The sequence below is a fragment of the Pistacia vera genome, unplaced genomic scaffold (assembly GCF_008641045.1).
Source record: "Pistacia vera cultivar Batoury unplaced genomic scaffold, PisVer_v2 Contig345, whole genome shotgun sequence".
In the NCBI taxonomy this organism is placed as follows: Eukaryota; Viridiplantae; Streptophyta; class Magnoliopsida; order Sapindales; family Anacardiaceae; genus Pistacia; species Pistacia vera.
In genome coordinates, this window is record NW_022196163.1 from 1 (window position 1) to 59,651 (window position 59,651).

Consider the following 59,651-nt stretch of genomic DNA (forward strand, 5'->3'; position numbering starts at 1 on the left):
TGGGGATTGTTATTAAAACTTACCCTAGTATTACAATTTTTTCCCATATTGCCCTTAAACAGTTGATCATTTTGTCCAAATTAACCTTATATTTGTTAATATTTACAAAACACCCAATCATTCATGCATACACTTTTGTCCTCGTTTTTTAAATTTTTTGGACGACATTGCCCTTGGTATTATCATTATTTACAAAAATGTCATTTTACCCAGAACTAGCCACCACCAACAACCAGCGCCGACCCCCACTGGAGGCTGCCAAAAGTCGTCATAATGGTGTACGATCGACCATACATGGCCAGCTGTGCAAATCTGGCTGTTTCACCACCAAGGATATGGTTGTGAAACAGCAACTGATCTAGCCGTGAAACGGGAAGCGTTTCATGGCCAGATCAATGGCCGTTTCATAGTCAGATCTCTCGCTGTGAAACGGCCATTGATTTGGCCATGAAACAGCCAAATATGTGGCACGACCAGATTTGTGGCACTGCCAACGATCGCCAACAGTGGTGGCTGACTGTCGATAGTGGCTTGGGGTGGATATGAGTGTTTTTGTTAAGTTTAAAACGTTTTTGGTTGTAAGGATGTTTTTGCTAAATTTGAAAAGTAAGGGGTTAAAAGAATTATTAAAATAATAATAATAAAAATTATTGTTATATTAATATTTAAAAAGGAGTACAATTTAGTAATCTATATAACATATCTACTCATTTATCCTCTCAACCAAACATATTATTCACCAATTTATTCGAACCAACCAACCACATTTTCTAAACATTCCTAGTAATCTTCAAAGTGATCTTTTATTCCGTTAATATAATATCACCCTATAATAAAACATTATATGATTCAAACGCTCCTTAGAAGTTAAAATATATTTGATAATAATATTTATGAATATACACCTAAACTTTCCAAGTCTTGACTCGATAAATTTTAGAATTATAGATCCATGATCTAAAATTGACTCATCTCAGGATTTAGGACAAAAATAATTTAGAGGTGGGCAAGGACCAGTCCCAAGCAGGCCCGTTTGGGACTGGTCCCAAATGGGATCAGTCGCTCATGGACCTAGGATCGGTCCCAGGCCCATGGGCAAAATAAGGACCCGGATCGATCCTAAAGATTGGTCCTATGGGCCTGGACAATTTTTTTTCCCCCTGATCTTTTTTTATATTTTGGGGGCGAAATGAAATTTTATAAGGAGTTTTTAGTATTTTTTAGGGTATATTAGTAAGTTTCTAAAAATTTAATTAATTTTAAAAAATAATAAATTAATTAATAGTTAATTTTAATTTTTAACATAAATTCACGTTTCACACATTCACGCTTCACAAATAAACAATTAAATAATTTTTTTAATTAAATTATTCATTTTCATCGTCAACAATATTTACATCATTCAAATCTGTATTTCAAAAGAGTTCGAGTAGTTTGGGATCTTCAGGGTGCTGTTGTAGTCTTTTTTCTGCATGAGTCCAATCCCGTAAACACGTTATGACTTCAATCATCTCATCGGTTAAAGAACATCTTCTGTCTTCAACAATCCGACCACTCGTTGAAAATATTGACTTAGATGCAATTGTAGAAACCAACACAAATAAAATGTCATGTGCCATTTGGGCTACAATGGAGAATCGATTTTCATGTTGGTTCCACCACTGAAGAATATCCATGTCATGTTGCTCCTTCATCGTCATAAATGACAGGTCTACTTGTAGGTAGCGATTCAGCTCATTTGGTCCATGTATGTATGAGCTGGAGCTGCTACTTCTGCCACGTTCCACATACGTCCACTTGCTCGATCCTTGACGAAGGGCTGCATTAAAGTCTAGATCCTCTCTCCTGAACATTCCACTTCCACTTCCACTTTCATTGTACCTGTTCTCATATAAAGCAAAAAAGCTATCCAATTTTTGTTTAAAGTCAGTCAAATAAGATGTATAATTATATCCTAAATACTGGCCTATCTCAGTAATTATATAGTTTAACTACGTGTAATTTAAACCTAGGATCTAAAACAAGGCCTAATCTATATAAGAATGGAATATCTAACCAATATCTCTTATATTTTTCTTCCATATTTAAAACAATTTCATTTAAAATGTTATTATATCTATATTGAGCAAAAGTTTTAGCAATTTGAAGTAAAATATCTAACACTAAATCAGTAGTTATATAATAAATACCACTTAGTGTATTAGTAGCATCATAAAAAAATTGAAGAAATTAATAAAAAAGTTCCAATCATTATAGCTGACAACTTCCTCTGGACGGTTCTTCCGGTTGACGAAATCTGTAATTTGTTTCGCGGTTGGCAAAGTTTCCCACATCAAGTAGGTAGAGTTCCAACGAATAAGCATGTTTGTACATAACTTCAAAGGTCGAAAACCGATATGTCCTCTTGCTTACAATATTTGACGTACTCCTGCCATCTTTTATTGCTACCACTGACGATAAATCCGATAGTTCTGCGCACCCTCTCCATCTTCGAATGTATAACATCTAAACCTACTTTAACTATCAAATTGATGATATGACAAGCACATCTCTGGTAAAAAAATTTGCCTTCACCATACGGATCCAATCTCTTTTCAAATAAAGAGATTGCTGCGATGTTAGTAGCTGCATTATCAAGCGTTAGCGCTACAACTCTATCAGTTAATAAATATTCTTGCAAAACTTCAAGAATTGTAAAATAAATAGTTTCGACACTATGTTTTTCGTATAATGGTTTAAAACCTATTAATTTTTGTTGTAAACCCCAATTATGATCTAAGAAATATACCGTGACAGTTAAAAAATCAGTTTTTGATCTACAAGCCCATATGTCTGATGTAAGTACAATAGATATATTTCTAAAATTTTGAAATTCGTTTTTAAGTTTATTATTTAGTTTGTTATAAAGTTTTAGTATATATCTTCTACTTGTAGTTCTACTAACAGGGGTATACTGGACAAAATGCAGTTTTAACCATATGAATAAAAAAAGGATTTTCAGATAAACAAATGGAAGAGTCCATAGCAACTATATATCTTGTTATTTCCTCTCGTGCAACATGTACATTGTATTGCTATGTTGAGAGAGTTGAGGATTAAAATTAAGTTGAGTTTGAATTTGTCTACCTGATCCGCTTGAAGATGCATCAGGCAATTGCATAATTTGAGGGTGCTTCTTCTCCATGTGTCGTCGAAATCCCCTTCTCAGCGCCAATAATGGTTCCATAAAAATTATATATCTCAGTGCCATGTGTCGTCTTTGGCTGTTTTGATTTGGTGAAGTATCGTCATACATCGGACACAACCCTCTTTGATGGCCGAGGGGTTTGGGCTATGCCCGTGCCCGTTGACTCGCAGCTCGCATGTGTTTGGCTACATCTCGTCCCGATCGAATATGGTTGTGGAATTGCAGTTGCTTCCTCTCGAGTAAATGATGAAAATGGATTGAAGCCTTCTATTTCTTCGATGGATGGAACATAAAACTCATTTGGAGAAGCCATTATAAATTTATAACAAAATAATAATTAATTAAAATGAAAAGAAATTAAATAATAATATGAAATTATGATGATATTGAAAAATACAAAAAAAATTGAATAATATAAATAAATAATATGAATAAATTATAAATATAAATATAAATAAATTGAATGAGAAATTGATTGGAGATTTGGAGTAGAGAGATTGAGAGAATGAGAGATTGATTGGTGTGAAAAAAATGAAAGATTTTAAGGTTATTCATAGTGTAGTGAAGGGGGGGGGGGTTACAATATATATTATAACCGTTGGCTGACATGTGACCGTTGCCAACATGCCAGTCAATGGTTAAAAAATAAAATATTTAGTAAAAGTGTAAAACATTTTTTTTTTTTTTTTTTTGGTATAAATTTTGTAAAAAAATTTTTAGCCCTCATGATTTATGTTCATTTTAAAATTGACAGGGAGTTTTATGTAATTTGACAAGGACTACATTTAAAAAAAAAACCCAAAAATTTTGGGCCCAGACCTTGGAGGAGGGCTCGGGCCCTCATCCTTAGGCCTGGTCCCATTTTGAGACTAGGCCACTTAGGACTGGGTTTTGGGACTGGGCTTTTGGGCCCAGTCCCAAATGCCCACCTCTAAGAAATATTATAAAGAATCAAATAATTGTGGTTAGAATTTAATTAGAACATGTCATATAAAGACCTCTAAGAAATATTATAAAGAATCAAATAATGGTGGTTAGAATTTAATTAGAACGTGTCATATAGAGGTGGGCATTTGGGACTGTGCCCAAAAGCCCAACCCTAAAGCAGCCCTAGGAGGCCTGGTCCCAAAACAGGACCAGACCTAAGGAGGAGGGCATGGGCCCTCCTCCAAGGCCCAGTCCTGGGACTGGTCTCAAAATTTTTGGGGTTTTTTAAATGTAGTCTCATCCAAATTATATAAAACCCCCTACTAATTTTAAAATAAATATAAATTATGAGGACTAAAAAAAATTTTACAAAATTTATAAAAAAAAAAAAAAGTTTTATACTTTTACGAACTGGTTATATTTTATTTTTTAACCGTTGGCTGGCATGCTGGCAACGATCACATGCCAGCCAACGGTTATAATATAAATTGTAACTTTTTTTTTTTTTTTTCATTCCCCCCCAACAACTACACTATAAATAACCTTAAAATGTTTCATTTTTTTTACATCAATCAATCTCTCATTCTCTCAATCTCTCTACTCCAAATCTCTAATCAATTTCTCATTCAATTTATTTATATTTATATTTATAATTTATTTATATTATTCAATTTTTTTCTATTTTTCAATATCATCATAATTTCATATTATTATTTAATTTATTTTCATTTTAATTATTTATTATTTTATTATAAATTTATAATAGCTTTCCCAAATGAGTTTTATGTTCCATCCACTGAAGAAATGGAAGGCTTCAATCCATTTTCATCATTTTCTCCAAAGGAAGCAGCTGCAATTCCACAACCACATTTGATCAGGACAAGGTGTAGCCAAACACATGTGAGCTGCGAGTCAACGGGCACGAGCATAGCCCAAACCCCCCGACCGTCAAAGAGGGTCGTGTCCGATGTATGGCGATACTTCACCAAATCAAAACGGCCAAAGACAAATGGAGAGGGGGAAGAATTGTATGGGATATGTAATTTCTGTAGAACCATTATTGGCACTGAGAAGGGCACTTCAACGATGCAACGACACGTGGAGAAGAAACACCCCTAAATAATGCAATTGCCCGATGCATCTTCAAGCAGATCAGGTAGACAAATTCAAACTCAACTTAATTTTAATCCACAATCCTCAACTCTCTCAACATGGCAACAATTGCACATGTTGCACGAGAGGAAATAGCAAGATATATAGTTGCTACGGACTCTTCCATTTGTTTATCTGAAAATCCTTTTTTTATTCATATGGTTAAAACTGCATTTTGTCCAGCATATACCCTTGTTAATAGAACTACAAGTAAAAGAGATATACTAAAAACTTTATAACAAAATAAATAATAAACTTAAAAACGTATTTCAAAATTTTAGGAATATATCTATTACACTTACATCAGACATATGGGCTTGTGGATCAAAAACTGATTTTTTAACTGTCATAGTACATTTTTTAGATTATAATTGGGGTTTACAACAAAAATTGATAGGTTTTAAACCATTATATGAAAAACATAGTGCTGAAACTATTTATTTTACAATTCTTGAAGTTTTGCAAGAATATTTATTAACTGATAGCGTTGTAGCGTTAACGCTTGATAATGTAACTGCTAACATCGCAACAATCTCTTTATTTGAAAAGAGATTGGATTCGCGTGATGAAGACAAATTTTTTCACCAAAGATGTGTTTGCCACATCATCAATTTGATAGTTAAAGCAGATTTAGATGTTATACATTCAAAGATGGAGAGGGTGCTTAGAACTATCGGATTTATCGTCAGTGGTAACAATAAAAGATAGCAAGAGTACATCAAATATTGTAAGCAAGAAGACCCACCGGTTCGACATTTGAAGTTATGTACAGACATGCCTATTCATTAGAACTCTATCTACTTGATGTTGGAAAAAGTTTTGCCAACCGCGAAACAAATTACAGATTTCGTCAACCGAAAGAACCGTTTAGAGGAAATTGTCAGTTATGATGATTGGACAATTTGTGAACTTTTTTATTCATTTCTTCAAATTTTTTATGATGCTACTAATACACTAAGTGATATTTATTATCTAACTACTAATTTAGTGTTAAATATTTTATTTCAAATTGTTAAAACTTTTGCTCAATATAGATATAATACCATTTTAAGTGAAATTGTTTTAAATATGAAAGAAAAATATAAGAGATATTGATTAGATATTTCATTTTTACATGGATTAGGCCTTGTTCTAGATTCTAGGTTTAAATTACACGTAGTTAACTGTATAGTTACTGAGATTGGCCAGCATTTAGGATATGATTATACGTCTTATTTGACTGAATTTAAACAAAAATTGGATAGCTTTTTTTCTTTATATGAGAACAGGTACAATGAAAGTGGAAGTGGAAGTGGAACGTTCAGGAGAGAGGATCTGGACCTTAATGCAGCCCTCCGTCAAGGATTGAGCAAGTAGACGTATGTGGAACGTGGTGGAAGTAGCAGCTCCAACTCATACATACATGGACCAAATGAGCTAAATCGCTACCTACAAGTGGAACTGTCCTTTATGACGATGAAGGAGCAATATGATATGGATATTCTTCAGTGGTGGAACCAACATGAAAGTCGATTCCCCATCGTAGCCCAAATAGCACGTGGCATTTTATCTGTGTCGGTTTCTACAATTGCATCTGAGTCAACATTTTCAAAGAGTGGTCGAATTGTTGAAGACAAAAGATGTTCTTTAACCAATGAGATGATTGAAGTCATAACGTGTTTACGGGATTGGACTCATGTAGAAAGAAGACTACAACAACACCCTGAAGATCCCGAACTACTCAACCTTTTTAGGAATACAGATTTGAATGATCTAAATATTGTTGACGATGAAAATGAATAATTTAATCAAAAAAATTATTTAATTGTTTATTTGTGAAGCGTGAATGTGTGAAACGTGAATTTATGTTAAAAATTAAAATTAACTATTAATTAATTTATTATTTTTTAAAATTAATTAAATTTTTAGAAACTTACTAATCTACCCTTGAAAGATACTAAAAACCCCCTACAAAATTTCATTTCACCCTCAAAATATAAAAAAAGATCAGGGGGGAAAAAATTGTCCAGGCCCATAGGACTGGTCCGGGTCCTCATTTTACTCATGGGCCTGGGATCTGTCCTAGGCCCATAAGTAAAATGAGGACCCGGACCAGTCCTATGGGCCTGGACAATTTTTTCCGAATATAAAAAAAGATCAGGGGGGAAAAAATTGTCCAGGCCCATAAGACTGGTCCGGGTCCTCATTTTACTCATGGGCTTGGGATCTGTCCCAGGCCCATAAGTCCCAAACGGGCCCAGGCCCGAGCCTGCTTAGGACTGGTCCCTGCCCACCTCTAGTGTCATAAACCATGGACTAGTAGAATGACTCACGTGTCCAAAACCCAGAGGCCCAATGGTACTGTAAAGGGTGAATGATGTCATTCCACTTTGTTACTTTGTAGTCTGCTGAAAGACTTCAGCAAATATGACATAATTATCTTCTTGTTAAACCATACAGCCATTCGTCGAGCCCTTGAAGTGTAGAACAAAGAGATCCAAGAGCTAATCAGATAATCAAAAACCTCGAAAGTGAAAGAGTTCTACTATGAATAAAGACCAATGAAGAAATGCTACATTCGCTCACGGGCATGGTAGATTCTTCCAAATCAATTACTTATATAGAAAACGTGTTTACTTTAAAGGACGCTTCTGCAATAACATTCCAAAAAAAAAAAAAAAAAATCAATCTTCAAAATCTCACTAAATGTCTAAACCGAACACACGGAAACATTCTTCCAAAAGGACATCTAGATGACGATTGCAGTTAGACGTTTCACTAATAATGTCATTTTCATTCCAGTATATACTATATACGCCTAAAATAAGAAAAAAGCTTTAGAGTAAACCACATATTCCCACCCAAGGTTTAGTGAAATGGTAAGTTCTTACGCCTAGTTTCACAAATTCGAGATTCTCACTGTTAAAGTAACATTGTTAATAACGGTTGAGTTCTGACACAGATACAGAGGGTGCTATTATCAAATATCCTCCCATCTTCTTCTTCTTCATCTCCCCTCTTTCGCCATTACCAACCCCCGGCTAACCCCGACTCTTCGCCTCCAGCCAACGTGCGACCACTTGGCCAACCCCCGACGCTCATCGCCCCATTTGACACCACCAATTACTTCCCCTCGCCATCCCTACCAAAACCTTAACACCATCTAGCCACCCGTCACCCAACAGTCTTCTCTCTATCATGTCGCGCAACCCTGCGCTGCACTACCCCATGCCACGCAACCTTGTGTCGTGCAACCCCAGGTTGCGTGTCGTGCAACCCCATGCCGCAACCTGATAGCCCTTGAGCTATCGCACACCGCCACCATCAAGCCTATCAGTTGAACCTCGCCACCTAGCTGCCTATTGCGCACCAATCATGCGCCGCTCATAGTTGTATTGCTTTGATTTTTGAATGAATCGGAGTTTGATTGAGTTGGTTGTGTGATTGAATCAGAGTTTGGTTGAATTTGATTTCTGTTTGGGAGTTTGATTGTTTGCCCAACTTCCCTCACCACCGGCAACCCCACTGGTCTCCCTTTCACCCACCACCCAAGCTTGCACAACACCCCCCACCTGCTCGATAAATTGCCCCAACCAAGTGTTCATGTTGGCCCCCCGCTTATAGATCTAGTCTATTATTAACATGTATTTTGAGTTTTATTAATTTGGATTGATTTGAGTTGTGTTGTTGGATTCTCGAATTATTTTAGTTTTTGGATTTGTGTGTTTTGATTTCAAGGTATGAAGTTTGGTGGGCGGCGATAGTCACTAGGTGGTGATGCTGCTGTTGGCTCGCCATTAACAAGAGGGAGCGGTGGCGTCGGTTAGACGGTGGGTGAGAGAGATGTTTTTACAGAAATGAAAATATTAAAAATTTAGTAAATGATCATTTTAACCTTTAACGGTTAAAAGAAACGAAACGAAGTTAATTTAATGATGAAAATCTAGAATTTATGAACCAGTGATGGGAACTTGCCATTTCGCTATATGTTGGGTGGGAACATCTCGTTTACTCAATGCTTTAACATGTCGCAGGTTAAGATGACAGTGTTTCTAGCTAAGGACAAAGTTAACAATAGAAATCACAAGCAACTAGCTCCTCATGATGTGAACGACCATTAACTGGCGAACCTTTTCCACTAGTATTAACCAAACAAGTTCCTAATAACAAGTGGTGAAGATAAGATGCATTTGTAGAAGGCTAGAAGTGCTTATTGTTATTACCAAATAGTATACTGTCATACAGATTGTTATTAACAGTTATTTGCTAATCCCATTAAAGGTAATATAGAAGTAAAGCAAAATATCATCTCTAAATCCCTATACGGAAGGTCTCTACGGATTATTTATTACTGTTTTATATAACCCCAGTGAACTATGAGAAAGCTGAATTCTAATGCCAGTGAAAATCTTTGATTCCTTCAGGCAACCACTAAATCTCATGACTGAAGTAGTGTTCATCCGGTTGTAAGAATAGATGGAGTTTAAGTGCTATTAGGAATTAACATGCTCTAATTAATCATTTAAAACTGCATTCTAACATCGTCCATCAGAGATTAAGTAAACATGAACAAATAAAATTAAGATACAAACCTGGAATTCCTCAAGAAATCATTGAAGTACAGCCGTGCAAAACTTTTCTGCAGAAGCTGCAGTTCCAGTTCATGAACAAGATGTGAATAAAAATTTTAAAATTTATAATACTAAGATACCCCAAATAACTCTAAAAGCATGACCAAAAGTCAAAAAATTGCAATACCTTGTTGTATGGAGAATGAAAAACAAAATAATCAGACTGAGTATCAGACCGACCTGCTCCTCCAGTAGGCCAAGCTAGCCCTTCTGCATAGACCTGCAACAAAGGAGCCATTCATTCAAAATAAAGCATTCCCATGTGAAACGATCAAATTGCCAAATCTAGAAATTACTTTAAAATCACATACTAAATTACTAACAGCCAATGCACTTAGGCTCCAATGTCAGTTCAACGAAAATTGTGTGAAATATAAATGTTCCCTGTGAAATAGCAAGAATCCAGAGAAAAAATTTTACTCTTCTTCTATAGAAGTAATACACTATTAAATAAAGAGAATTATCATCTCAAACCAGTTTTTACTTCTCTATCTAGCACCAGGTGACCTCATGGACACTATGGGCAAAATAACCACAATTGAAGCAGAAGATCCTTCTTGCCCGTGCCAGGTACTCTTATTGGGTCATTGTACAAGATTTTTGTCTAGCTTTAGGGAAATTTACGTACAAAATATGCAGATGGTCATGAAGCAGCCACTAGATTTCCATCAAATATAACTATAAATTTATTCTTCCGCAGTTATTTACACATGAAATTGCTCAAATCTTGACAAGGGTCAGGAACTGAGAATTGTTTGAATTTGCTTCATGACTCTCAGATCATTTTCAATGTTAAGGTCTATAGCTCACATAAACTTGGTCTTTATGAGATAGTGGAATACCAGCAAAGTTTTATGAGTGACAATTTAAAATCAGCTGACACAAAAATTGAAATTTTCTTTCTTTTCTAAATCAAACAAATGGAAAGAAGGGAGTCTGTCTTATTAGCAAAGAGACCGTACGCAGTGTCTGTGCATACAACGTCCATAGCGTCCCCCCAAGAACTACACTCTCCACCCAGTTTACCAATTGAATCGCTGCAGTTCCTCCTATCATGCATTGTTGAGTCAACCCTTCAATATCAGTATTACCAGATTCCTGACTTTTACAAGTTTGAATAATAGCATAACCAAAAACAACTAATAGATATTAAAAAGACAAGAAAATAGAAGTGGATTTATACATACATGAGATCCACCTCACAAAAGAATGGTGTTGCCTGTTTATCTATCTTGACAGAATCTTATGATACATTCTAAAATCCACGATAGATTGGAAAATTTTGATGCATATTTATTGTTAAAGAATAACCAACTTTTTTTAAATTAGTTTGTATCTTATCGTCACAGAATCTGAAAAGGCTGTTTTACTCTAGTTTCACACATACAGAAAGCATTTACAAGGCATATTGATGCTCAACCTCAGTCAGCTTACATAGATAAGATCTTGTATCTCATATTGCTAAAATGCTTGCAGCCACATCACATGAAAACACAGTTTATGGGCAGTATTAAAACACTACCACCTTGAGTCTGATGTCAAGATCTTACATCCAGGTGTTCTCCAAATTCATGGCTTGAGTTTAAGCCAGTAGCTCATGACATTTGGAGACAATCTTCAATGTCTACACAAGTATAGAAGTTTCTTCTTGACCAGAATGATAACCTAAACAACAAGAAAAATGAGGGCCTACCCCAAATTTTGCTTTAGGAAGGTCTTAATAAACTTGCTCTTGTCAATAACAGTCTCGCTGCCAACTTCAAGGTGTCCAATTTGAGTTGGATTAATTTTATATTCTCAAGGAGAAATAACAGCTGTCAAGCTGAAAGACAAAGATAAAGAAAAAAAACATAAAAATCAACACCATGAAGATCAACTACTAAAGTCTCTTTGGGCATGGTAATTGGTAGTAAGAGGGTTATATCACCAAGCTCCTCCCCGCAACTCCAAGAGAAGGTGAAAAAAAGGATAATCTGGTTGAACTTAATACCATGGACAGACTGTATACCATATATGATCAGTATCAAAAGTTACACTGATAGATGCAATTCAGGTGCTGGAATGATTGAAACCATCTAGATGGCATATTTGAACAGCATGCTTATAAAGAAAGTCTCACAACACCCATTAGTGTATAATTTTTGAATTCATGATTATCCCGGTTACTGACTTTTTTCCTTCTATTTTTTCCTCTCTTTATATTCTTAAAAGTACCTACAAAGGTAGATCGTCACACCCAAATTAAAAGAAGTACTGCTTCAAAAAGGATGATTTCACCATTAGTCAGAGGAATGCACCAACCAGAGATAGCTAGAGTGAAGTCTTTCAGGATAATGATTAATGGTAGCCAACTAAAGCATAGAGGAAATTTAAGTGAATATCAATAACCTCATTGAGATGACTTCCACCTCAGTACAAAATGTCATCCAATCCTGTCCAAGCCCAATAGTATATTTCCCTTTGCTCACCCCATCATGAGCCTCTAAAGCTTCCTACAAATTCCATTCAGAAAAATGCTTAGAAAAAACAATAATGCACAGATAAGTCATCTGGAAAACATATTATCGTACATAATAGTTGAGAAAAGGTCAAACAAAAAGTAGAGTATTCAGAAAAAACCAGAAAAATAGCTAATCAAATGAAAGTACTAATAAACAATGTTCTCAGAAAAAGAAATACATTTACTAACCTTCAATAGTACTGAATACACTTTGATCTATTTTTGATACCATCAAATGACCTTATAAATAACTGAAAGCATATTCAAATTGATTCATATTATTTGGCTGAGACAAACAGAAGTACTTTTAAGGTAGAAACAAACTAGAAAGGTGCTTTTATGGAGAAATACTTAGTAAGTGTTTTTTTCTAGAAAGCAATTTAAAGTGCAACTACATAAAATATTTTAAGAGCTCTTAAAATTGGTTTCTACTTTAACAACCTCCAAACACAGCCTTAGAGAATCATTCCAGTGAAGGTCCCACGGTTTTTCAGGCGCAAATACCACTCCCTTTCAGAAACTGTACAAATATGACGGGCTCCCATGGCTCAAAAAAATCATAAACTCCTCCCAGGAAGGTTTTAAAAATTTCAAAAGAGGTTTTGGAAGCACAATTCATTAATACAGAGAAGTTTCTAAGAATTTTCAGCAGTTACGGAAAATGTTTCTAATGAATTGTAAAACCGTAGGAGCCTAGCTGTATTTTAGTCATACTGCCGGGGAGATTGATGATATCTGTCATTTGTTACGTCTCCTCAATTAAATTCTTAAATCCTCCATTTATGATCATGATTAACCACCAGGCACAGATTTAATTCTTTTATAATCTAAGCAAACTTCAGTTGAATATGAAAGTGCAAGCAAATAACAAAAATTAACATCAACGAATCATGAACTATTTGATACATGTGAACCTTAAACCACTACTTAAATGGAGTTCAACAAAAATTAAGACTAATAGGTTTCGCAGAGTCGAAGCACATGACAGATTACTAAACGCATGAAATTCTTTTTGTTCCTCCATTTTATTTTCTCGGAAAATTGAACAGAAAGGAAATTTTAATATCACATTATCAGAAATAGTTCAAATTACTAAAAGAATGAAATCTAGTTTAGATTAATTAAACTACAATTCACAGAAACTAACCTGCTGAACACAAGTAGGAGGAAAGTAAACATCAATAGCGGGAATGCCAACATTTTTGGGATGCGAAGAGATTTTTCCAAAGTTTTGACGTTGATTCTTGGTTGGACGCCGAGAAAAAGTGAAGGAAAATGAAGAGAAAATTAAAGAAAAAATAAAGTTCAGGAGCTAAGAGTGTGTGACAGATTGAGTGAGCTATATATATATATATATATATATAGATGAGTGAGAGACTGAGAGGACTGTTAAGAATGTAATACGAGTGGCTTCAACTTGAAATGCGAAGACAAAGTGCTAGTGTGGTACGATTTAAGGGTCTGTTTGGATTAATATTTTTCGAGTAAACGACATATTCTCACCCAAGGTTTGACAAAATCCTAAGTTGATACCCTAAGTTTCAATTATTCCAGATTCTCACCCTTAATGTAACGGAAAATAGTTAGATATAACGGCTTAGGGGTAAATTGGTTATTTCGTAGAGGAGGCACACATTAGCAGATCGCCGCCCCTAACAAAGCTACGGTGCAAGTTAGCCAACGTCACCGTCGATGTTTTTCACCCTTTTCTGGTGATTCTTCCACCCAAAATCACCATTATCACCACCATTCGAACCCTCATCCTCCCCTTTAAAAAACCTTACCCTTCACAACCTCTCATCACTCGCCGATCGCTAGCCACGACAGCAGCCACATGTGACTGGTTTTCGTCGGTCTCCACCGACGAATGGCCACTAAACGGTTGTTGGGGACTTAAGGGTTTTGTAGATTTGGAGACACTGGTTGCAGTGGTGATGTCCAATTGGATTTTCATCGCTGGAATCAACAGGAATCCAGCGAAGAACTATGAAAACCTAAGTCTGACGACGCCAGCTATTAGAAGGGCCAATGAGTTGGGAACTAGAGGGGTTTTGGACGACGGATGATGGGGAAGGTGATGGAGGTGACTGGAGGGGCCACGATACTCATAAGTTGAGTACAAAAACAATTCAATACATAAAAAAGAAAAAACAATAAACAATAAAAAAAAATTACGGCGATTGGATGGGCCACAGTGGATCTGGTTAGAAAGGTCATCTCAGCGCACGACCGGCTAGATTCAACCAGTCATGCACCGATATGGTGACTTCGGCCACCCTCCGACGGTGGTGGTTGGCTGCCGGTATTTAATGGGTGGATGGGGGTGTTTTTATAATTTTTAATGTTTTTATTACATGGGTGATTAGCAAATTTACAAACCTAGGGGGTGTTTTGTTAATTTTTAAATCCTACCTCGTTATTCCCACCCAACTCTAAAAATATCCAAAATACTAAAACAAACTGACCTTAAAAGGCTGGTGACTGGTGAGGGAAATGTGGGACCATAAGTTTTTCATTTTCCACACAGTTTCTCAAATATCTATGGATCGATACAAGTGTTTTGATTACGTGACACTTTATCTTGTGCATTATTATCTTATACTAATATCAATTATACCACAAATATATAGTTGTAAACATATGATTGAATTTTAATATTTATATAGAGATAATGAATAAAAGAAATGAAGGGCGATTAACATTCATTATTTAGCTAATTGACAGTTTATTGTTAATAAGAAAGGGTAAGATTAGGGCGTGGAGGTCAGTAGTATCAAGTGCCAACACTAACAATTGTATGATTTGGATGTTGGTATGCCTAAAATAAGGGTTGACGTATGCCGACGTCATTAAGCACCAATCAGAATCTAGGAAATTATTCTACCGTCTAGGATATGACACATCTTCAAAGGCAAAAAGAATATAATTGTCACAGCCCAAACTGACTTAAGAATTTGTGTCTAAGTGAATTTGGTTTGCACAATTGTCAAAGCCCCATTTAATTTAAGGATATATTTTGAGTTCTCAATGAATAGGAAGGCGGGAGGGATTTACATGACACCAAGCCACTTGCAAAAATGTAATTATTACCGTAAACTAAACGAGTATAAATAGGCAGCTCCTCCTCATAATATGCAGGTTAAACATTCATACATTCAACAAAGAAAATAATAAAGACACACTACAAGAAAGAGATTGACTTGATATTCTCTTTGAACACTTAGAACACCAAATACAAACTCTTGCAATCCCAGATCGCAGCTCACAATCTCTAGTGATCAGAAAGTAATCTTTATATAAACAAACACAATAGATGTAAAATTCGTTTTAAATATCTGAACTATTATAAAAATCATCTTGTCAACTTTTTTTTTATGTTTTTGTATACTACTGTATTCGCAGTATCTCATACACTCACTATAATCAGTTCACGTGTGATTTCTTATATTTTTATACGTACAAAGCCTTTGGTGTCAAATCAAGCATTAATAGATGTAATGGTCCAGTGATGGACCATCAATTGGGAGATCCAATGGATCGTAATATAGTAACAGATCCTCAAGAAAAATTTCATAGGAGTGAAATACATTGGATCGTAAAATAGTAACAGATCCTCGAGAAAAAATTCATAGGAGTAAAATACATTTGCATCCCTCGGTTTCAGTTTAGTATAGTCAAGGACAGAAAGATTTTTCACTCACAAAATCGTCCCTCAACTTAACTGATGTTAGTGTAAAATGAATGAACAAAGGGCATATTTGATTTTTAATTAATGCTTGAAATATTTAAGATATAAAAACAAGCTATTTTATTTTAAAATAAAATAAATTAATTTTTTATAATTAAAAAATTTTCCTAAATCTTTTTTAAGCTCTCTTCTTCGCTGTTCTACAAAACCATCTTTCATATCCACAACCACGCTAGATGCTACCCACCCTATATGTAACATGATTTCTTCTTTCAAGTATTTTCTTGATCCTCTTCCTATAGAGGTTTCACCATGAGTACAAAGCCTTCAAAGCTTGTTCCTCGGTTGGACTAGTTGTCATGTTCTGATACAATGGCAGATCCAAGAATTTCACTCAATGAGGGCAAATAAAAATAAAAAATCAAAATCAAAAATCAAAAATCAAAACCAAAACCAATCATATCTATATTTTTTTTTTTTCATTACGATGAACTTCAACAAAAAGTTATAAAATATAAATAAATATCTTTAAAAAATATAATTTTTGTAAAAATAAAACAATTTTTCTACAATTGTCCTCGATGAGTTTTCATATTCTGAAAACGTTAGATAATCATTTCACCGTCAATTGTATCAAATACAATTTTCTCACTATCAGTAACCAAGCAATCATTCATTCATTGATCTCCCATTCGATTGCGTAACCGGCTTTTGACTAGATTTATTGTAGAAAAAACCCTTTCAACAATCGCAGTCGTAACTGATAAAACCAATGCAAGTTTCACAAGCTTATACACCAACGGATACAAAATGTCTTTTTCAAACCGAACTAAATTTTTAACCAAATCATCAATTCCTTGTAACTAAGTAAATTGATCACAAGAACGCATGCCAATAACATAAGTCTTCGCCTGGTTCTTAAGTACGATTAACTCAAGTGCAGAAAAATTAGATGAATAAACCTGGCCAAATTCATTCTTCCATCTCTTCTCTTTTTCCTTTTCCCTTCTTCTTTGAGTTTTTCTCTCCTCTTCTTCATTTTGGGTGAACAATCTAATTTATATATAAAATAGCTTCTTTGAATTATGAAACTACCCCAAAATTCTCTTATTTTCACCACGACCCGGCTACTTCAGCTTTCTGTTGTAAAAATGCCTATATTTCTTCCCTCAATTATATGCAAACTCATCAGCTCTTATTTCTTTCATTTTCACTCCTAATAAAACTTTTAAAAACTAACAATCCCCTTGCATAAAAATAAAAATCGACAAAAATATGGAATACATATATTAAGATTAAAAACTGGGTTTTACAAAAATAAAATCCAAATTTACTGTAGGGGCGTTCCGTGCCCAAAATCTTAAAGTTCTATAAGTGTAAAATTTAAATAAATATAAAATCTGAAATCTTTTAAAAATTGAGTGAGGCCATGGTCCCCACTGTCATTCATTGGATCCGCCACTGTTCTGTTAATGCACCATAATGAATTTTGCAATTCATCTATTGAAAGCTCATGAAGGTTTTTTTGACTCCTCAATAGAACATACCACATAGGCAAATTTTGGAGTCATTGAACAAAGAATTTTCTCCACCATAGCCACATTTTCAAATTTTTTCACCATGAATACGCATCTCGTTAACTATTGCTAGTGTTCTTGAAAAAATACTCATCAACACTCTCCTTGCTTCATGTGAATAATCTCAAATTCTTTGCAAAAGGTTTGAAGTAACCTTCGTTTCACCTGCCTTGATAATTTTTCTTCATGGAATTCCAAATCTGTTTGCAAGCATCATTTTGGAGAATCGTCTCCGAAATGGCACGATCAATTGCTTGAAACAGATAATTTTTTTGCCTTGAGATCCTTCAGCTTCTGTTCTTCCAGTCTCTTCTGTTGAGCTTCTGCAACACCACTCCACTGGCTAGTTCAATCACTCTAGTTTCCACTATACTCCAATATTCTTTTGATAGGAGAAAGTTTTCCATCAACATGCTCCAATGATCACAATGACCATCAAAGCCAGGGATTGCTAATTGCACATACTTATTGTCTGACGCCATTTATGCCTACTGGCTGCTGCTACAAATAAAGACTACTGCCTTTTTAAAATTTTTCTGGCTCTGATACCCGATGTTGGAAACTGAGTTTAACAGAAATAACATAATTAATTTCGTTTTATTTTGATTTTGTTTACGTGTAGAATTTGATGATTGAAAAATGGCTTACCAATTTTTCTTGAAATTGGATTGGTGGTGGATTGATTTTAGTTTTATCAAGAAGATTGGCTTAGTGTGGTTGAGATTTGCAGGGAAAGGAGTAGAGATGATATTCTTTTATGTATTATTAATTAAGTTTGATTGTTTGGTTGAGAAAAGTGGATGTGATGAGGGTGACGCGCAATGCTCAGGGCTCCAGTTTCCTTTCTTTCTTTATCATTTACTTTTAATTTGCGTCATGATGATCAAGATCAGTACCTGATATGGCTAGTTTTCTAAATCACATGAAAGAAAATATTACAATAGTCTATCATCGGGAGAATAAAATCCATCATGAAACATTTTTTAATGTTTGACAAATCTTTTATGATTTTAAAATCACTTTATACATAATACTATAGAAGGATGTTGTTATCCCTAAAAAGTCAGACTATCATAAGTTTACATCAGTAAGCACTAATTAAAATTTAGAAAGATTTTGTACCATCTAAGAGTTATCATGTTGCCTCAAGATAGAAAGAATATGATTGTCATCAATTTGATAGATTCAGGTTTTGTCTATGAGTGAATGAGAGCCATACACTTGTCCAAATCCTAGGTAATTTGATGATATTTTCTAAGTTATCAGTCAATGAGACGCAAGGAAGAACTTGCACGGCACCTACCCATTTGTAGATTTGTAATCATTATTTTAAATTCTTCTACTATAAATAGAGGACTCCCCCTTTCATTTTTGGGATTCTGATAAAAAAAATGCTTTCTGATTGTAATCTTTAACTTTCAGAGCAAAGGTAACCTACGAGAAAGAGACTGACTTGAGATTCTATCTGAATACTCAGTTATTGTACCTCTGCTCCCTATTCACTATATGCGATCTCTTATAATCTCTCAAATATAAAAGAACAGTGGACGTAAGATTCGCTTTAAGCGTCTGAACCACTTTAAAAACTATCTATCATTTATTATTTAGTCCTTACATTCGATTATCATAATATTCACATGTAATTTCTAAGAACAACTTTATATTTTGCACATGCAAGTCGTTGGTGTCAAAATCAAACATCAACAAATGTAAAATTATTTTCATTCGGTTTCTGATCTCTAATTTTACATTGGCCATGTGTCTCATCTCTAACGTCAATATATATATATATATATATATGTATATTATATATATGTAATATATAATATATATGTATATATAATATATTAATGTATATATATATATAATATATATATATATATATATTATTAAAAGAGACTAATTAAAAGTATAAATATATTTGTACATTCATTCTTTATAGAAGTACATTTCCTGGAGATTTCTATAAAGGGCGTTTGGTTGGGAGTTATTGGAGATTATTTGGGTTAAGTCATCTGATATTACTGTTACCTATTTGATTGTCAAGTAATATATTATCGGTAATCTTCAAATGCCAATAGTGGTTACCATTGGTAATATTGGAGGTAATCTGATTACCTCCATTTTCTTAGGTATTCTAAGATTACCAAGGTTATATTTTTTGTTACAATTCTATCCCTTATTAATAAAATTTTAGGACAATAATCCCCTTATTTTTTAATTTGTTTACATGAATATGGCTTTTACTATTTTACCCCAATTAATTAACTTTTTGGACAAAATTACTCTTGAATTCAAAACAAATTACAGCCCACCCAAGCCATCACCCCCACCCACCTGTCGTCGGCAACCACAGCCGCGGCTAGCAGCCGTCATCATTGGAACGATGCACGGAAGGCCAAAAATGGCCGCTGTGCGCCGATATGGCCATTTTCGGCTAGATCTATCACGTCTGGCTATTTCCGGTCAGATCTCTGGCCGTAAATGACCATACGACGTATGAAGGCCATTTCCTACCTTTCGTGCGTTGTTAGGTTGCCGGCGGCCAGCGGTGGTTGCCAGCAGTCAGTAGTGGCTGGATCGGTGGGGGTGGTTTATTGATTTTTCAAACTTTTATTATGGGATAATTTTTGCCAAGTTTTTAAAAGCAGGGGGTTAAAATAATCCAAATAATAATTAATATTAAAAAAATATAATAATAATATTTAATTAGAGGATAATTCAATCATTTAAATAATATACTCACTAATTTATTCTTTCTAACCAAATATATTAATATAACATACCCACCAATTAATCAAACATATTTTCGTAAAAATTTTCAGTAATCTTCAAGATAATTTAATTTTTTAGTAATTTAATATTCTTAGTAATCCAGATGCCCTCATAGAGAAACTCAATTCTTGAAAATATATTTTATCAAATTGTTAAAATTTCAAACGGACCAAGATTTACAAAACTCTTACACACGGACAAATAATATAACTAGGAGCACATGCGATTGAAATCTGAAAATAAAGTGGATATAATTTAACAGCTAACACGATGAGGTGTTAGCTAATAAATATAGAGTGGTGTAGTGGTGCCATCAGATTGGCCAGCCGCCCGTGACACTGTAAGTGTTGTAAACTCCGAAATGATAAGTTGTAATCAAAAGAAGAGCAGGTGGCGTGTGTAATTATGGACATAAAAAAGCTGTGTAGATTAGCCCAAAGATGAAGCCATGGAGGCCCTATCATGAAAGTTACATGTGATTCGACAATTATTTTAGACAATAGGGGATTCAAAAACTTTTTTTTAGGTCAATCAAAATAAAAATTATTAATATTTTTATTAGGGTAGATTAAAATATATAAATTATACATATTAATATTAAAAAAAATTTGAAAGTAATCTTATATAAATTATACATATTAATATTTCTCTGACCGGTTCGAGTATTATCATATTATAGATGCATCATTTATTTGTTTGCTGGTTACAAGTCTGAGTCCACTGTCCAGTAAAAAGAGTAAACGACTTTTTCCCACCGAAAGTTTGCCTTACTGACACTTTCCCACTTAAAAAGTTTTAAAATATTAATTTATTATCCAAAATTTATATTCCGTTTATTATCCAAAATATATTTTTTGATTTGACAATAAACAAAAAGAAAACTCAGTCTAAGTTATTAGAGATTTTAAAAAAAGGATGTCGGTGAGTCTTTTGATGGTGATAGGTTAGATTTTGATAGTCGAGATTGGTCAGAATCTGACTTGAAAAGGGTTACTACGCGTTTCATAAATCACTTAATTTTTGGCGATTGACGAGGTTAGTGGGAGTAAGGTTTAAGGGGTTTTACTAAGTGATGATTAGAGAAGAGAATTGTGATAGTGTACGATCGTAACGATGTTGAAATCAGTTGGCAATTGATCATAATATAAACTTTGGATAGTAAATCGGTATTTTGAAACTTTTTGGGAGGAAAAAAGTCGTTTACTATGTGAAACTCTTTTGTCTCGTGGGTTTATGTGCTGTATTATGCTCAAACTGCAATTTGTGAAGATGGGCTCTGAAAAGGCCCTTGCGTCAAATGAGTCAAATGTTTAAGGGGTAAAATATCGGCCTCATGAATGTCTAGTTGATGATACACTACTCACCCTTGGAAGAAAAGGGAAATTTCCTGCTGTTTTACCTGTTAGATAGTTGAAGGTATTTAACACATTTCATCAAACATCTGGGGAACACTGGAGATTAAATTAAGCATAGATCCAACATACCTGAAAGCTAAGTCCATCAAATTTAAAATTGAAGTATTGGATCCTAAGATGTGTGCAAGGCCAAGCATAAGGAACCACATCGAATAGGATTTTATTAAATATTCAGTTTATATATAATATATATTTGACCTTGACTTCTGAAATTTAAACTATGAGGTCCTGTATTCTGATTTATAAAATTTCCAGTTTCCACCAAATGCATTAAAGAAATCAATATACTATTAGTTTGATTATTTTTTTTTAACATAAGAGTTATTGAATCAAATACTCCAAGAAAGCCGTAAACTTACAAAGAAAAACAGGGCTAACGTGCAATTAAATGGGTCGTTCTTATAAAATATTCAGGAGTGTCTTGCTCAAAAGTAAACTTTTGTTGTATGCTTTCTGGCAGTTTGGCCGTGATGGTAAGTTGGTGTGATCAAAGCAAAAAAAAATGTGCAAACACGTATTTTCAATTATCAAACTTGCTTGAATTAAATGTACAATTTCTCACATTGAAATGGACATGAAACTTGAAACCACAAAATATTGAAAAACTAAAGCTTTGAACACACACAATGTGGAAGACCATCTGGACTGGCTCCCTCTCTGCTCTTCTGGAAATTTACAATTTGTCGCATGGCTTTCAATATTTGCATATTCTCTTCAGACTTCAACCGTCTTCTGATTAAGAGCTGTGTATCTCCATCTGGCCTTCTCAACAAAGTCTGCATCTAGAAATTGAGCAACAAAAGCCCAAAGCCTGTAAATGTCTTCGAAATTGGCTAGAAATCCTAGTGAAGCGGTAACTACAGTTATTCCGGGGTCTTTTTTATCTTTCTTCTTGCTTTCCGCCATGCCATTTTTATCAAGAACTTTGTCCTTCTCTCTTTGATACTTGTCCGAGAAACATATGTGATGCAATGATCCATAGCTAAGAGATATATTTTTTCGATCGGCAAGCTTTTGAACAAGAACAGGTTCAACCTTTTCCCCTTTCCAATCAAATACATTGAATGCCAATGCAGGTCCCCGATCAAATTTTATCTTTGGCCCATATATTTTAACCAGGGCAACCCCATCTGTGTTAGGATGTAGGAGCTTTGACATTGCATTCGCCAGCCAATTGATCAGACACCTTGCTCTTCTACTAATCCTTGTCAGCCCCAATGAGTCCACCTGATCCAAACCCCTGCATTCAATTTCTATGATCTCATCTCCTTTAGTTTCAGAAGCTTCACTTCCTTTTGGTTTTGCCACAATTTCGGACTTTTGAATCTTGGGAATTTCTTCTGGCTCCACTTTTATAATCCCCAGTGTTTGAATGGATATTGGACCTGAGAATGAGTTTGATGCTGATAGTTCATCCACTTGTTGCTTAAACTTTGATGTCTGTTCAAGTTCTGTTTTGGCACTCAAAGATTCTTCCATTAAACAAAACTGTTTTGCCGGTAGAAGACTGACCATTCCGGAACTCGTTTCACCTTCCAGAATTGGAACAGTTGATTTTTTAACAAATAGGCATCCAAAACCAGATGGGTTTTCCCCAAAAATCTTGTAGAAGGAACAAATGAGGAAGTCCGGGCGAAGGAGGGAGAGGCCAAAACTGTCCATATCTTTTGGCCCCAAAGCGCAAGCATCGATCAAGATGTGCCAACCATTCTCCTGAGCGATCCTCATCCACAGATACGGATATCTTGCCCCTGTCACTCTAGAATGAAGAGGGAACACAAATAGTCCCCTCTTCTTTTTCTTCTTGCTCTTACTCACTAACATTTTTTTCAATTTTGCAGTGTGAATCCTCAGTCTTGGCCATGAGAACTCAGCTGACATGACTGTTGCTCCCTTCTTCTCAGAAGTATTTATCATGGCTTCCACCGCCTCGCTCTCGTAGTCATAAACTGTTAGAAGTTTCTGACTAGACTGGAACGGATAAGATTCCGCTAAAAGTTTGAAAGCTGATGTTCTGTTTGCAGTGAAAACCATGCTGTAATCATTCTCAGAAATATTCAGAAAATTCATGATCTTTTTCTTCATTGCAGATTCCAGTTCTGATTCAGCCCCCCCATGAAGTAATTGCGTCTTCAGATTCCCCGTCTTGTAGGACACACTAAAGAAAGGAATATCCGAAATTTGAGCGGGTGAAGCTTGCGGTAAAGGGGAAGGGGAAGGGGAAGAAGAAGATGCAGTTTGATACTTAGAAGACTCTTGGTTCTGCAACTGATAATAAGAGAAGAGGCCTATGCCAATGTAATCAAGACAAATATGGTTGGAGAGTGAGAGATGATAGTACTCTGTGGCTCTTATTTGATCAATTTGATATGTGTCAGCATACTGCGGATAAGCTTTGGAAAAATCAGAGAAAGATTTTTGCAGAGATGGGAGAGATTCATGATTGGTGAATTGGGTGTTGGGGAAAATAGAAGAAGTAGTTGTTGCAACAAAGTCTCGACGACAATCGGCAGAAATACTTCTAGGCTTGGAGACTTTGTTCAGAGGCTCCGGCGAGTTAAAGAAAGGAGATGGACAACAGCTATGTGGGCATACTTGAGTGACTTCATTCAGGCAAGGTGACTGCATGTTCTGTTTACCTTGAACTTCTCCCATTACCCTTTTAACTGTTTTCTAATTGGATGTTCCTCCTTCCTCTTCGTGTTGTTTCTGTCAATTTATTTCCATGACTTTGTCTTGAATGGTTTCAAGACTGAGTAGCTGATGGATGCGTTGTGTAAACACATCGAATAAGTCAAGCCATTAAGTTGACCTTGTCTTTCATGATTGATGAACCTCACCCTCGTGTTACACGTTTCCCAGCGATGAAGAATCAATGGCACAGATTTCTGCTGATATGGTGATCAAGCACGTACTGTATAAAATCTCTTGAAGCTATAATTGTAGAAAGGTGGTTGTAATAGTCTTTCTTTGATAGTAATATCTCACTTGTTTTTAAACACAGAAGGCGGAGAGAGGAAATCAACAAACACTAGTGGACAACAAAAGCGCTTTTGTATTGGCGGAGTCAGAGCATTATGATTATGAATTTTGGCGAAAAAAAAAAAAAAAGCTTCTTTAGAATGCTTTCATATTTGCTTCATGTTGAAGCTTTCCAAATTGGTCTTAAAATTCCAAAACCCATTGTTTACACTTCACAAAGTCAATTGATTAGCTGCCAAATGACAAATGTCCTCACCTATAATTACTCTAAATTTGCAAAAGGGTGAATTTAATAATTATTTTATAATATGATTCTTTAGGAACAATTTTCTTCTTTGAGTGTCGTGCCTTAAACTTTGAGAAGTGCATTTGGCAAAAAAATTGAACATGGGACCAAGCGTGTTCTAAATTATGATGACTAGATATCCAACTTTAATTTACTTTAGAAAAAGTGAATTTAATTGCTGACCCTCTTTCTCTTTCTTAAAAGGCCAAATAAAAGCCTTTTAACAAGGACTTTCTCCGTAAATTAAATTTTCATACCTGTCGCTCCTTCATTTCAATTTCATGGGATTCTTTTTTTTTTTTTTGACCGAGTAAACCTCCAGACTCTAATGGCCACCTATATTATCAATTAAGATGAATTGAACTTATAACCTAGTAATATTCAATAGTCTTTATTTAATCACTTGATCATGTAAAGTAGTTTAATCATTTCTTTTTGTTTGAGGTAATAGTTGTAGAGGAGTTTTTCTTTTAATTTCTTTTTTGGAAGTAATATTAATGGTTCTCATTAATGTTACTTTGAATTTTTATGTCTTTTTTACTATCAAAAGTCTAAGACAGCTCAGTATTGTATGCAAATTTAACCAAATCTCAACAAAGTCGTAGCATTGTGAAAACTACTTTCGTATCCATAATCATAAATTAGCGTGACTAATTAGTATGGTTGTGATTTTTAAAATAATCCCTAATCGATCGTGCTGAATAATCAACGTTAAAACAAAAAGTATTTAATAAATTGTGCTTTTAAAATGGAGAACACCTAAAATACTTATAATTAAAAGTGGTCGGTTCTGGATACTCGATATTTTTTTAAGGAACCGAAACCAGGTTAATTCTAATTACTCCCTACTTTTTACAAATGACAAATCCACCCCCAAAAAATTCAATACACCCCTAATAGTTTACACAAATTACAATTCAGTCCCAATTTCTATTAGGCACCTAGACCTCAATTCTTGTTCCTAGTTCCAACACTATAGGAACAGCAACCGAACCCAAAAATTTTCTATTCCAATTTTCCAAAACTAGAACCGGACCCTAATGGGGCCGATTTTAGTTCTACCCTTTACCCATGCTCACCAATCACCCCTACTTATAAACTTATTTTAAAAATATTTATTTAATATCCAAGTGTTAATAAATATTTTTCATTCAATTAATAAAGATAAAATCGGTAATTTAAATTGTTTATTAATTATTTTCATTACCTCAATAAAGGTTCTAATTGATTAAAAAGTAATCTCTCACTTTTTAAATAGGCGAGGTTTTGTAATAATCACTTTTGAGAAATTTTATCAAGCACAATTTTTTTTTTAAGTAAAAAATTATAAAATAAATAGAAATCANCTTTGAGTGTCGTGCCTTAAACTTTGAGAAGTGCATTTGGCAAAAAATTGAACATGGGACCAAGCGTGTACTAAATTATGATGACCAGATATTCAACTTTAATTTACTTTAGAAAAAGTGAATTTAATTGCTGACCCTCTTTCTCTTTCTTAAAAGGCGAAATAAAAGCCTTTTAACAAGGACTTTCTCCGTAAGTTAAATTTTCATACCTGTCGCTCCTTCATTTCAATTTCATGGGAACTTTTTTTTTTTTTTTTTTTTTATGACCGAGTAAACCGTTAGACTCTAATGACTACTCATATTAGCAATTAAAATGAATTAAACTCATAATCTCTTACGATAATATTTAATAGTCTCTACTCAACTACTCGATCAGTCAATGGTGGGTTAATCATTTCTTTTTGTTTAAGGTAATAGTTGTAGAGGAATTTTTCATTTAATTTCTTTTTTGGAAGTAATATTAATGGTTCTCATTACTGTCACTTTGAATTTTTATGTCTTTTTTGCTATCAAAAGTCTAAGACAGCTCAGTCTTGTATGCAAATTTAACCAAATCTCAACAAATTCTTAGCATTGTGAAAACTACCGTCGTATCCATAATCATAAATTAGCTTGACTAATTCGTATTGTTGTGATTTTTAAAATAATCACAAATTGATCGTGCTGAATAATCAACGGTTAAAACAAAAAGTGATCAGTTCTGGGTACCCGGTATTTTTTGAAGGAACTGAAACCCGGTTAATTCCAATTACTCCCTACTTTTTACAAATAACAAATACACCCTCAAAAAATTACAAGACACCCCTAATAGTTTACATAAATTACAATTCAATCCTAATTTCTATTAAGCACCCAGACCTTGATTCTGGTTTCCAGTTCCAACATTATAGAAACCGCAACCGGACCCAAAAATTTTCTATTCCAATTTTCCAGAACTAGAACCGGACCCTAAAGGGGCCAATTTCGGTTCTACCTTTTACCCATGCTCTCACGAATCACCCCTACTTGTAAACTTATTTTAAAAATATTTATTTAATATCTGAGTGTTAATAAATATTTTTCATTCAATTAATAAAGATAAAATTGGTAATTTAAATTGTTTATTAATTATTTTCATTACCTCAATAAAGGTTCTAATTGATTAAAAAGTAATCTCTCACTTTTTAAATAGGCGAGGTTTTGTAATAATCACTTTTGAGAAATTTTATCAAGCACAATTTTTTTTTTAAGTAAAAAATTATAAAATAAATAGAAATCATCCCAAACACACCCTAAAACAACGCATACCGATACCTAAAATAACAATCAACCAAAAAAAAAAAAAAATCATATCATCTTCTACTTCTTCCCAGCCGGCAGTCTTTTTCTCTCCTGCAAAATCCTTAATCCCACGTACCTGCACCGCAAGATTCATTAAAAAAGATCCATCTTCTACACACAAAATTAACAATCTTTACATTAATTACTTTACCTTCCAAGCATCATAACGGTGGCTTGAGGATTAGTTCCAGGAGAGTTTAAAAAAGTAGATCCATCAACGACCCTCAAAGCGTCCACGCCAACAACTTTATAATCATTATCAACGACTCTTCCAACTTGGCACCCTCCATGATAATGCCATATTGTCATCACAGTGTCTGTGCAAAATTGTTCCAGGGAAATTGAAGCGCTGACGTGCCTTGGTCTCAGGTTCGTGGGGACGTTCACCATCAAGTTTATGAGTCCTTGAACCGGCATGTCACTGTAACGAAACTTGGACAGGGCTTTGGAATTTACAACTTCGATAATGGTTTGCATGCCTTGGACGCATCTCTTTAAGTCTTGAGGATCCTGGAAATAGTTGAAAGTGACAGAAGGGTTATCGTTTGCATTGGTGGTCAGGAGATCAAGATGGCCTGTGGAGATTGGACCCATAATTTTCTCAAGAATAACTCCAGCTCTTACTGTTCCATTGGAATTTATGTATGATTGCACGGTTTCAAGAGCACTAACCATTGCTTCTGGGGTCACCATGGACGGCTGTCGTCCACTCTGCATATATGTAAATTTAAAAAAAAAAAAAAAAAATCATGTATTAGGCTTGATATGTATTATTTTCAAATACTTTTCCTAAAACAAGTTTTATTTATCAATTTCTTAATAAATATAAAATAAAATCCTTTTTTTTTTTAACTTTTAATTATTCTTATTCTCATACAATTATTTTCAAAAAGAATTTTAAGTCTTAAAAAAAAAAGAATATAATTTCTTATGGTATTATATGGGCCATGGGCCCATGATTTAATTTGCATTTGATAGGTTTCAATGGGCCAAGGCCCAAGAGCAGACCAAATTCCTGAGACCAAAATATGGTCCGAGCCTTTTAGACTAAAAATTAGAGATTGTGAGGAAGAACAAAAACCTGATTCGTGAACCATCCATAGTATGCAGAAAGCCTTTGGGCCCAAGAATACGCAAAGCTCAGTCCACTGGCTGATTCAATGTAGCTATCAAACCTTGTAATGCCCACAACTTGAATGAGCGAGACCTCAACTGGCTGAGGAGAAGGGATGAAGAGTGCGTTCATTGGATTATCAGACATCCCTTGGCCCACCAAAGGTTGCTCCACCACCACGTCGATGCCATGTGTCTGTAGTTGATTGGCAGGTCCAATACCACTCAGCATCAACAACTGTGGACTTCCAATTGCACCAGCCGATAAAATTATCTCACTCTTAACGGAACTTTTGATTAAGCAGGCTCTGTGAGTCCCTCCTGACGCATCTTCAAATATCACACAATGAGCTTTTGGCCTCGGCCTCTCTTCATCAATCAAAACGGAAGAACATAAGCAACATTTCACAGCTGATTAATTATATAGTGCAAGCATGATTACAAGAACGAAATATAATTTACCATTTGTTGTAAACAAAATTTTCTGCACGGTGGCATGCAAATAAACAGTAATTTTCTGAGGATCAGCGTACTCTAGCAAATCGGCAGCCGTGTGTCTATGGCCGTCGCTATCAAAAATAGTCCCGCCGACCTTCGTCCCATATATATGATCATACGTAAATCCATTATATGGCAACACTCCAACTTCAATCAATCCATCTCTCACTGCGGATTGCCATTGCAACATTGGTGGTTCAAACGCCACCTTCTTCTCCACCCATTCATAAGAATGTTTCACCAAATCTTCACTCCAACAAGCTTCTTTGGTGTAATTTTCACCAGCTCGAGTGTAAAATCCTGCGTTGAGGACGCTCCCGCCGCCGAGAACACGGGCACGGGCATTGAACACTCCGTCTTCGGAGATAAACTGTTGGGAAGGTGACGTGGGAGAAGTGTCCGAGAGAGTGGTGGCGAAGTTGCCTAGGTCGTTAGGGTTTGTATATGGTGAGCCTCCTCTTTCCAGTACTAAAACGACTGCGTCTTCTGACAGAGTTGCAGCTAAGGGACAGCCTGCGGTTCCTCCACCGACTATTATGTAGTCGTAATATGAAATTGGCGGAGCTGAAGTTGCTTCTTTGACAAATGTGTTGTATGGAGCTGTAAATTAGAGAGAGATTAAACCTGATTATATACGTAAAGCTTTAAATATGAACAAATAAGAAGTAAAAACAAATTGTTTGTAGACCTTTCTCTGAGTAACAGAAGCCATGGAAAATGAAAAAGGCTAGAAGAGCAAAAGGAAAAAATCTCCGCCATTGCAAACCCATAACTTGACTTGTAAAAACTTAAGCAATTCTGCTATCTTGGTGTGCTTTACAGAAGAAACTACTAGTCTTTAAATATTGGCCAACTCTCAGCGGTGTATACGGTGTAAAATTCTTTTGGTGCAAAGATCCCCACTTTGTTTTATGAGAAAGATAATTTAAATCTAGTTCAACGCCATTAATTTGAACCCCCACTTCATATAAAGATTCAATAGTAATTCTTAAACCTTGTTAATTAAATACATAATGTGTGGCTTTAATTACCAGAACTTCTTCCCCTTTAATCTTTCACCTATATACTTACCAAAACTAATCAACGTGCAAATAATGCTAGACAGGCGCTCCATTTTTTATGAACATGAAGAGTTTATTTATAGGCAAAAACATTGATGACATTATGCAAAAATTCCCTGATTAATATAGCTTTATTTGGCTGCAATTTACGTGATCTTACTCTTAAATTGTCTTCTTGATTAAGAGCTAGTCAAAACCAACTCACCCACTCTGCCACTATCTCTTTCTTTCTTTCTTTTTTGATTTTCTTGTATATTGTGAAAACCTAAGGTCAAGCTTGACCAATCTTTTTGCACTTATTAGCAAAGCTGCAAAGGCTGTGTAAAATTGTTAGAGCGGGCCATGATATCTTTAGTGGGCTGGGCCTCAGGAATGTTATAAACATTTTTTAACTAAACTAAACATGTATTATATATTTTGAGCCTTTTTTTTTTTTTTTTTTTAGACCAAGAGTGTTCAAACCAGCTTACACGCACTTCAACTAATTCTCAGGACCCTAAAACTATCGACTAAATAAGAGTTCTAGTGACTACCCCTATTAACAATCGAGGAGAGACTCGAACTCAAGACCTTTAGAAGTAGTTTATTTCAAGCTTTTGATTTTACTCAGATTCTCATATTGTATCATGTAAAATAAATCATCAAATGTATAGATTAATTACTATTTTCATTGGTAAAAAAGGTACTTTCTTATGAATGAAACTAATAACATGATTTTTTTAATAAGATGAAAAATTATTTGAAGTTTTAATCTCTCAAAAATTACAGTTATTTCTACAAAAAGTGATCAAAAGTATATGCAATAGACCCGAAAGGTTTGGTCGGGCGGTCAAGGAGGTTTGATCCCTTCCTTAAGTTCATGAGTTTTAATCTATCACAATAACATTGTAGTTTACCTGATCTTTTAGGTTTGTAGGATATTCATTGGACCTAGAAGATTAATTAAGGTATGCGCACGTTGGTTGGCCTAAACACTTCGCCACTTCGGTTACAAATAAAAAAATAAAAAAAAGGTATATGCGAATAGTTGTTTTCATTAGAAACATTAATATATATGTATCTTGTATTTTTCGACTTCTAGGAGACCAAAGAGATAAGAATGACCAACCACTTTGAGATTGATTCATTGAATGCGAAGAGAAGTTTATATTATATTTTCATGAAGTAGATGAACTACCTTGGGAATCTTAGTTGAATAACATTAGTTCAAATACACTTTAAATGGGTTTACTTCTGATATCTTATTTTAACTTCTCATACTATAAACACAAGTATTTAATTAACTTGGAAGGCATCTAAATTAAGATTAGTCCACTTGTTACTTATCATTCATTTGCAAGTGAACTCCAAATTCTAAAGCCATGCTAAGGGATTTTAATGATAAATCAAACCTTTTTTATTTATTTATTTTAATCATCGGGGTGTTTAAACAGTTTACACGTACCTTAATTAATCTTCGGGATTTTGAAACTATTAGTCGATTAAGAGATCCAACGAATATCTCTAAGTGAGAAAGGATTCGAACTCAGTATTCAAGAGGTAGTTGATGAATCAAATCTTCGAAAACTCACCTTTATTGTATACGTAATCTATATGTAAAGATCAGGTCATGAGTCATTACTTTTTGACTTTTTTTTATCTTAATTATCTTCCAATAAAACGAAGAAATTTCTTGGTCGGAAGATTCTTCAGAACCCCTTGAGGCCTTAAACAAGTTTTTTAAGTTTTCCAGTGGACACTTGGTGGGATATGTGAGGAGTCTTAACAAGATTTTTTTTTTTCTAGATACTGTAATTAATTAATGATAATATTTTTTAAATTAGTGGAGATGTTAAATTCTTTTCTTATGTAAAACGTATTTAACTTGACTGATTGGACTCTATACACGTTATTGCTGCTTTAATGACGGAAATTTAATATGAGAAAAAAAGTACATAATAGTAATAAAGTCACAGGTGGTGTTAGGAACCCGCCCGGAAATTATTCAACGATTTTTATTTTTAGAATTTGTTTAATTTTCATGCAACTCTATTTTCTGTTTAGATATATAAAAACATTTTCTCTACGCACATAATTTGATGGTTCATATATAATGGATCAAGTTTAATTAGAGACTCTTGAAGGAAGAAAAATTAAGAATCATTCATCATTTTCACTCCAATATTTATATTTACATAACTGTTGAATTAATAATAATAAATGTTATCTCTTAACCTTAATTAACTCTATTCTTACACAATATAATAGAATAAATGTATATTTAATAGGAGTAATTACAGAAAAACGCATGTTGATGGCCTAATAACAGAAACCCCCCTGACATATGGGATATGCACCCCTAGCTCCCATTCCGTTACTCTTATCCGTTAAAATTAACTGAGATAAAATTATTTTGGATATTTTTAATTGAGCAATAGTACACTTATAATCCAATCTCTAAACTTTCTCTTGCAATCTCGACATGACAGTTTACAATTGGTTTGTGATAAATTTTCCCATCTGACAAATTGCAAGCTGTCAAGTCGGGATTGTGAAAGAGAGTTTGTGAGATTGGGTTGTGAACTAATCTTTATTGTTTTTTCATTTATAAAGTAGGCAATTTTGATGTTTAACTTCTTAATAAAAAAAACCCTAAGTGAATCTTCTCTTTTCCCCTCATNGACACTGTAATTAATTAATGATAATATTTTTTAAATTAGTGGAGATGTTAAATTCTTTTCTTATGTAAAACGTATTTAACTTGACTGATTGGACTCTATACACGTTATTGCTGCTTTAATGACGGAAATTTAATATGAGAAAAAAGGTACATAATAGTAATAAAGTCACAGGTGGTGTTAGGAAACCGTCCGGAAATTATTCCGCGATTTTTATTTTTAGAATTTGTTTAATTTTCATGTAACTCTATTTTCTATTTAGATATATAAAAACATTTTCTCTACGCACATAATTTGATGATTCATATATAATGGATCAAGTTTAAGTACAGACTCTTGAAGGAAGAAAAATTAAGAATCATTCATCATTTTCACTCCAATTTTTATATTTACGTAACTGTTGAATTGATAATAATAAATGTTATCTCTTAACCTTAATTAACTCTGTTCTTACACAATATAATAGAATAAATGTATATTTAATAGGAGCAATGACAGAAAAACGCATGTTGATGGCCTAATAACAGAAACCCCCCTGACATATGGGATATGCACCCCTAGCTCCCATTCCGTTACTCTTATCCGTTAAAATTAACTGAGATAAAATTATTTTGGATATTTTTAATTGAGCAATAGTACACTTACAATCCAATCTCTAAACTTTCTCTTGCAATCTCGACATGACAGTTTACAATTGGTTTGTGATAAATTTTTCCATCTGACAAATTGCAAGCTGTCAAGTCGGGATTGTGAAAGAGAGTTTGTGAGATTGGGTTGTGAACTAATCTTTATTGTTTTTTCATTTATAAAGTAGGCAATTTTGATGTTTAACTTCTTAATAAAAAAAACCCTAAGTGAATCTTCTCTTTTCCCCTCATATTTTTTTTTCTTAATAAGAGCCCTAGTAGTTACCCCTATTAGTGTTTGGAGGACTCGAACTTAAGAGCTCATGAAATTTCATTTTACTCTTTTATCATCAGGTCACCTAATGGTGGTTTTGTTTTGGAATTTTCTTTTTGGGGGTGTTTGAAATTTGAAATTTTAACAGAATGGGATTAGAGTCACATTTTCCATATGTGTGGAGGCTTGCTGTGATTAGGCGATCAACAAGGGGGTTTTAATAATTATCCCTTTTGAAATTTACGATAGTTTGAATAATAAGTAATGTCAGGTCCTCAACTCAATCTTACAATCTTCTCTTACAATCCCCGACGTGATAGCTCATTGTTAGTCAATTTATAAAATAAGTCCCGTCTACTTATATAGGTCCCGCTTGTTCATTTGATAGTAACTAATGACGAGCTGTCACATTAAGAATTGTGAGATAAAATTATGAGATTGAGTTATAGATTTAACATTACTCTCGAATAAATGTGAGGTTGTCATTTCGCATTCTACGGTTTTTCTTTTATTCGGGGGCCTGCCCTGGAGTGTGAGCTTGATGTCATTAGGTGATCCACACGAGGTTTTCTATAATTATCCCTATGTAATACTTAACCTTTAATTATAAAAACTTGTCGCTTATGAATTATACCAGATCCATTAATAAAACAATATTCTACACATAAGATCAGTCCAATAATTCTGATTGGTTTATGGATATATAGGGTCTCCAACCTCCATAGTTGTTTATTTTGATTATCTTCCCCAATCAAACACAATTTCGCTGTACTCTCTTTAATTAGTTATAAATCTCATCATATTGTTGATTTTCTCTAGCCAAGACTCAAAACAACATAATTACATATTACTTGTGCAACTTGCCCAAGTCCCATCCCAAGTGAGAGATCACAACGATACTGCAATTCCTTGTTCAAATCAATAATTTCTTAAACCAAATAAAAACTGATTGATTTAATTTTGCAGACAATAGTGGGGTGTGGTGCCAACCCAAAAATGTCACATTCGACTTTATCGCAAGTGTGAAATACTAAGCATGTGTTGATGTTGATGATGATGATGATATGCTCCATTCAAATTATTTGGACTGCTACCTAATTACACATTGGAGACAAAGATCTGCCGATAATACCAATGCCACTATATATATATATATGATATGATGCTTCATCCAATACACTCACGGGAACGTAATACTCTTTATATTATAATTTTATTTTTGAGTTTATTGAATGGTACAAATATTATTGAAAATTCTTAGGAAAATAAAAAAATAAAAAGACATCCATGATACAAAGGTAGTTAGATGGTCGAATTGACATTTGATAAGAGGCAGAAGAGTCCAGATACTAGAGTTCAAATATTATTGTTAGGTCTTACCTGTTTATCAAATTAACTCTTGATAAACAGTTAATTAGGAGACAATAAACTGTTTTAAAACCCATTGCTTTTCACACTCCATGTAATGTATTAAACTTGTCGAAAGAAAACAAACATGTCACATATACGAACAGACAAAAAATATAAGATTGAGTAATCATTTTACATGAGTTTTATAAAAAAATTGTTTGGTTATATACCTGATTGTATGATTCAATTGTAAGCATAACATTATTCCTTGATCTTCAAGTATATCAAAAATTTTTTTTTTACTGGTAGTGTTCGGGTCAACTTTCATCCACCTCAACTAATTCCCTCGGATCTTAGAATTACCGGTCGGATAAAAACTCCAATGACTACCTCTATTAGCAATTGAGAATTGACTCAAATTTAGGACATTTGTTGAACTACCTAACCACCCAAAAGTAGTTAGGCCACAACAATTACCTAGAATTAATTTTATATGGGTTAGTGCTAACTAGTATGTATACAACATCCCATTAATCAGTTTATAATAATTGATCCTAATTTTCAAAATTCCGTTTTAAATTCGATTTTCTGTGCAATTAATTATAAGAAACTTTTTTATTTTTCTTTGAGTCGCTATTTTTCTCTGAGTCATCATCAATTATTGTTAATCAGATTCCATTATCTCTTTTAATCTACATCATCTTATGGGAATTACTTTTTATTTTGTGAATTATTCCATTCCATAAATCAATTTTTAATACTCACTTCAAGGCTCAACTCACGAGTTCATATATTTTATTATATCTCTCTTAATCAAAATTATAATTTATAAAGGGGTTATTAAATCATTTATTATTATTTATTTTGTAACTTAAAAACCATAGAAACCTCGAGGATTTCGATCCTTTTGAATAAATAAAAAAGAAAAAAGTTAGATTTTTTTAAATCGGAGTTGTTAAACGTGTCAAAATGAGTCCAGTGAAAAGAAGACACGTTTGGAAAATTAAGAGTCAAAAATCTAATGGCTCCTTTTCTCTCCCACCAGCAACCCAAACTCTAATTTATTTGTCAATTCGGCGCATAACTTACTTTTTAACTCTTAAAAAAATTCATCTTTCGGCTCTGTATAACTCGTAAGCACAACCCATCGTCATCTTGTTTATGTTTAGCCAAAACCAAGCAAAGCTTGATCAATGGCTTGAATCAAGCTTTGCTTGATTTTGGCTAACAGTTTAAAAGATAAAAACATTAAACAGCCAAAATACAAAACATTTGAGATTTTTCAAACTGCAGAAATTTGACATAAAGTTTAGCAATATCTGGAAAAAGAAAATGATCTGCATACCTTAAAGAATCTCTGGGATTGTTTAAGAACTGAAGAAGATTGATTAATTATGTAGAAATATATACAAAGACTTAATTATGTAGAAATATATACAAAGACTTTTATTGAGAAATTTTATTCTCTCTGTGATACCAAGCCGAATCAAAACTAAACCTCTCCCTAGACCAGCTTTTACATCCCTGTATTAATTCTTCTCCTATTACACAGACAAATTCGCAGAACAAAACTACAAGAAAGGATGATAAAAAAGCAAAACATAAAAAAAAGTATTAATTCTATCAGGAATCATATACTCGTATAAGAATATATACGATACAAGCTGGAAAGAAGATTAACCGAGCTTTGCTTTCTCCTCAACCAGCTAACTCAACTTTCTCGGTTTTGAAGGAGTAATTTTGATGACAAGACCTGGAAAGACATCATCCGGGTCATGGATATGCGGGTTACGCTCAACTATATACGGGTCGCCACACTTGTCGCTGATGGTATGGAGCGTCTCGCCTTCACCCACCACGTAGATTTCATCACACGGTCTGTCAAAAAACTGGTTGCCTCTCACTTGAGACTCATCTGAGAGAGAATTGTTCTCCCTAATTGAGCCCAGTAATATTAAAGCCAACAACACAATGGCACAGTACCAAGAGGCGGCATCAGTAATGGTTACTGACGCTCTGTTGAAGGCAGAAGCCATGAACAAAAGAGAAATTCGAGTTGATGAGATGAAACAGAAGAAAAAATATGGAGCCGTATAAGAAAAGAAAGGAGAGATGGATGTGTGTATATATACTGTATGAATATTAAAAAGAGAGTTGAGAGGAGGAAATTGAGGTTGGGTTCAACCGTTCAACGCTTGGCGACGTGTATTTTGGCTAACGCTAAACTAAACATTAATCAACTTTGACCTTCTACCATTACCAAATTACACAAAACTACTTTTATTCTTCCTTATTTAATTAATAAATAATATTCAATTTTTTAATGAAAGATTACGTTTTAAATTATTAATTTTCTCATTAGCTCAAATATTATGACACGCGTGGCTATTTTATAGTTGTGGTGGACTGTTAACGTTTCGTCATACTATATAACTGATAATTTTTTTATATTTTTTTCATAGTATCAAGGGAATAATTTTCAAAAGAATTAAATTATAGTGGCTATTATAAGTGTTGTTGCGTTTTGGTTAAGAGATATCTATCAAGGATGAGAAAACATCTGACTTTGATCTTCAATTAATAAAAAGGGTTAGTTGGAATATGGTTGTTACATTACAAGTCTTTAAAGTTTTTATTTTTTATTTTTTTATTTTGGTGACAGTAGGTGTTTGGGTCAGTTTATACACACATTCAAAGCTCTAACTAATCTCTCGGTGCTCTGAAGTTGATAGTCGAGTAAATCCCCTCAGTAGTCATCTCTATTAATAATTTAGGTGGGTAGAACTCACGACCTATTTGAGTAATACACCTTAGAGTCTTAATTAACTGTTAAACCACCTAGTGGCGGTTATTTTAAATTAAAAAACTATCTAGTTTATTGTCAGGTCTTTAAAGTTGGTTTAGAAAAATAATTACCTAACCATACTTTTGTTGTATTCAGCTTTCAAGTGATGTTATTTGAGTATTATCGTCAAAACGTTTATTATTTTATGTGCTAATAAAATCATAAAAAAATCAGCAAGTAGTTATGCAATCTCCTTAGAATTATTTTTCTTGTTTGCTATTGTTTTTGGGGGAACTTAAATCACATTTTTAGTGATAATTGATTAAGAGTAAAGTCGTAATTAAGGTGGAAAAATGGAAAGAGTGAGAGAGATGATGGTGGTGGTGGGGTAATGGGGTGGTGGGAGATTGCGTAAACAAATTGTGTAAGGGCAACTTCTAAGAAAAAAAAAAAAAAAGAAGAAATGATAAACTTTGTGTTGGAAAAAACTTTTAACCAACAAATCCCCAACTAATTAACTAACAACTCCCTGCCTAAATCCAAACCTATACCTGAAACTCCTTCTCCTTGCTTTTTTATTTGAATTGTGATTTGTGTGTGTTGAAGTTGATGATCCAGTCTTAAGTCTTCCGTCCAATTTCTTAATTGGGAACCAAAATTGATCTCACCCTTGGACTTTACTTCAGGCGTGCACAAATGGGAAAACAGGGACCTCGCCTATCTGACCAAGTCTATATTATTTTCTGCTTTTTAACCGTCTTTGTAGGTTAATAATTATAAAAGGTCCCTAAAAATAAAAAGCCCTATTGTGATATATATAACCTTTAAATATAGGATTTTTAATATTACTTGAGAATCGTTGAGGTGTTCGAGATTNAGTTTATTGTCAGGTCTTTAAAGTTGGTTTAGAAAAATAATTACCTAACCATACTTTTGTTGTCTTCAGCTTTCAAGTGATGTTATTTGAGTATTATCGTCAAAACGTTTATTATTTTATGTGCTAATAAAATCATAAAAAAATCAGCAAGTAGTTATGCAATCTCCTTAGAATTATTTTTCTTGTTTGCTATTGTTTTTGGGGGAACTTAAATCACATTTTTAGTGATAATTGATTAAGAGTAAAGTCGTAATTAAGGTGGAAAAATGGAAAGAGTGAGAGAGATGATGGTGGTGGTGGGGTAATGGGGTGGTGGGAGATTGCGTAAACAAATTGTGTAAGGGCAACTTCTAAGAAAAAAAAAAAAAAAGAAGAAATGATAAACTTTGTGTTGGAAAAAACTTTTAACCAACAAATCCCCAACTAATTAACTAACAACTCCCTGCCTAAATCCAAACCTATACCTGAAACTCCTTCTCCTTGCTTTTTTATTTGAATTGTGATTTGTGTGTGTTGAAGTTGATGATCCAGTCTTAAGTCTTCCGTCCAATTTCTTAATTGGGAACCAAAATTGATCTCACCCTTGGACTTTACTTCAGGCGTGCACAAATGGGAAAACAGGGACCTCGCCTATCTGACCAAGTCTATATTATTTTCTGCTTTTTAACCGTCTTTGTAGGTTAATAATTATAAAAGGTCCCTAAAAATAAAAAGCCCTATTGTGATATATATAACCTTTAAATATAGGATTTTTAATATTACTTGAGAATCGTTGAGGTGTTCGAGATTTAATTATCTATCTATCAGGGTGAGAAAATTTATACTTTAATGGTGTTTGTATAATCGAGTAGACGATTTTTTTTCTATCAAAATAATAGTTTAATAACACTTTTTTATCCACGGGTTTTTAAAATATTATTTTGTTATCCAAGTTTATATTTTATTTTTTTATTCCAGCATCGTTGTAACCCCACACCATCACCATTCTGTTCGCCGATCATCACTCACCAAAGCACCTAAAATACTATTCTCGCCGACCCTGTTAATCACCGACAATCAAGCGATTAGGGTTTGCATAACCACCCCTCCTAAGTCAAATTCATATCAATTTCAACCACCAAATCTAACATTCAATTACCAAAAGACTTATCGACCTTCTATCTTCAAAAGTCCCAATAGTCTGGACCTAATTTACTCTCTGTTTGTAGTTATAATATAAATTTAGATAATAAAGTGATATTTTAAAAATTTATAGGTGGAAAAGTATCGCTAAACTATTATTTGGGTGGAAAAAGTCGTTAACTCTTGTAAAATCAGATATCCTGAAAAGTATTTGGTGTTAACTCTTTTAAAATCAGATATCTTGAAAAGTATTCGGAGTGTTTTTATGGGAGAACCATTAAATAAATACTCTTTTTTAAATGAAAGTAACTTTTGAAAAGGCCTGTTAAAATTATATACGTTGATAGTTTTTCTTAAATAGAATAAACAGAAAAATAAAACACTTGGGATTTTATTAATGGCTGAGATTAAGGATGAAAATTTTGGTGGATCTTGTTGTTGGGTAGTAATTGGTTGGCCGAAAATTTATTATAAACATTTACGTATTGAGGTCAACTCAGAATTGACCAATGAAGACAGATGTAAATTATGTATTTGATTTTCAATTTTTTTTGAGTGATCAACATGATATTTTTGTTCTATTTTATAACATTATAATAAAATCAATCAAAACGTGTTATCAATTTGAAAAGCATTTATAAAAATCAACCTGGTAAGTATTTCTCCAAAGAAATGATTAGATACTTTTGAAAATGAACTATACAAAAAAAAAAAAAAAAAAACATACAATGTTTACCAAAATGTACGCTAAAATCTAAGTAACCATGGGAGGGTTATGTAGTATAGTATATACACACAAAATATATATAAAAAGAAAAATACCTACATATTAAATTGAATTTATATCATTATAAGTTGTTTAATTTGTATTGAGAAAAACAAAATAAGAAATAGATAGAAACAATAGAAGAAATCATCAAAACATATTTGACAATTTGAAAATTAAAATTATGTTAAAAAATATTTGATAAATTATTAATTTCGAAAAAATAAAAGGCACTAAGGAATTAATATTTTTAACTACCTTTAAGTGATCGAGTGATTCGATAGAGACTTTTAAATGTATTACTCAAGAGGTTTTGAGTTTGAGTCCTTTTTCAGTTGTTAATAAGGATAGTCACTGGAGCTCTTATCCGACTGGTAGTTTTAGGATCCTGAAGAGATTAGTTTAGGTACGTGTAAGTTAGCCTGAACACTCCGTTTAAAAATGTGGTGTACAAAATGAATTTAACCCATGTGTTAAGTGACATCTAAAACTCTATATAAACAATACATTTGAGAATATTTTTTTTCACAAAAAAGATCTGTTTAATGTTTTGTTTTTTAAAGGTCCTTTTATTTTAAAAATAATTTAATTATTTTAATTAAACATATAAATACAAAAATAACTTTAATATTTAAAAAAATTTCAACAATCTCAACCATTAATTACAATTAAAACATTGATAACATGGACGGGCCTAAGGAGGCATTGATTTCCACATAAATCTCATTATACAATTTGTTCTCCCTCTTCTCGTATACTATTGCAATAATAAAACACAAACAATATGTTACTACCAAGTATTTCCAACACAATAACTCAAATTTCAATATTTTTCTTTAAGAAAAATAAATAAATAATTGAATATTCTATTAAATATTAATTTAATGGGATAACAATGATATGTAGAACATCTATGTATAACTCATCTTAATTCTTTTTCATTTTTTGTTGTATAAAAATTTAACGTTGTTGTTATTATTAAAGTTAAATGACAAAAAATTCTCTAAGGTACAATAAAATAACAAAATTCACCCTAAGGTATCTAAAATAATAGAAATCCCCCTATTGTTAAGTTTTAGGTGTTAGAATAAATGATAGTAAAATAATTTAGTAATTTTTACTAATAACTCATAAGAGTATAAATTTTAATGATTCACTATTATTTCAAAAACCTAATTTTGTTACATCATGTCGCAGAGGGTTTATGTCTTTGACTCTTTATTATTATTATTATTATTGGTAATCGGGATGTTCAAGCTAATTTGCGTGCACCCTAACTAATCTCCGAGATCTATTGAACACCATATAAGTTCAAAAGACCAGATAAACTACAATATTATAGTGATAAATGATCCAAATATTTAAACCTAAAAACTCAAAGAAAAAAGTAAACTTTTTTGACCACCAGACCAACCTCTTAAGGTTTAACTCTTATATTACTAATTGTAAATAAGTGTTATTATAATTGTTTTTAGCATCACGTGACAATCGTATATAAACTTTTTAGAGGTTGTCTAATTAAGTCATTTAATTTAATTTAATTTAAATAATTGATATTTTCATCATTCACGTAGCATCTTAATTTTGTTTTTTTTTTAGATTTGTTGTTTGGCAATCTCTTTCAAAATTTAATCATTAACCACTGTTATAAATATTGTTAGTATTATGGTGTTTCTAGAAAAGTCCGCGACCTACCTTACAAGTAAGGCAATTTATTGGAATAGGAAGGATGTCTTTGATGGAGATTGGCCATGGTTGCCACTTGTCCTCAAGCTAATACATTTCTTAATTTCAATTATCAACCTAACCGATCACGATTGCTAGCTCCACTAATTTCAACCATCCTATCGTTAATTACAATCTTAATTTCAATAATATTTTTATTAATACATTGTAATTCCTAAGCTTATATATTTATTGATCATAATTCATAATATTTAAAGTGACATGTGATACAAAGAAATTATCATCATGTAATTTAAAATAAAAATTTATTTTCAATCTATTATAATTTTTTAAATGATAAAGATAAACCCCATCTATTATTTATCATTAAAAAAAAAAAAAAAACTATACCTTATAGACAAATATTAAGGAAGAACTTTTATCATTATAAAAAAATATTATAGGAACAAATATATATGTTAGATGTTTGATTTTGACATCAATGACTCTGTAGGTATAAAATGCTAAGAAGATCTTAAAACTTACACGTAGATTGATTATGAGAATTGAATTAGATACTGTTCTCATAGTAGTATGTAAAGACGTAAAAATAAAGAAGATAATAAAGATTTTTATAGTGGTTCAGATGTTTAAAGCGAATATTTCATCCATTATTTTCTATTATATTAGTGTGTTTCTGGTCATTAACCAAGATTATAATAGATCGCGAACTGCGATATGGGGTTCTAAGGATTCTTAGAGAACGTCAAGCCAAATTCTTTCCCGTAGTGTGTCTTTACGATTTTCTTTGTTGTAAATGATAATTATTAATAAAAGTGTTGTATTTGGTGTTAAATGTATAGTTAATTTCTTCATCATTTAAAAATAGATTTTTTTTTTTTTTAATAATTGAGGGTGGTTAGATCAGTTACACGTACTTTAACTAATCTCTTTAAACACTAGGGAACTATCGACTAGTAAGAATTTTAATGGCTACCTCTATTAGCAAACAATGAAAGATTCAAACTCAAAACCTTTTGAGTAATATATCCAAAATTCTTATCAAACTACTTAACCATCCAATGGTAATTCATTTAAAAATAGGATTATCATTTAATTCATCCTATTATCATCAAACCAGTTCATTGGGACCTACAAATTAAAAACAGAAAATAGATTAATGCTCAAAATTAATTTGGTCAAATTGAAGATAATTAATTCATGGCCTTAATTGCATTTTATTCTATTGGAGTATCAGAACGAAGTGATTGACAAGATTGAATTCAATTAATCATCACCAATAAAATTAGTGGCTACTGTTTTAACTTTTATCAATCATGATAAATGATAATGAAGCTTTTCCACCATATTTTCAATGGCGGAAACAATTAGAAAGTGACATTCAAATAAATTCATTCCCCATAATTCATGGTCATGGACGAACATTCTTCCTCAAACAAAGTGACCAATAACTACCACATTCAAATGCCCATACGTAATAGTCAATTAGTCTTATTGATACAAAAAATCTGTACCAATTAGAGTGATTCGATCGACTTTGACGGGATCAGAACTCGTGTGTGCATGATTACAAGTAACCAGCAATGAATGAATAATGAATATAGTAAAGAAAATGGCAAAGATATTTTATAAGTGGTTCAGCGAGATGAACTTTGAGCCTACGTCCACTATTTTTTGTATTTGCTGTGAGAGCTTACAATAGTAATTCTAGAAATATTTTCCAACCCCTTTCTCATTGTTTGAGAGAGTTTATATATAGAGCTTGTACAAAGGAAAGAGCGAAAATAAAGGGATTACAATTGAATTGAAATGCAACTCCGATATTCTCGCGATTGGGCGCTGTGATTGTGCAAATATTGCTCTCAATCTCGTTCCTTCCGAAATATATAGGATCTGAAGTTATCTGGGAATTGGTTGAACGACCACGCAGATTGTTCGCGACTAGCTTGTGTTGGGTCGAGTTGTAGCTCAACGAGCTTATGTTGGGTTGAACAATCGACAAAGTCCAGCTGGTTCTGGATCGGGCTATAACCTTGCGATACTCCGAGCTTGATGGAAAAATCACACACAACATCTGCCCGTAGTGTTCGATGCTCATTTCGAGCTTCGAAGACTATTGTTCGATTTGATATCAAGCTCTGCATCGTTAGCAGGTCATCGAACGCAGGTTTAGTCGAGCTTTGAGGGTCGAACTCATGCTTGGACGATGTATTCCACACTTGGATCTTCTCTCTTTTATGACACCTATCAAACTTTGAATATGAATAGTCAAGACACTTATGTAAATTCCACACGGTCATGTCACATTAAATGCAGCAACCTTTGGCAGTCACACTTTGTCGCACATGGGCGATTATAACTGTCCACGCATGGAGTTGAGGTGACGTACGACGACTGTTATGATCACAGCAGTCTGAGGAATCGTTGACCCTTGCGGATGGCTGACACGTGGTCACGTCCAAAGGCTAGGATTGCTCGATGAATGGAGGGTCGAGGTTCAATGTAGATCAATGGTTACGATCAAACCCCGTCTTTTCGTCTCCCATGCAAGCCCCTATAAAGACGAGCGAAGTCGTTAGAAACTTACTCAACTTGCGAAAATTCTCTAACGTCTTTTGCTTATTCATTTACTGATTCAACATCGTTACGGTGCTCTTTTCGGCGAGTTCTTCCTATTCCCTCGTTCCGATAAGGCTTCTTTCCCCCTCTTTAGTTGCTTTCTTGATTTTCATGGCTAAGGGTGGCCATTATTGTGGCCACATTGACTCTTCTAAGGCTTTACTAGGGTTTTTGAGTGTGTCTCTGGTGGGCTTGGGTTTAAGAAGGGTTTATCGCAGTCGCCATGGAAATCTTGGATAAGTCGTGTGCATTTGTTGTCTGGCGTGAGCTATCTCGGGTGCCTGAACTAAAAGCAAAGTGTGCATAGGTTGCCAAGTTTTTCGAGCTTTGACACATGTTCACTTCTATTTCAAGTACCTAGAAGCGAGCTTTAATTATGTCTTTGTCCAGTAGCCATACGATTGATTGCATGTTTGATTCACCCACGGGCTCGGAAGTCCTCGGGGGTATAGTCCCTGAGGTTTCCGAGGGGATCGTCACGAGGAGCTCGGACCCTGACACGACGAGCTCGTCTAATCGCGCCTTTGTAGAGTTGGCTCAAACCAAGCGGTCTCCAGCTTATAGGCTGCAGAGAGAACTGCAATTCTCGATTGACGTTGAGGATCTGAGGTGCATAAGGGAGATTTATGCGCCGTAGCTTAATTTGAGGGTCTAGGGAAACTTTTCTCGAAAGGATCCCCTAGCTGGATGGGTGGCGACCTCTGAGATCCTCTTGAGGTGCGAGGTTTCCATTCCCCCTCACCATTTTATTAATAGCATTTTGAGACGGTTCAACATCATCCCTCTCTAGCTATCCGCGATCTCTTACGTCATAATTATAGGTCTATATATAACATACATGATCGCCGAGTTGGGCGAGCCATCCGTTGAGGAGCTCATCTATTTGTATAGATTAAAGAAAAGGCAAGACTAGACGTATTACCTCTCCAAGGCAAGGAAGGTACGTTTCAACAGGCTAGTCGACGTCTCTAAGAAGGTCCCGCATTGGGATTCCCAATTTTTCTTTTATGAGGCTTGGGAGACTGGTGTTTTTGCTTCGGAGGCAAGTAAGACTTCGAATCCCTATGCTTGCGAAGATAGCTTTCAAACTTCATGTTTGAGCTAACTGAGCTTCTTTGCTTTGCAGTTAACGTCAAGTAGAATTATCTCCCTACTGCGAGCTTACAGAGGCTCCAGTGCTTCAGCAACCTCTTTGACAGACAGCGCAGCATCCATGAGATCATCTCGCTTCCTCACTTGAAGGCGTACAACTTCTGTGAGGATAACGCCAATTTCTTTACAATTCTCGAGGAAGGTAACTTATTGCTTGTTCATGCTTATTCCTGTTGTGTAGGTAGGTCGCTTACTGCTTTCTTCTCTTTTTGCATAAATGTGAGTTGAGAAACCAAAGGGTCTTAAGAAGAAGGCAACAACTTCTATGGCTACCAAGAAAGCGCCAACTGCTTTGGTGACAAAGCAGTCCACTGATATTGCTGGTGCAAAGTGCAGCAGGGGTGAACTTGGGAAAGGCTTAGGTACGAAGAATCTCGCAACTGTCTCGAATGCAATTGGCGAGAAATGTGCCCTTTAGCCCTAAAAGGGGCTACAAAAAGAACATCAGAGCTAATTAGAGGCTCAGGGAAGCAAAAGGCGCTCGAGCAGTATGATGGTTCGGGCAAGAAAAAGGACGACTGAGCCTCAGGAGGGCTAAAAAAAATAGAAGGTGGTCAAGCCTCAAGAGGGCTTGGGCAAGGAGGTCGTCGTGCCGACTAGCGGCCCAAAGAAATCTATGGCCAAAGACTTGGCCTAGAAGAAGTTGGCTCCCATGGGCGAGGTTGCCACTACTGGGGAAAGTAAGTCCAGGTCGTCTTGGCAGGGAGGCAAGAAAATGGACAAAGCAGCTCGAGCTACGGTTGACGCTTTAATTGACCAACTCCCCGACGATATAAGTGTTGGGGCTACAACGACTAGAGATGGCATCACCCCGCGAACATTTGCGAGCGTTAGGGACTCGTCTCCTACCTAGATGTTGGCTTGGGTGTGTAGCTATACGGTGAAGGTACTAGTAGTTCACCCCCCCTCCCCCCTTCTCTTTTTGCATGCTATCATTACTTCTTGCTAACTTTCCATCCTTTCTTTTTTAGGCTACCATGGCGAGCAGACTTCTCTACAATGAGTGTTATCCCACGTTAGAGGGCACTTATCGAGCATGACAACTGGCCGAGATAGTGAAAAAGGACGCTCTGGCTAGGGCCGAGGTTGCGGAGAAGGAAAATGAAGCAAAACAGGCTGAGCTCGAGTGGCTTAGGGAGATGACTGCCTTCGGGGTGAAGGAAAGGGAGTTCCTTGACAAAATCAAGGTTTGTGAGGCTGCACGAGCTAAGGCTGAGGTGGAAGCAATCGAGACAGAGAAAAGTTCGGCATAGCAGCAGGGTGCCAACAATAAGCTGAATTCTGAGCTCTACTCGGCTAAAAAAACTGCTTCGGACTAGGAGGTCAAGTTCAAGCAGGTCTCGGTCGATCGTACCTAGTAAGCAGAAGGTCGACGAAGGGCCTAAGCTCAGGTTGAGCAACTCAGGCTTCAGATCGGGGAACTGAATGAGGCCATCACCACTCGAGTTTGAGAGACATCGGTCTTCCTAATGCAGAAATTGTGGGAAACGCCCCTTGATCGACTTCTTCTTCCTTCTGCGAGCTTATCAGAGAGAGGTTGACAGGATGAACACCAAAGCTCAGGGAATGGCCTACGTCTACTCAGATGATTTCGAGGCCGATGGCAAGGGCCAACAAGTCGAGGAAGGCAAAGAGGAGACCGGCCTCAAGCAATAAGTCGATGATCCAGCTCCCCTAGCTACACTCCCCCCAAGCGTTGCCAATCTTCCTCGATGAGAGGCTCCCAACCTTGAAGAGGCCGTTGCCATTCTTTTCGTCGAGGAACCATCTCTCCCAGTCTGCGACGAGCTCCCTGCACTGGCCGAAGATGATGTCCTTGCTCCTCCACCTGCTTGAAAGATCATTATGTCTTTTTTTTTTTTTGCCTCTTTTGTTAAATTTGTATTCGAACTCCTCAATTAATATAACATATTAAATTTGTATTCGAACTCCTCAATTAATATAACATATTTTAGTATATCCTCATCGAGCAATTTTCTTTGTTTACATTTCAATACTCCTAATCGGACTTGTCATAAAAAATCCAAATTTGCTCCAAGTTATGCATAGCTCGCTTCTTAAGGAGCTTTTCGAATATATGCAGGAAATCTTATACGACAACTCTGACTTGGGATCTGCTGTCCACTGTCCGTCTCAAGTTTTGGTCACTAGCTTAGGGCTGATTTCCTTTGACATGTTTTTCTTGAATTTTTCCAAGTATAACTTCGTCGATTTGGGATATATCATTCTTATAGAGTTAGATTTTAGCGTGACTTATTGAGATAAGCTGTCTTTTTTCAGACTCTTGACATCGAGTTTTTTTTTAGATGTTATCGCGTGGGTCGCGATTTTAAAAGCAATGACTTATAAACGCTAAACAAATAAATAAAAATGGTGAACAAAGTAAAATTATGAATAATACCTCTTTTATTGATAGAATATTTTGGTCATAATCAGCCTTACAATGAATGATCAAATAAGACATAGGCTGGAACCTGAGCTACTCATTGGTAATAATTTCGGAAATGCTCGGCATTCCAAGTTCACATTATTGTTTTGCCATTGAGGCGTTCCAAGTGGAAAGTTCCTGGTGTGAGCTTTGTAGAGATCCTGAATGGACCTTCCCATTTGGGCCCAAGTACCCCCAAGTTCGGGTTTTAAGTACCTTAGACGATCTTTCTAAGAATTAGATCGCCTACTTTAAAGTCTCTGTTTTTGACTTTAGTGTTGAAGTATCATCTGACTCATTGCTGATACGAGGTGAGCCTTAACTGAGACTTGTTCTAATGTTCTTTGATTAGATCCAGCCTTAGGTGAAGAAGGTCTTCATTTGCTTCTTCATTGAAAACTTCCCTTTAGAACGAACTGATCCCTACTTCAATCGGAGCCATTGCTTCACACCTGTATGAGGGAGAGAATGGGATTTCTTTTGTCGAGCTCTTGGCTATTGTTCTATAAGACCACAAGGCTTTTAGCAATTCTTTGGCCCATCTTCCCTTTAGGGCATCGAGCTTTTTTTAATGGTGTGCTTGATGACTCTGTTTACAACCTCTACCTGACTATTGGCTTGAGGTCGATAAACAAAGATGAAGCTCTTCTTGAGTTCAAGATGTTCGCAGAAAGATCTAAAATCCTTATCGTTGAACTGTTTCCCATTGTTAGTTATTATAGTGTGGGGGTTTCTGAACCTACAAATCATGTTTTTGTAGATGAAATCATTCAGCTTGTTCGACGTGATGGTGGCTAAAGGCTCAGCTTCTACCCACTTGGTGAAGTAGTCAACGGTAACCACTGCGAACTTAACACCCCATTTTCCTTAAGGCAAAGGACCAATCAGGTTGATACCCCAGATTGCAAATGGCCAGGGGCTTGTCAGTGTAGTTAATTCTTGAGGTGGAGCTTGTGGAGCATCTGAAAATCTTTGGCATCTGAGTCTGCTACATCGTCGAAAACTGTTGGCTAGTAATTGCCTTGATGAAGCACTTTGTATGCTAGAGATCTGCCTCCTACATGGTTTCTGCAAATGCTATCACAGATTTCTCTCAAGACATAGTCTCCATCCTCATGGTCGATACATCGCAGTAGCGATACATTGAACCCGCGCTCGTTCAACTTATCATTGATAAGCGTGTACCGAGCTAACTTTGCACGAAGTGTTCTGGCTTCATTTCTTCCTACTTGCAATGTACCATCCTTTAGGTAGGTAATGATTGCATCCCTCCAATTGTATCTCTGACTTGTCGTTAAGACTAAGTCTTATAGAGCAGTGATGCTTGGTCTTGGGAGGAACCTAACTGGTATGGAATCAGTTTTCTCTTGGTTCATTGCAGAGGCTAAGCGGGCTAAAGCATCAACATTCGAGTTATGTCCCTTGGAATTTGAAGAACTGTGAAGGATCTAAACTGCTCAAGCCGGGATTTCACCAACTGGAGGTAAGATGTCATTCTATCTTCCTTCACTTAGTACTCCTCGGTAATCTAGTAGACTACAAGCTGGGAATCACTGTAAAATTTGATAGACTTTGCCCTATTTTCTTATTGAGGTGGATCCCTGCGAGCAACGCCTCACACTCAACCTCGTTGTTGGAGGCGGCGAACTTGAATCTTACTATGGCTCTGATCAGGTTTCCTTTGGGACTTTCAAGTAAGAGCCTTGCTCTTGCCCCCTTCTCGTTTGAGGAGCCATCCACATACAGAGTCCACTGCCATAGGTCATCGAGCTTTGACCTCTGCTACATGATTTCTTCCAAGGTATTTGCCCCTGGCGGGCTTAGTTCCTCTTCTGACTGATAGGGGAATTCAAATATGAAATTTGCCAAAGTTTGACCTTTGATTGTTGTTCTCGGGATGTACTTGATATCATGCTGACTCATTTCCATTGTCTATTAAATCTATCTATTCGATGCTTCAGGCTTTTGCATTATTTTCCTCAACGGAAAGTTGGTCCGCACATGGATAAAGTGTGCATGGAAATAAGGCTACAACTTCTTGGCGACAATAACAAGGGCATAGGCAAGTTTCTCCATTTCAAGATATCTCATCTCCACGTCGAGCAGCCTCTTGCTCACATAGTATAGCTGACACGACCGGTCTCGAATTTCCTTATCTTGTAGGATCCGGACACTGCCATGTAAAAAACTGTGAAACCTGTTAAAAGACTTACTTTTCTGAATAACATCATAGTATTTCCATTTCCAATATCTAAAAAACATACACCATCTTTTGTTTTGCAGAAAAAGATTTAGGGAAACTTGTGGTATCAAGTTTTCCGCTTATATTACACATTTCACACATACACAAAAGGAAATACATGATGGGAAACATGAGTTCCTGAAGCGGAAGTCCAAAATACAATACGACATAAAATATAAAACACACATAAGAAGATGTTGACGCATGACACAACTCTGAGCGGAGACTCACTACTCGACATGATCTCCAAGAGGTCCTAGTGAGGGGGGAAAACATTTAAAAATGGGTGAGCTGAAATACTCAGTGAGTGGGGGAAAAGGGAGGTTTGTAAAAGTTTTTTAAAAAGAAAAAAAATGATCACACACAACAATTCTTAAGCAAATCCTTGAGACAATATAATTGTATGAATATGCAATGGAAGCAACCACCCCATTCATGTATGCAATATGTGATTTATTTCTAACCATTCTACACTCAATAAACTATACTTTGACTTACTTCCTTTAACTGTATCTGATTCTGAATAAAACCTCAACATTTGGTATTAAAAACTCTTACCACAACTAGTATCCTAGGGAAAATCTATCATACTTGATGAGCATCTCACATGTAGGGAGAGCAAGGGACGTACCTGTCATACTCGGAAAGATCTATCATCCTGCGAGTAGAGCCTCTGAAACTGTCATACCTGGCGGACCACTCAACACCTAGGCAGAGCACTGATAAGTGTCATACGCATGCGTAGAGCCAAAATCTGAAACTGTCATACCCGACGGAATCCTGCATCGCTCGGACAGTGCCAAAAATCTGTATCACTGGAGGATGGGTGCTTCGTAGGGTGGCTATAGAACTACAAAAATCTCACGCATATTCTTAACTGACATATCACTCATGAACATATCACATATTGGCTTATAAATTCTGCATGTTGACATAATAATTAAAAATCACATCTAGGGGTGAAACTACAAATTTTCAAATATGTTGCAGAACTAACAGTTTAACTTAGATTAAAAATTACTTCAACATCACATTACCATAGCATATGTCTGACACCAATGACAAGAAATTATCACTTGAAAAGCCAAAAACTCAAATAACACATTATAATTATAATTAAAACAAAGAGCTAATAACTAATACATAAGGACATCTCATATTGAAATAAAATAAACATGTCCCTCCAAGACTAATAGCCAATACCCTCATTTTTCCATTATCAAAGACTGCACTTTTAAAATTCTCTTCCTCCACTCTTCAACTAATCTGAAACCACATGCATAGCCATAATACATCTATACAATTCAACAATCAATTACTTCATTAATCTTATGAAAAGACAGATTTATAAATGTAAAATTGACAAGCAATAATGCATCACGATCCGCACTTTTGAAACCAAGCTTAAGAGCATTTCCTGTAAATCTCAGACCAGCTAAGACATGCAAGGCAGGACTACCCAATTATCACCCAAAAACAAGTCAGATTTTTTTTGCATAAAAAAACACCAAATTTTCTAGTTTTCCACCAATGTTTTTGGCTAAGATCAACCAACATGCAAGCTTCTTTTTTTGTTTAGCGGACACATGCAATTCAAATTGGCATAAAGTTTCACCAAAATTCCAGTTTTTCATCAAGTATTCAGTTAAAACTGAACTGAACATGCAAAACATAAACTCAAACCAACCGAACAATTGAAGCAAAATTTTGTATCATACACACCAAGATTTATGCAGAGACACCACAATAACTTCAACACATTACATGTAACAAGGAATCAAGCTTTTAGAAAATAAGTTTTCGTTGATCCACTCACAATTCTAACTCAGTTGAAAATCAAATCAGGTGTCAAGCACTCTTCTCTTCCGTACCTACACCCAAAAGCTCAAGATTAAACACTCACCCCTAAGGCGAAGGAGAATTGATTAAAGAAATTGTTTCCTAGGCCCAACGCATGCGTTACCCAAACCCAATTTGGATTGACCTGCTTCAAATTCTCTCCTCCTCCATTTTCCCCCCTTTCCTTCCTCTTCTTCTTCATTTGGGCAAACAACTCAGATTTTTTTTTTATATAAAACAATTTTTTCTGAAATTATAAAACTGCCCCCAAATTCTCTTAATTCTATCTAACCCCACCACATAAGCTTCTCCTTACAAAAGTGTCCAGATTTTTCCCTCTTGATACATGCAAACCCATCAGAATTTATTTCTTTTGTTTTCAACCCTTAACGCAAACTTTAAAAACTGACAAAAATGCCCTTTCTTACAACAATACCGTAAAATCAAATAGAAAGAGAAGTAAATAAATAAATAAAATTCATGATATAACTAAATTAGAAATGGGATTTTACAACAGCGGTCACTGCACTCCTCCTTCTTTGCATACCAATGTCGTATTGATAGCAGACTTTGATACTGGCATATACAATAGCAGTGGCTCGCCCTAGATGGGCTTGACAACAAATGAGGTTGTCCTAGATGTTTCTTTTGCTCCTGGAAGGCTCTCTCGCACCCATCTGTCCACTTGAGACCTTTCTTCTCCTTTAAGGTCTCAAAGAATGGTAAGTATTTATCTGTGGCTCCAGAAACAAACCTGTTGAGTGCGGCCACATGCCTTGTCAAGCTTTGTACCTGCCTTATGCTGGTCAAGCTTTTCATATCTAGCAGAGCTTGAATCTTCTCTCGACCAACTTTACCACCCTATTGATTTACAAGGAAACCCAAGAATTTTCCTGAGCTTACTCCTAAAGCACATTTTAGGGGGTCGAGCTTCATTCTGTATTTTCTAGGGATGTCAAACATTTCTTCCAAATGCTCAATGTAGCTTTCAATGACCTTTGATTTGACGAGCATGTCGTCGATGTATACCTCTATAGTTTTGCCGATCTGGTTAGCGAACATCTTGTTCATCAAGCGCTGGTAGGTCACCCCAGCATTCTTCAGGCTAAACGGCATAACCCTGTAGCAATAAATCCCATGGTCAGTAATAAAGGAGGTATGCTCTTCATTGGACTGATACATCGGGATTTGGTTATATCCCAAGTATGCATCCATAAAGCTAAGTAGTGCGTTTCCACCTGTCGCATCTACTAGTTGAGCAATCTATGGTAGCGAAAATTTGTCTTTGGGACAGGCTTTATTCAAGTTTGTGAAGTCAACACAAGTCCGTCATTTTTCGTTCAACTTCTTAACCAGGACTGGGTTGGCAAGCCAATCTAGGTACTTCACTTCTTTGATGAAGTTGATGTTCAAGAGTTTGTCAACTTCATCTTTGAGCGTTTTAGAACGCTCTGCATCCATAGACCTTCCTTTTTGTTTTAATGGCTGAGCTTTTGGGTCGATGTTCAACCTATGGCATATTACCTCGGGGTTGATCCGTACCATATTTGCATGCACCATGCAAACCATCGATGTTTTTCTTCAAAAACCCCACCAGATTATTGGCCATTTCTTTGCTCAGACTACTGTCAGTTTTTAGTACGTGAGTTGGATCTTCCTCACTAACACATATTTCTTGCAGCTCTTCCGTCGGCCCTGCTGCGGGCTTTTCTCTATAAATGTAAGGATCTATGATATCCTCGAGAGGTCCAAGGTGTGATTTAGACTCTATAATAACCATTGTCATTGGGAGTGGCCATTTTATTGTAGCATTTATGGTCCGATTGTAACATTCCTGAGATTCTTTTCTACAGCTTCTGATCGTCGCGATTCCTCTAAGACTCAAGAACCTCATTGCTTGGCACCGCACTAATGTGATTGCGCTCAAATCATCCAAGATAGGTCTTCTGAGAATGACATTGTATGTGGTTAGACAGTCTACCACTAAGAATTCAGGCATTACTATCCTGATTTTGGGTTCTGCCCCCAAAGTCACAAGAAGGTTGATCGTTCTCTTGGGGCCCAAACTGTCCCTAGTGAATCCAAGGAATGGCGAATGACACACCTTTAAGTCCCTCTCTGTGAACCTCATCTCTCGGTAGGCTCCCAAGAAGATGATGTTCGTTGCACTTCCATTATCGACCATCACCCTCAGCACTCTAGCATTGCAGATCCTAGTTACAATTATAATCGAATCATGATTATGGAGAAGAGATTCTTTGCATTCTTCAACAGTGAATCCTACCACCTCACTCTCATATCTGGGCCACTTTGGCGACTTCTGTTCGCAACTCGTTACCCGATGGACCGAATTTGTTCTGGCCTCACGAGCATATTGCTCGCAGGCATACCTTGAGCTTCTTGCTATGTTGGGCCCCCCGTAGATCATACCCACTAGGACCTCATTATTGGTGTTGGCTGGGGCCTGCTAGACCTTGTTATTTTGCTTGCCAGTATTTTTGCGAACTGGTGCCTCGTTGACAAATTCCTTTAGATAGACCCTTTGTATCAGGTCTTCGATGGCATCTTTCAAAGCTCGAAACTCGTTGGCATTATACCCAATGTCTCGGTGGTATCAGCAATATTTTTGTCGATCTCTTCTGCCTAGAACACCCCCTCATTCTTTCTAGAACGGGCAGTCTCTTTATACAACGGGAGACTTCGTAGATGTGAGCTATGTCTTCCGTGAGTGAGGTATATTCTACATACTGCGGAAAGGGTTGCTTCTCCCCACGATTATCTGTTTTCTGTCTTTTTTGGGACCTGTTCTGGTTCTTATCCTTACGGTCTTGGCCCATCCGTTTATCTGATGGGCGATCTTGTCATCTATCCAAAGCTCTTCGTGGCGAGCTTCTGGCTAGGATTGCTAAAGAGCTTTTTACTCGCTGGTGCTTTTTAGCCATCTAATAAAACTTCGTCAGGCTCACATGATCTTCGCTTTAGAGCTCTTTCCACAACTATTTGTTTGGCCAAATGCCTGCAATTAGTAATGTCTGGATTGACTCTTCAGGTGCATCCGCGACCTTTACCTACTCGTTCTAGAACCTTTTTAAATACGATGTCAAGGTTTCATGTCTCTCCTAATGAATATTGCTCAAGTAGTTGAGCGACATTACGAATTGTCTCCTCACCTATAATTGCTGCAAGTACAGTGAGGAGAAATGTTGCCAAGAACTGATGGAGTTTGCCTTGAGTCTTTTGTACCACCTCTTGGCATCCCCTACCAATGTGATGGCAAAGCAGCGACACTTCGCTAGGTCATAGACCTGGTGCAGCTCCATTAGGTCATTGAAATTGTCGAGATGGTCTCTGGGGTCTCTTCTCCCGTCGAACTTACTCTCTGGGGCCCTGAATCCTTGTGGAAGCGAGGCCTAACGAAGCTCCTCTGTGAAGGGAGAACTCACTATTTCTTCCATTGCATCGTTCTGGCGGGCCCTTAGATTGTCGAGCATTTTCTCTGTACACGATCCAAGTCTTCATTGTGATTGCCCTGGCTAGCTCTATTCAGCCTTACCTCGAGCAAGTGAGTTCGCAAATCCGTGGCTTGTGAACCCCCTCCATTACGCGCATTGATGTGCAAGGTTAAGTCATGATGACTCGGTTGATAAGTGTTATCATGCTCGTCAGTGGGTTGCTTACGATGTCGGTTATAACTGGAACATTGGTCATTGCCAAATTGGCACACATTACTCGTTTCGCGAGCTTGCCTTAGGCGTGGGTTAAGACCGACATGCTAACGTTGTGGATTCTGTCGGGTAGGTCGAACGTCTCGTGGGTAACCATTACCTTCGCTTTCACCCATTGGTTGTTTCCCCGGCCGCCTTCTAGGGTTAGTTTGCCCGCGTGACTCACACTTGTGAGCCGAGTGCAACCTTTGATGTAAGGGGTATCGGTTGCCACTTGGCACCGATGAACCAAACTAGTCTCCGGCTGAATTCCGACCCATCGGGGTGGTATCAGTGAAGCGCGACTAGTCAAGGTTCTAGGTGGTTGGTTGCTAATTTCTCAGCTTAGCCACGTTCTGTTGCACCACTTGTGCAATTATAGTTCTGATCATCTCTACTAGCTGGCCATTTTTGGGGTTTGACGTTCCTGCCCCTTTGTTGTTTGTGGTATGCTGAGAAGGCGGCAATGGTGGTCGACGCCCAACGGTGTCCTGTTGCACCTCTTAATGGGTGGTATCCACATCATCGAGGTTTTCGGTGGTGGTTTTTTATCTTGTATGCACCATCGTGGGCCTGAAGTGGTTAGATCGTTGTGGTTGTTTTCCGGAATTTCTGCGATGTTGGCGGAGGCCCTCCTTCTAGCGCCAAAATATTGATGCAGAAATCGGCACCAATTAGAGTGATCCGATCAACCTTGGCGAGATTAGAACTGGTGTGTGCGTGATTACAGGTAACTAGCAATGAATGATTAATGAATGCAGCAGAGAAAATGGCAAAGAGATTTTTAAAGTGGTTCGGCCAGATAAACTCTTGATCCTACGTCCACTGTTTTTTGTATTTGCTGTGAGAGCTTACAATAGTAATTTTAGGAATATTTTCCAATCCCTTTCTCATTGTTTGAGGAGGTTTATGTACATAATTTATACAAATGAAGGAACGAAAATAAAGAGATTACAATTAAATTGAAATATAACTCCAATATTCTCACAATTGAGCATTGTGATTGCACAAAGATTACTGTTAATCTCATCCCTTTCGAGATATCTAGGATTTGAAGTTATCTGGGAATTGGTTGAACGACCACACGAATTGTTTGCGACTAGCTTGTGCTAGGTCGAGCTGTAGCTATAGTATTTCTCTGTAATTAATTAACCAAACCCATTGAATTTTCTCTTATTTAGACTTTATTTGTTTATTTTTTTTAAATTAATTATTAAACAGCGTGCATATTTGATCTAAATTAGAATAATATAATCCAAATTTTGATTGAATTGGGCGTGGAATTCGTCAACTAAACAACACGTGTAGTTTTTACTGAATAGATTCGGTTCAATCCATCATAATCAAAATGAATTAATTTGAATTGAATAGGTCAAATTTAATCGAAAATTGAATGAAAACACAAAAGAGAAAAAGTGAAGCCCACTTTGGCCCATGATTTGATGGGTATGATGTGTAGCTCATGGTCATGGTTGACTTGAACAGCTAAGTGCGTAAACTGTGCGCTGCTTCAATAATACGGCAATTTACTATCTATTTGTCTTACTATTTTCGTAAGAAAACTGAAGATTTGTGTAATGCTTCACATTCTCGACCTCCTACTTTGACTTTCCTTTCCAAATCAACCACAAAAAGAAATGACAAAATACAATACATGATTGTTCTTCAATGGTAATCAATTTTACTCTTTGACCACGAGTTGGGCCAGAGAAGCCCATTGCACAATATTGCTTTTTATCGGCAACTTTAATGGCCCAAATTTTGGAAAGCCCATATTCACACTCCACTTATGTGCAAACTGCAGACTGTAAAGTTTTCAGAATTTTACTAACAATAATAATAATAATATACGTAAAAATTAATCTTATACAACTACGTCATTTCAAATTAAAATATAAATGAAATAAATTAAAATAAGTTTGCATATTTTTAAAAAATTAATCTTATTGACAAATATATACATCAATTTGCATGAATTAATTTGTTTAATAAGTTTGCATATTTAACATTCATTTACTAAATAAAAACTAAGGGTATGTTTGTTTCCAAGTTTTAAGTATGAATAAGTCTAATTTTACTTTGATTAAGATATTTTAGGTTTGTTTGTTGTTTAACTTTTATTTGATAACAAGATTAAACGAAGGTTTTGAAAACCGGATCAAGCCTTAACCGGGTCAAGGGCTCGGTTCTTGGGTTGACCGATGATATCAGCAACAAAAATATTTTTAAAAAATTAAAATTAGTTCTTAAAATTTTAATATATTGCAAAAATATCCCTAAAACTATGAATTAATCCATAGAATTTTAAAATACTGAAAACACCCCTAGAAAATTACGATTTGTCCTTATAGGTTTGAAATCTAGCATAAACACCACTGGAACCTAAACCTGAATCGGACCGGAGAGGCTATTGGTTCCCGGTTAGACCGATCCGGGTTTCAGAACACTGGATAAAACCAAAAAACTTGACTTTTATCTTAATATTAGAACATCTAAATTGATAACATTTTTATTTGTCAATTATATCCTTATCAAATTTATATAATTTCATTTTTATCAAAACCTTTACATTATATAATTTTGTCTTCTTTATTTATCATAGCCCAAAAATCAAAACCAATCATCAAATGTAATCAACTTGTTTAGAACAATTGATCAAATGTTCATATAACAATTGCGAGACCAAACTCAACTGGAACTCCCTTCAAGTATTACCAAATTTTTAAGTGTCCAAGTTCTCAGTTTTATTATTCAAGTATCACAAATAGACATTTGACAAACACTCCCTCAATAAAATAAATGACATAAAAATATTTTTATTATATCATCAAATTTGCCAGTCTAATATTTGCTAGCTTTCCTCTTAACAGATTAATATAATTAAAGTATCCGCCTGTCGTATTTTGTTTTGATTTCGTGAGTATGGGGTGGCTTTTGTTGTTTTCCCAGAGTTGTTCATGAACCATCCCATCGTTAATTATAATCTTAATCCTTTATTATTTTAAACAAATATTCTAGAAATAAATATATGAAAGCAATTTGGTTAAGAATTTTACAGATAAAAATGATAATTATTAATAAAAGTGT

At 35.3% G+C, this 59,651-nt stretch overlaps 3 protein-coding genes and 1 long non-coding RNA gene across 4 annotated transcripts; all 4 read right to left on the reverse strand.

Annotated features, from left to right (window-relative positions):
* Nucleotides 1–7,641: 7,641 nt before the first annotated feature.
* LOC116138968 lies at nt 7,642–10,063 on the reverse strand. Its single transcript, XR_004129375.1, has 3 exons — nt 10,004–10,063; nt 9,838–9,893; nt 7,642–7,719 (listed from the first exon to the last, which is right to left on the reverse strand). It is a non-coding gene; the product is annotated as an uncharacterized LOC116138968 (long non-coding RNA).
* A 12,309-nt stretch (nt 10,064–22,372) lies between these two features.
* On the reverse strand, nt 22,373–24,601 carry LOC116138949 (molybdenum cofactor sulfurase-like). The gene has a single exon (XM_031424628.1). It carries the CDS (start codon nt 24,484–24,486, stop codon nt 22,546–22,548), a length of 1,941 nt encoding a protein of 646 aa, XP_031280488.1. The 5' UTR covers nt 24,487–24,601; the 3' UTR covers nt 22,373–22,545.
* Nucleotides 24,602–27,721: 3,120 nt separating this feature from the next.
* Nucleotides 27,722–30,416, reverse strand: LOC116138981 (protein HOTHEAD-like). The gene is made up of 5 exons (XM_031424658.1): nt 30,065–30,416; nt 29,341–29,976; nt 28,841–29,247; nt 27,917–28,476; nt 27,722–27,841 (listed from the first exon to the last, which is right to left on the reverse strand). Exons 1-5 carry the CDS (start codon nt 30,144–30,146, stop codon nt 27,784–27,786), a joined length of 1,743 nt encoding a protein of 580 aa, XP_031280518.1. The 5' UTR covers nt 30,147–30,416; the 3' UTR covers nt 27,722–27,783.
* A 6,291-nt stretch (nt 30,417–36,707) lies between these two features.
* On the reverse strand, nt 36,708–37,502 carry LOC116138982. Its single transcript, XM_031424659.1, has one exon. It carries the CDS (start codon nt 37,378–37,380, stop codon nt 37,051–37,053), a length of 330 nt encoding a protein of 109 aa, XP_031280519.1. The 5' UTR covers nt 37,381–37,502; the 3' UTR covers nt 36,708–37,050.
* Nucleotides 37,503–59,651: the final 22,149 nt, after the last annotated feature.

Bases quoted from the DNA above. Each gene is read 5' to 3' on its own strand.
- LOC116138949 (XM_031424628.1), bottom strand. From the start codon at position 24,486: ATGGGAGAAGTTCAAGGTAAACAGAACATGCAGTCACCTTGCCTGAAT.
- LOC116138981 (XM_031424658.1), bottom strand. From the start codon at position 30,146: ATGGGTTTGCAATGGCGGAGATTTTTTCCTTTTGCTCTTCTAGCCTTT. The intron at 29,977-30,064 runs GTCTACAAACAA...TCTAATTTACAG, and splicing joins CTTCTGTTACTCAGAGAAAG to CTCCATACAACACATTTGTC. The intron at 27,842-27,916 runs GTAAAGTAATTA...CTTGCGGTGCAG, and splicing joins ACCGTTATGATGCTTGGAAG to GTACGTGGGATTAAGGATTT.
- LOC116138982 (XM_031424659.1), bottom strand. From the start codon at position 37,380: ATGGCTTCTGCCTTCAACAGAGCGTCAGTAACCATTACTGATGCCGCC.